At 37.0% G+C, this 72,089-nt stretch overlaps 1 protein-coding gene across 4 annotated transcripts; it reads right to left on the bottom strand.

The window, feature by feature from the left end:
* Positions 1 to 13,596: 13,596 nt before the first annotated feature.
* On the bottom strand, positions 13,597 to 49,892 carry LOC131069788 (uncharacterized). 4 transcript variants are annotated; one of them, XM_058005348.1, is made up of 16 exons: positions 49,559 to 49,892; positions 49,437 to 49,477; positions 38,057 to 38,126; positions 37,806 to 37,954; positions 37,488 to 37,583; positions 37,311 to 37,381; positions 36,920 to 36,981; positions 36,753 to 36,816; positions 19,562 to 19,646; positions 19,341 to 19,467; positions 18,856 to 18,938; positions 18,419 to 18,476; positions 14,942 to 15,081; positions 14,646 to 14,781; positions 14,388 to 14,425; positions 13,597 to 14,278 (listed from the first exon to the last, which is right to left on the bottom strand). In XM_058005348.1, the coding sequence occupies exons 1-15, from the start codon at positions 49,632 to 49,634 to the stop codon at positions 14,415 to 14,417; spliced, it is 1,269 nt and encodes a 422-aa protein (XP_057861331.1). In that variant the 5' UTR covers positions 49,635 to 49,892; the 3' UTR covers positions 13,597 to 14,278; positions 14,388 to 14,414. The 4 variants fall into 4 exon arrangements, 3 of the variants coding, with proteins under 3 accessions (XP_057861331.1, XP_057861330.1, XP_057861329.1); XM_058005347.2 differs by having other exon boundaries at positions 14,572 to 14,781; positions 49,414 to 49,477; positions 49,559 to 49,852; XM_058005346.2 differs by having other exon boundaries at positions 14,572 to 14,781; positions 49,559 to 49,848.
* Positions 49,893 to 72,089: the final 22,197 nt, after the last annotated feature.

Here is a 72,089-nt window from a genome sequence, read left to right as displayed (position 1 = left end):
CAACATGGACACGGGGATAAGGTCATGCGGGATAAGAAATACAAAGGCAGCAGTGTGTATTCCCCTTATCCCACGAAGGTTCAAAGATAAAGGTGACATCTCATGGGATAAGAGGTTTGAGAAAAGACAATGTGATTTCTCTTATCCTACGGGATCGAGGGGGGCACAATGTGATGTCGCGGGATAAGGAAAGTCAAAAGTGAATGAGGCTTTCCCCTTATCCCGCAGGGTTGGAATAACATGGAGAAATCTTATCCCGCAAAGTTTAGCAAAGGCATCAAAGGCCCTGCGAGATAAGGAAACAAGAGTAAAATCAAAGCGACTCTTATCCCACGGGAGGAAACAAAGACACAAGTGGTCCCGCGGGATAACAAAAGCAAAGCAAAATCAAAGCAAAACTCTTATCCCGCGATGTGGAGGAGGGACCCAAGAGATCCCACGGGATAAGGAGCAAACAAAAACTACAAAGCATTTTTCTTATCTCGCAGGGTAAATTCAAGGACACAAAAGGGCTGTGGGATAAGCAAAACATGAAAAAACAAAGAAAAGTCTTATCCCGCAAGGTAAAAGAAGACCCGCAGTGATGTCGCGGGGTAAGATGCAAGGCCGTTTAGCGGTCAACACTATGAATATGGCATGGACCTAGGGTGCCACGTCAACCATCTACGGTCGTCGGATCTTCATAAAGGCCCGATCCAACGACCATGTTTTAATCATCGATTGGGCTTTTGAGCGCACTTACATAGCAAGATCTCGCACGTCCATCTTCGCGTGAATCTCTTAGATCAACGGTCGATTTTCAAACTTGCAGTTGTCGTTGGCATTTAAACTCTTTTTGCAAGCAGTGGTTGTCGACCTAATGGTCGAGGTTGTTTTTTGCTCAGTCAGTGCCCGATTTTAGACCCGATCTCACTGCAACCACCAGATTTTGATACCATAGTGCCAAACATGATGTCTATTGCCGATTCCAAATGCAACCCATACCTCTTCAACATGGTTTGAAGACTTTTTATGCCGACAGATGCCACCATGCCCTCTTTAATGCAAAACAAAGACTTGTTGTCCCTGCAAGTGTGCTCAGCCATGCTTGTTGGCAGGGATTACTTCACCCCGGGGAGTTTTTTTTATGCCTCCACAGGAAGAGGATGCTCCCAGAGCTAGATGTAGCACGTCATCAGATCTCAGATCTGATCTCTCCCTCTCCTCTGATATTTTTGTAACCTAACTCGGATGGAGTTAGGGTTTTCTCAATGTAACCATCTGAATTATTCCTGAACTATAAAGGCAATTGTGTACATGTCCCTCAGGATCTCCTCCCTTCGTTTCTCATGCAGAATTCTTATGTCTCTCTGCATCTGTAAATTTGCCTTGCCCTTTCATCAATAAAATTATCTTTCTTGCCTTTATTCAATTCTTGTAATCTGTCTAAGTGTTTACCTCTTTGTTTGAATGCTTTCTCCTTTGGTTTTCTGTAGTGTAAGTGATTGTGTTGATTCCCAGCCTTCACTCACACTTAGATGGCTAAGTAGAATGGAATTATGTGCATCCTTGGGTATTTTTCATTAATGTTTTGTGTAGCTATAAGTAGGGATGGATCATCATTTCAGTCTGGGTGCAAACCCTATTTCCCTTCTTTCATGCAACCCTTATCTCTCTCCCTTTTCCCTGTCAACCATAGATTAGTTTTATCAGTGTTGGGTTGGCCCAACACTCTGTAGTCAGATTGAAGAGGAAGTCGGCCTTCTCTAGAGATTCAACCTCACAACAGCACAAGGTCCCACACTCTAGAGGTATATTCAATGTTTCACAAGGTTGGTGGTCAAGCCTGATCACCAAGGGTGTAAAATTTTGTGTTAACAAAACACAAGGCATCAAATAGAATAACCACATTTTAGGTTGATTTAAGTTTTGAGGTGGTTCAGCATTTAAGTGAGCTTTTATTTGTTGATACGAGACTAAGACCAAAGGCTCAACAGTGTTTAATTGATGCTATTCTGAGTATTCTTAATGAAGAGCAAAACAAAATGTTGTCGGCTATTCCTTCTAGTCAAGAAATTAAAAAAGCAGTTTTTTCCTTTGAAGGTAATAAGGCCCTTGGCCCTAATGATTTCCCAATGTTTTTTTTTCACAAATTTTGGGACATTGTAGCTGAAGATATTTGTAATCTATGAAGTATTTTTTTGGAGCTAGAAGGATCCTTAAAGAGATCAATGCTACTTTCATTGTTCTTATTCCCAAAGTTCCTAGAGCTGATTCTTTTGATGCTTTCCATCCCATCAGTCTTTGTAATTCCTTTTAAAAGATTATATCCAAAGTGCTCACTTCCAGATTGTTGATTGTGCTTCCTCTTCTCATCTCCTCTCAGTAGGCTAGATTTGTCCAGGGTAGACAAATCCTAGATTTGATTGTTACAGTGCATGAAAATATGCATTCTCTTGTTGAGTCTAAGAAATAGGGCTTCTTCTTAAAGTTGGATTTGTCTAAAGCTTATGATAGGACGAACTAGGATTTTCTTCTCAAGGTATTGGTAACTGATTTCTACAATCAACACCTCTATTTTGGTTAATGGATCTCCTTCTCACTTTTTCCAGTCTTCTAGGGGTATAAGATAGGGGGACCCCATATCCCTTGTCCATTTCACAATCATGGTAGAAATCCTTGGAAGCTATTTACAAAAGATGGTTAGAGATGATAGTTTAAAGGGGCTCCACCCTTATCCTGATTCTACTATCTATTTGCATCAACAGTTTGTTGATGATACAATTTTGATTGGAACTTATGCTATTGGAGAAGCCAAATCATTCAAAAAAGTCCTCATTACCTATGAAGAAGCTTCTAGACAGTTCACAAATAGAGGTTGATGTTCTCTCTTCTTTCTCAATACTCCTGTTGAAAGGCGGTAGAGAATTGCTAATATTTTGGGGTGCACTATTGGAGACTTCCCTTCTATTTACCTAGGGCTTCCTTTAGGAACTTTACCGCCAGATTCTTTCTGGATATCCCTAGTGGATATATTCAACAAGAAACTTGTTGGCTAGAAAGGTGCTATCCTCGGTCAGGCTGGAAAAATTCATGTTAAAGGCAACCTTGCATAACCTTCTAGTCTACGCCTTGAGTCTGTTTAGAATCTCAGTTAAATGTAAAAACAATTGATAGCATTCAAAAGAGGTTCCTATGGTCAGGAGTTGAGGATAAAAAGAGAATTTTGTCGATTGCTTGGAATGAGGTGTGTAAGGCTAAAAAATTAGGAGGGCTTAGTTTGAGGGACATTAGATCTTTTAATGAGGTGTTTTTGGCTAAGCAAGTGTGGAGGATTTATTCAAAGAAAATGGAATAGAATTCTATATTACACATCAAATACTTACGTCAAGTTACCTCTTTCAAAGAATTCACCACCTCTGATTTTTTACCTTGTGGATCCTATCTTTGGAACAACATCATCAAGGTTAGAAGCTTTGTTGCAAAAGGTGGTGGTTGGAGATTGGGTAATGGTTTTAGCATCCTATTATGGGAGGATTCTTCGATTGGAAATGAGCCTCTGTGTCTCAACCCTTCATTCAATCCCTTCAAGGAAGAATGCATTAGAAGATTTGGTCACTCGGTAGAAGATTATTAGAGGAATGGTTGTTGGGTTAATCTGGTTTAGATCAATCTGGAGTTATGCTCTCTACAAACTCTCCTGAATTCGGCCTGTGTGGACCAGCCAGATGATTTGATGGTGTGGAAAGCTAATCCTTTTGGTATATATTCGATTTCTTTTGCCTTTACTATTATGTCTCAAAATCAGAGCTCCACTAGCCCTGTTTAGGATAAGGCCTTGATCAATAACCTTATCCCAAAGGTCAATATCTTTTCCTAGATTCTCCTCCAAAACAAGATCTTCACTACAGATAACTTATGTAAGAGGGGATTTCATCTTCCCAACATTTGCATCCTTTGTATGGCTGATGTAGAGTCTGTCCCCCATGTTTTTATTAAATGCCCCTTTTCTCAAGAAATTTGGGGGAGAATCCTTCAACTATGGGATCTTTGTTGGGTCTTTCCATCTACTATGTCGGATCTATTCATCCAATTGAGAGCTCCTAGTAACAATCAAGTTATCAAAAGACTTTGGTCCTATACTCTTCCGCATCTTGTTTGGGGTATATGGAAAGAGAGGAACAATAGGATATTTAGAGACTCTTTCTTATCAGTTGAGATTGTTTTTCATAAAATTTAGAGGGATGTAAAGGAAAACTTGAATTGCCTTAATTGTGTCCAATTGAGAAAACAGATTCAAAGTTGCACTGATTATGATCACAAGGTTGCAAAAGCCCGGCAAATCCAATTGGATATTTCTAGAGTTTTCAAGTCGATAAGAAAAATCCGTGATGGAACTTATTGGCTTAAGCCTCCTTTGGGATGGGTTAAAATTACTTTTGGTGGGCCGGCGAAGGATAATCCAAGTCCAACTGGGTGTGGGGGAGTGATTAGGGATAGTAATGGAAGATGTATCTCGGTAGTGGCACTCCCCTTGCGTACCTAGACTAACCACATTGTTGAAGTCATTGGAGTCTATCATGCCCTTTTGATTGCTAAACAGATAAACCGTACAAAGGGTATGGATTGAAGGGGACTCCAAAAATATTATCCAATGTCTCAAAAAAGAAGTCAATCCATCTTGGAATATAGCTAATTGGATAAATTTATCTCATATAATTATCAATTCTTTTGAAGAATATCAAATTTTCCCATACTTATAGGGAAACTAATAAGGTGGCGGACCACTTTGCCAACCTCGGAGTTAAAGACCATGAAAAACTAATTTAGCATAGAGGGGATAAACTAGATGATGAAGTGAGGGAGTTTAAAGGCTGGATAGCCTTTCCAGTCGAGAAGCTTATTTGCAATAATTATAATTATAATTTTTAAATCGGCCTGGAGAATTATTGTAATTAGTATGAGTTGTGTGTGGCATGTGAAGGTCACTTCTTGGGTGATCAGCATTTACTACTTTTCTAGAGCCTTCTTCCCACATGTTTTATGGGTGTGGTTTGGATTTAATTGTATTCACACACAATTTAGGACCATTTCTTGTTTGAAGATCTACAATGCTTTGGTTATCTGTAGACCGATTTTTTGGCACAGTCTTTGTGATAAAATGGGGGGAAATTTGAAGCATGTGGAGCCCATGGATTGCACAGTGTTGAAAAACAATAAAACAATATGAAGAACAAGGTAAAGAAAGGTTTCATCAGAAATTAAAATAAGGGGACTATCAGCCTTATTGGAAGAGATATTGTCATCAGTGAGGACCTTATTACAAAGGTCACTGGCCTCTCTAACAATGGAGCTAAGTTCTACAAAGACAAAAAATTCTCCAAAAAGGCAATGAAACTCTTCCCTAAAGTGGAGAAGGAGAAGAGAGATTTGGTGAGAGATGGGACTACTAGCTACAATACTGGGAAGATTAAGTCCATTTGGGGTGAATTCCTAAAGGTGATTATGGAGTATGTCACTCTTGGTGGGTGGTATACCAGAGCTTTCGCCTACCATTTTGCACTCAGAAACCATTTCCGACACAAGGTGAGAATTTCCTTTCCCGTCTTTCTTATGAGCTCTTTAAATGTTAGCATAGTTGAACATGAAAGATCCTATCAAAAACCTTGTTTTGCATGAAGGTCTTATCCTTCTTATCTTTCATCATGTCAAATCTTTGTCTCCTGTGACTTCCTCTCCCCTTGAGGTTAATACTAGCTCAAAGGATTCTCAATCTTTGGAGGATGAGTACCATACTAAGACTGATGATGAAGACTTCTCCCCCGCTACAACCACCCCTAAAAATGAGGGGAAAGCTAGTGCTATTAAGATCCCTAAATCTAAAAACCCTCACAACCCCAATTCCTCCCCCCTGTTGGTAATCTTCAAATTGGTCCTAAGCTTGTTGGTGCTTCGGTTGATAACCCTCACAACTAGGGTAAGATTCCCTATCCCTCTGCTTCTAGCAAGTCTCGACCTGATCAAAACTTTGAGAATCGCCAGTGCTTTCCGAGTTCTCTTGACCCTTCTTCGCACTTGCTTTATTCTGAGAAGGAAACTGTAACTGATGTCCTGGCTTTAGCCAAAGATGGGGCTATGGATACCTTTAAGATATTTAAGTGGATTTTTCATGAGATTAAGGACATCCGGCTGAAACAAAGAGCTGACAAAAGCAACTTGGGGATTGTCAAAGATAAAGTTAAACAGATGGAGAAGGTGCAGGTGTCGGATGAGATAAGCCCCAGGTCTGAGAAGGAGAAGGCCTATGTCATTGATTGCCTTAAAACTACTATAGAGGCTTTCGATAATTTCAAGAAAGGCTATGAAGCCACGATGGCTACACAGGAAGACCAAATTGCAAAAATCAAGGAATCCATCAAAACGATTGTCAAAACAAGTCATGGGGTGATTGGTGCCACTGTGGAAAGCTTCAAGAATATGATTTGCAGCCTTGAAGAGCAGTTCCAGATGAAGGATGTGGTGGATGTGGACACCAATACTAAGCAGGATATCCCCTTGCGATCGAGCAAAAGGACCAGAGGTACGTTGAAGAGAAAGGCCATTGGACCTCCTCTTGACTTTCAGAAGCTCAAGAAAATTACCAACATTATGATTGAGATTGAAAAAGAGATGGAACAGACTATGAAATTGTTGGATTAGTGTTGGTTCTTTGTTGTGTCTGTGTTGGTTCTTTGTTGGTTTTTTTGTGTCTAGTTTTTTCTACTAGTTCTCATTTTTGCTTTTATGCTTTGTTTTGTCATTGCCTCTTTGTTGTAATGTGGATAATGTTTTATATGGGGTTGTTCAGTTCTAGTGGTCTTTGTTGGCTTAACGCCTTGTTAAGTCTAGACTAATCTTTATTTTTGTTAAAGGGTTTCGGGTCCCTTCAAAACCTGTTGTTGCCTTAATCAAAAACATGTTTCTTTCACTTTGCAATACAATGTGTCCTAATGTGAACATACTTGGGGGTCATGTTAATTACTTATATCTAACTTCTCTATTCAAATCATCTATTAACTACTTGCATATTTATGTATCAATCATGCCGATTAAAAAATCTCCTTTCAAAATTTATTGTCCTTCTATTGTATTACTTCATTGGGTTTTGATACTTGGGAGTCAAACATAGATTCTATGGTTGTTGATTAACTTCATGATGTAGATTCATGAAGATTTAAATATTCTCTAAAAATGATCTAAAGTTTTTAGCATCATTGAGCACATTAATTTTGATAATTATTAAGCATGCTAAGCCTATGCACTTGCTCAATTTTGTAATGATCTTTGCCAAACTTTGAATGAGGGATAAGCAATAAAGCATATCCATATAAGAAATTGATCTCTGTATTTTATATCCTTGATATTGTCTCAATGGAGAAAGCATCAAAGTATTCAATGCGATCCCATCTCGTATTATTTCAATTTTTTAGGCGATCATTCTTAACTTGAAAGCATATTCTAACTTGTTTTACAATAAATTTGGCATTTCTGAATGTTCTCAATTTATTGATGTTTATTTATTATGTAACTCTTAGGTTGAGAAATAAGGCCTCATACTTAGTAGTATTAGTGTTCTCAAACTCCACCTTATAATCAAGGCATGTTCAACACCATCAAAAAAATTAATTCTATCCTAACACTAAAATAAGAACTTCCATCAAAATCTAAGATCCCTCTTCATGTAGAGAATATTTATCTAAAATTCATAGCAAGATAGCTTCTTACTCTAAGTAAATATGTACTATGACTCATCTCCTTGTAGAGGCATTTGATATGTAGATCATCTGATTACTCATCTCCTTGTAGAGGTATTTGATATGTGAATCATCTAATTTCACAGCTATCAGGCTTATGGTCCAAATGAACTTTCTTTCCCTTAAAGCATGTGATCAATCTAAATTGATCTTGTCACATAATTATTTGAAAATTATTCTACTCTACAATATTACATAACTTATAGGTATATCAATAACTAAAATAATATTTAATTTTAAGGGTAATCAATAAGGGCAACTTGGGCATATTTTATTTTACCAATTAGAGAAATTTATTTAGATTCCATATAGTAACATTTCCTTAGAGGTTTTGGTCAATAGCAAACCTACTACATTGGCTACTTTGGTAGGCATGTTATGTCAAAGGCACCTAAATATGTAAAGGTATTGAGCTTCATATTTGTAAGAGCACATACTAAGGTAGATATAAAAATATCCACATCAAACATGATTGGTTAGTTTACAACATTTAAGGTTTTATTAATGTTTGTAGCTTTGGTTATTGGGTCAATACCATTACTTTTTATGTAATGATCAATTATTTTTTCTAATTGATCAACATTAGACTTCAAATACTCATTTGATATATTGGAGTCTTTATTTTATTAAATTGTTCTATAATATCAAATAAACTAGAATTAAAAGGACAAGATACATTTTTGTCTAAGATTACTCTTATGAAGCTTTAAACTAATTGATCTATTTTTTTGCTGAAATTTAACATTTCTCCATTTTTTCTCTCCCTTCTCTATATTTTGATTTTTATTTCAATAAAATTTGATAGGCTATTCATATTAACAATTGCTTCTTTTACTTCATCTGGCTCATAATTGAGAAAACTTATTGTAGTCACCAATAGTATCTTAATTTTCCTCAATTTATATGCATACATGCTCAAGGGCCAAGATTGCAAGTTGACCAATTGAATTCCTATATTAAAAATTTTCCCACCTCTTCAATCCTTTCAAATGCTAGTTGTTGAACATGTCTTACAAACATTCTTCAAAGATAAATAAAATGAAATAAATTTAAGTACTATTAAGTATTAGATTAAATGACTTGCCAATTTAAAGTTCTAAGATTATTGATGAAGTCAGAAGTTGTATGAAAGAGAATGATTTAAGACTTAGATATCATCATAACATTGATGATTTTATTTAATGAGCTATAAATACACAATCTCCCTTCAAATTATATAAATGCTCAAATTGTTACCTTTTGAAAATATTATATCAAAAGGTATACTTGGTAGAGTGAATCAAGCTATGCTTGTAGAATGAGCAAAAATAACAAATTTGAGAGTTGATTCATCTAACAAAAGAACGAAAAGGTTGGAGAATGTCCATAACATGTTTGTTGATATAAATGTACTAATTGATAAATCCACAAGGCATTCTTATGACAAACTAAAACAATTAATTATATCTCAATCTTTATGCTACGTCCTTGGGCAAGTTGAACATAAGAAACAAATGTGTAAGAAGCACATTAATATAGTCAAATTGCAAACATTTATGCTAGAAGAGTTTCAACAATATCGATAGAGTGTTGAAAAAGGCAACATTTAACATATTTCTATTGGAAATTATTCAAATAAGGAGTCAATTAGAAACATTTCACAACCTTCTTGCTATCAATTTTAAGGCTAGGCATAATGTTTAAACACACTTTTTGTACTATATATTTAAATTTTTATAAGAGATTCAGAAATGCATATAAATATTAAGCTCTTTCATTAATATTTTAATAGAAATTTGGTAGTTACAAATGGCAGTACATTGTAAAGGATGTCGAACATAGTGAAATTTGGAACAGTTGTATAAAAAATAGAGAATATTTTTTTAATATGATTTTAAAAACAAATAAAAAATTGCATCCAGCTTTTCTTATGTTGCTTGTTCATATTAGATATGTTTATCATTTAATAATATATTTATCATTTTCATAAAAGCCCACCCGATGGGCTTTCCATCCTTGTTTTGAGTTCATTCATCTATTTGTCACTACTCTAAACGTGTTGATTTATCCATTTTTGTCATTCTTCACTTTAGTTCAAGAAAATTATAGTGTTGTATAATTTTGTGTAATACTTTTTACCATGTTCGAAAATAATTCAAAATTTATTTGCAAAATTTATAGTTGTTCTTACTCTGACATTTATTTCAACATTCAATAAAGATAGCCTCACCATCTTGATGAGATTTTGACCTCAATAAATATATTTACCAACAAATTCATAACCCATTTTCGCAATTAAAGTTGAAGTTGAAATATTTGAACTTCTAAAATCAAAGGCCAATTTCCAAAAGTTTCAATGGGAACAAGATTGTGTAGTTTATAGATCAAATTGCTTTAATGCAATTTAAGGAGCACCTAAAACACAAAAACCTAACTATAGAGAAGTGACAAGAATCCAAACTTTAAAGATTCAAAAACACTTCTACCAATTCTAAAAGGGATGTGAAATGAAATTATACAAATTAGTGTAAATTAAGGTTCAAGCTTTGGAAGCATGAAAACTAAGTTAAGGTTACACCAACCTAAATCGTAACGGGAAGAAAAGATACTTTTTAAATCAAAGCAAAATGGACTAAAAAGGGAAAAGAACCCTAGGTATAATTATGATCTTGCTACACGTACAACATTAGTGTTTAACATGTGGACTGCTTTTAAGTGTTTATAGAAGGCGACGTAGTTTACAAGGACGCCAGAACAATCACATAGAACCCGAACTAAAGATAACAAGCAAAATTTTGCTTGTCTAAAATATGTTAATGGCAAAACTTGTTAGTGACATTCCACCAGCACTCAAGTTTGTGGAATATGGAATATGACCTAATTAATTGGAAAAAATTCAGATTTTAAATGTGCAGAAAGATGAGCCTCCATTTATTTATTAAGTGTTTTCCTCGTGTAAAATAAGTGTGATTGATCATGAAACTTCATATTTTAAATGTCCAGAATGATGAGCCTCCATTTATTTATTAAGTGTTTTCCTCGTGTAAAATAAGTGTGATTGGTCATGATTTACCTTATGGTTTTGGGATCAAAGCACAATAGAAAGCAACTAGTCCTCAACCCCAAACAATCATTCCCTCTCTATCTCCCTAGCCCTAAAGAAATATTTTACATCAATACTAGCATAAACTACCAATCATCTACAATTCTCTTTCCCAATCATCCCATCTCAAATAGATACAATCTCAATCCTATTCAAACATCATCCAACAAGTACTTATCCAAAATGTAACTTTGTTGAATCGGGAATCCTTTTGAGGCCATCAATGTGAAGCAATTGAATTTTCTCGACTAGAGGCATTAAGCCAAATTCTTGGTTTGTAATTATTATTTTGTTACGTTAGAGCAGTTATACCCACATCAGACTAGTTAGTTCAGTTTTCGTCATCGTTAGTTTCCATTAATTAGCTAATTAGTTAGTTTAGCTATAGTATATTTGTCACACTTCCATTTTAAGGCATTCCAATCAATGCAAATGGCATATGCAAAATCCAATCATCTAACCATTAAGTATGCAAAAAATCATTTGCAACGAAACAAATCGTAGACTAAAGAACTATATTTTTTGCAACTGCTAATAGAGGATTGAAAGGTACCTTAACATGATCTCACACCCTCACATCCTTCCATTCGGCATTTACATAGTGAAGTTTCAAACTAAATCAATTCAAGTGTGTAGATCATTAAAACAACACAAATCAAAACAAATAATGAACAGCTTAAATTGTTGAAGAAGATCAACCTATTCAAAACAGCAACCTTTTATCTTGCAACTCAACAACAATCAATAAATTTCCTATCAAACTTGCTCTTCGCCAAGCCAACTTCTTGGTCAAAATAAGAGTTATTCAGAGTTTCTATTTTGAATCACTTTTGAGTCTCAAGTCTTAATCTGGATCATTTGATTCTTTGGTCAAGTCTCTGTGGCTTGCCCCAGTCCATCCCTAAGAAACTAAACCCAGTTTTGGTGCACATATTCATACCCATACAGAGTATTGAGCTTCAAAAATAAGGTAAAAATTCCTATCAGAATTGCTCTACACCAAGTGAACTCCCGTGGCCAAAACAAAAACTTGCTAAGAATTTTCATTTTGAATCATTTTTCCGTGTCTAGTGTCTTAATCCAATTCTCTATAATTGAATCTTCAGTTGAATCTTTGTGCCTTGCACTTATCCCCCGAGAAGTTCTGTATGCCCAATTTTGGTGCATACAATCATGCCTGTATAGAGTGGTAGGCTTGAAAAATAAGGTAATGGTCACAAAGTGAAGAATTCACCACATTAGCTATATAACTGAACTTGTTGATGAACATTTCCAAAAAATCCTCTGAAAATAATGAGAAATACTAGATGAAACAGACATCATACAATATATCAGGAGAGATTACACAAATAATTACAATTGTGACTTAGCATACGAAAACTTAAACACAAATAATTACAATTGTGACTTAGCATACGAAAAGTTAATGAAGACAAACATAAAATTAAAAAATCTCAAAAAAGATATCCTCAATCTAAATTCCAACTAAAACTGTCTAAATAAGCTAGCTAAATCCAATCAAAACAATTGTCTAAATAAGCTACACAACTTTGATGATACAATGTTAAGAGCTTTTTTCCCTCTTATCTTTTTGGTTATACTATGATTATGTACAAATATTACTTCTTTTGTTTATGATGTTTTTATTCCTTTCCATGACAATTCGATTTGGGCAAATCAAAGGATAATCAAAGTAGTTGTCAACACAAAAACTCTAAACCAAAATTTTAACAAGGATATAGATGTTTTATTTGCTAGTTTAAAGATGGCAAAAGTCATCATGATCATGAATAAGATAAAGAAAAAGACCAACAGAAATGAGCTTAAAAATAAGGATCACATTAGTGTAAGAATTCAATGATGCCATGCAAGATCATCGGAAAAACCAGCATTATGAAGGTCAGAAGCAATGAATCCACAATCAATTAAATCTAAAGATTTCATCTTTGACATTCATATCCTATCTCATTTGTATACAACGATAAAAGTTCTTCCATTTGATTGCCCGTGTATAAGACAAAAATTGGTGTGCCCAGAAAATCTCATGAACAATACAGCAAAAACAAGTAATTCTGTAGCCAGCATTTATACCTGACAAATCCAAATGAACAATTTCCAATTCTAAAACTGCTATCATCCTTTAATTCAATGCTACAATTCCAGAATGAATATCTTGAGCTCACACACCCATATACATAGGGAAAAATGAGTTAAAAAAAAGGACACACAGAGACACACATAGCATGTAACAAACTGTACATAGAGAAACTGTACATAGAGGGATGTAACATTGTTTGGTGAAATAATATTAAACGAAACATAAAGATCACAAGATTAAACCCTCCCACGTTATTTTAAATGAACCAAGAAATACATAAACTTGCAGCTATACATCCAATTAATTTACCTTTGAAGACAATAGGAAATTAACATTGGACCTTGGGTGTTTTCAAATAATGTCATAGTTTCATTGAAGTCTAGAATTTTAAATATTTTTCTTTCCTTTCCTTTTCCTTGTCAGCCCCTCAAATAGAAAGGCTAATGACTTTAGCATCCTCTTTTCCCACATATTTCACACATAATCCCAACTGTGAGTGCATGTCATCCTCTGATTATTTCTGCTACTTTTAGATCCATTCTTAACCAACACGGATATCATGATGACTAACAGCTCCAAAACACAATAGACTTCCAAAATTGATTAACATATTCAAGAAATATAGAGCACCGATTTGAAACATCTAAAGAAATGAGAATAATTGAACCTCATTTTAGTGCTTGAACCAGCCAATACATACTTTTGATACTCGATGTAATAATCATAAATCCATTACTGTAATGATGTCATTGTAGAGGAGTTAAGCGCTTAATCTTGAAATACAATTATTTGATTACTAGATATATGTCATCCATGAGGCAAGCAACGGCAAAGCGACCAAGAGCGGTCTTAGGAGCTATTGCCTGTAAAATTGGTATCAGCTAGCATATGATACAATCCTGTCTAATATTGTACCGCTATAGTCATAAATGTAACTAGCTAAAAATACAATCATTATCTTTTGTGTTCAATCTACAAGTTGCAGCTTATGCTGAACTGGAGGAAATTGTTTAATTACAGAGAGATGAAAGCTTGAAGATGGGTGTGACAATTACATCAACTCTTTTAAGCTTCCACCAAAATACATACTACAATAAGTTGTTATTAGATACTTGTTTCTGGTTAATGAGCCATAAAGGATAGATCAGATTGGTCAATATGAAGAACGAAAGTTTGGTTAAATATTAGCAGTGTGATAGCTATACTCACAAGCTTACAGAGAACACCATGCAGAAAGACTTCCAGTATATCCCAACTTTCTCCCAGAGTTCAAAAACTGCTTTAATCACAATTTGATTTTTGCCAGGACTTAATGGATCATCATTCCTGCATCAGGAGACATTTCATTGCATTGCAGTTCAGTTTAACTTCAAGTAATTCCAAAGCCAATCTGTTCCATTATCAAATAGCCTATTTGAAACATAATCATCCTTACATTTATCCTTTTTTGGGATCCGTCATTCTATAAGCAACCTGATGCAGAAAAGAAAATAAATTATTCAGATGTCACACAAATTTTGTACAAAATGGTCCCTTAAAGTGTGACACATATTTAGAGATTACTTCCTTGATTGCCAAATCTTGTTTAGTGAAAAAACACTTAGGGATGTAGCAACTACCATTCTCTTCGATTCTGGTGATGAAACACAAGCAAGAGACTCTGATGGTGTAAGTCTTGTTGAACCAAACTTACCACCTAGTGCACATTTTGCATCAGTTGCTTCAGCTGATACAACTGGTCGTGCAGTCGAAATAATGGGTCTTCTTGATGAATTTCCATATCGAAAAAATGATGAGGATTGAATTTTCTCCTTTTCAAAGATAACTTCCTGCAAGAATAAATAGCATTAAATTTGAAGCTTGGAAAGCACAACAAAATAGTAATCTAGAGAATTTCAAAAAAGATAATGGTGCTTTAAATATTACAAAATCATGTTATTTACACTAGCTCCCACAAAGTCTATGTATAGAACAAAAGAAACAACATACATCTTTAGTAGGACATGGAGTATCACAATTAGTGGCTCTGTCCTTTGTTACATCAAACTGCAAGTTACCACCATACCGACCCCTCCAAGCATCTGCTGCAGATTCTGCTGTTTCAACAGCACCATGGCCATCTTTAATCCCTGTAAACATTGATATAAACACAATTATTTTCCAAGTTAAAATTACCATCATATAAATTCCAAAAAATATGCTCCTGTACCTAATACGATTCATCTAGTACTCCTTTTATTAAAAGATATGTTCTACGTCAATATCTAATTGTAGATAAACACTGGCACTCTAATGAAGAACAATCTAGGAGAATCTACCAAAACTAGGCTGGCAGCCTATACAAAATGTAGGATTAAATGTATACTTACATCCACCGTTTGCATTCAACAAATGTAGTAGCACTGTAGGAATTTATAAGCAACCATTGAAGATGGATTATTCCTAGAGTATATGTAACTATAGGTCTTGATGTGTTAGGAAATAACTAACAATCTCAATGGAGGAGTAATGCAAGATAGTCTTAAATCAAAAATAAATCAGGAATATGATAACACACACATGATACCAAATATATCCTGCCCTTTTGAAAAACCAAAACTCACAGACCATAAGACTAATCCATGTTGTAACGTCTGTAATGTTCCTAACTTTTTTTTAATTTTTTTGCAAGTATTTAGTATGAAATGCAAACCCTTACCCTTTCTATAATCACCAAGATCTTCATGTGGGCAAGATGAAAGCATTCGGCATTTGAGACATTAATTTACTGCATGCAAAGATGGAAATGAAATAGCAGTGATCCACAAATTCTCTTCTATTTTCAATTCCAAGAATTATAACAAACAGTTGTCAAACTATCTAGAAAAAGACGTCTTGTTGAACAGTTGGAAAGAAATTGCATAAAATATAAAATATAGAAGTTCTGAATAAGAGTTCATATATTTAAAAATGGACAATGAAAAAGTGCTGCAAATTGAATCAAAACCTTGTGAACTGTTGAAGAAAACAAACCAAATAACTATTGTAGGAATCAACCACTTAACTGCTGTGATAAATAGGCAAATCCCAGCTGATAGGAGGCACCATATATAGTCTACAACCCTGAACGGCCAGAAAGATTTTGACATTGGAAGAGGGATGTGGCCTAATAGAACTCTGTTACGACAGCTCTTACTGCTGCATTTGTTAAACAAATAGGCTACTAGGTCACTACAATCTCCATAAACTCCCAAACACTAGCTGTTATGGCTGCAGCTGGACTGATAGCTGATATAATAAAGTATGGCCAGCTACAAATACAACAAATGCTGAAACAGAAGAAACTAACCAAAAGTACAAATATAAGCAGCAAATAACTCACAAAATCAATCTCGAACGATGCATAAAATTATTCAATTGCAATACAGAATTCTTGGCTCAAGTGTGACCTCTGTATGAAATCACCAAATGTATTGGAGGGTTTTCAATCTTTATCATATGATTTGTGTGTATAGTAGTATCATAGTAGCTCTAAAATGACAAAAAAGTCTAAAATTGCTATGCTGAATGAATTTAAGATGAGAGATTTAAGACTTAAGAAATACTTCTACCAAATGAAAGTTTATCAAAGTGATGATGGTATTTTATTTTTATGCCAAAGATATGTTGAACAAATTCAATATGATTGAATGCAAACTCATACCCATTCCAATTGCTCATAGAGAAGTTTTATGCAGAGCAGATGAACTCAAAAGGTCATATAACAGCACATAGAAACATTGTAGGAAGCTTAATGTTTCTTTCTCGTATTAGACCAAAAATTGCTTTTGTTGCTTCTTTTATTACCAAGGCATATGACTAGGCCATCTAAGATTCATTTCAAGGTTTCTTAATTGTACATCCAAACAGTTTCAGCTTGTTGGTTTTAATGAAATTCAGATTGAGGTGGTAGTTTAGATAACCAAACGTCAACATGTAGTAATTGCTTTTCACTTGGTTTGGGATTGATTACTTGTAAGTTAAAGAAACAAAGAAATTTTGGCTCAAGAAGATTTTGAAAGAAATGAGTGAGAAAGAAAGTCCATCTACAACCCCATTTCTTTGTGATATTGTGAGTATAACTAAAAAACAATTCATTGATTCACAACAGTTATAAACACTTTGATTTAAAATATCATCTCATCTGGGATAAGATTCAAAAAAGGGGATTGAACTGAGGTATATTAATTCTCAAGATCAGTTGGCAGTTATCTTTACCAAAAATATTGCAAAATTTTCAAAAAAATTTGGAACTCAGAGAGAGGCAGGTTTCTGCTTGACATTACAGAGGGGAATGTTAGAAAATGATATTGAGGCTGAATTGTTTATAAATAAGAAATCTGCTCATCTCTGAAGCTTGCTCACTCCTACTCACAATGAACAGCATATGTTGTAAGCCAGAGTTTAGAAGGTGAATAACAGAAACAAAACTACTATACAAAATATAATTAAAAAACAACAAATGTAAAGTGGTAAATAGAATAATCAACTGCAAGCATCTTGTTAGACAAGTCTTGAAATTCATAAGCAAAGACTGAAGCAAAATGCCCAAGTGAAATTTTAATACCTCGTTATTGTTGAACATTATTAATTGCAAAGCAACAGGATTCCAAGACAACAGAAAGTTGATAAATGCTCTGCAAAAATTTTACAGCCTCATTTATCAATTATTGGTTTGACTATGAAAATCTCTAGGCGAATACTAGCCATCTCTATATGTGAAACAGTCACATTATGGATATATAGGGAACATGCCATTCAATAATGGATCAGTAAATTTTAAAATTTAAACTACTAATGGTCTCCTACATTGATTTTGCTTGATGCATTTCAAATACCTAGGAACAAGTCACAGATTACCCATTTTTCTACCTTGGAGTTTATAACTGTTTTAGTTTGAGGATGCTGCTGTAAATCAGAAAAATCTTTTTTACTTCCAAAGCATTCTAATGATTATAATTTTACTTTACTCAATTGAAACCAGAAATCCACTATTCTTCTTGAATCATAAATGGCTTTCATGTATGATGCTTTCCAATTTTCCAGACCTAATTTCAATCCACTTAATTAAGCCAGTTAACAGATTGCATAATCAAAAAGCTTGTCATGTGCACCCAAGTTAACCTAATGGTGAAAGGCTGGTATTCCAGAATGAAGGTCAAAAATTCAAATCTAGACTGGAGTACTGTTGTACATATCAATTGACAGTATATAAGGTAAACAAAAAAAACAATATAAAAGGTAAAGATGTCTTGCTTGGCAGTGACCTAAAACACTACTTTTACCTGTTTTGACCTCTTTTAGAATTACAAAATAAAGATTCATGTTCTTGTAACTTTTATTCTGAAAAATTGGAGACTAGCCATTACTTAAATATCTCACACTATTCGAAATACAGATTTGCATTGTAATCCAACCACGACAAACTAAGAATGATCATAGTAATACCTGGCATATTTTCTGCAGCTGATGGTGTTGCTCCACTACTTGCACCTCCAACTGCAGCCTATCAATAGAAATATGATAGTATCATGAGCAATACAAACACAACAGGCAATATGACAGGTAAGGTTATATAGATAGGAAACATGACATAAGAAATAAGAAAGCCAACTAACTAGCAATTAACCAAAATAGAAAAGAAAACAACATTCAAACTCCAAGAGTTATGTAATACGTGAAAATCACTGGCACAAAATTGGAGAACTTCAAGAGTAACATAGAGATGTTCAGCTTAATTGCATAAACACACCTCTTCCAGAACTTATAGCATGTATCGGTTACCTAAAACACTCTATGCATTAAAATGGAGATGTAGATGTTGATTTCATACAAGCCTTCTTTCAAAACATCAATTAGCAGTTGCTTTGAATCTTGGTACTTACAGGCAGCCGTTGGACAGCTCCAGAGCTCTGTGACTGTTGATACTTTAAAATGGTCCAATCAAACACATAATCAAACTGAAAACCTGGCAAGTATGAGAAGCAGTGAAACGAGTATGATGTAATAATATACCAATGAAACAAAACAAATAGCCAAACTCCTACCATACTTAGTTAATAAATGTAGACTAATAGAGATATAGCAGCAGATCCTTTCTACCTAGAAAATTTAATAATACGAGGACAGTCAGGAACCAATTGTACCCCACATTTTTCTGATGAACATAAACTTATCCGCTTCAATAAATAATAGATAAAAACTCATCTTCACTCATAAATTTTACAGAATATATTATGTAGATGGATTCAGTCTGTCCTAATTAATTTTATCAAAAGCTTCCTTTTAAAAGAAAAAAACTCCCTTTTCCCTAAAGTATTAACTATTAACTGTGCTATATAAAATTTAAAATGTGATAATGAAAGCTTACCTTCACGAATAAACAAGTCGCGGAACAAGCGCTTCAAATATTGATAGTCTGGTTTATCATCAAACCGCAGTGAACGGCAATAGTTGAAGTACGATGCAAATTCTGACGGATAGGACTTGCACAATGACTTAACAAAGAATATTGAAAACAAATCAATTACAAACCAGTCTATATTGCACCCAGAATATAACTCAAAGCAATGCTAAAGATAGGTGACTTACTTCAATTGGAGTCCCCATCTTTTTTTCACTTATTTTGTCATATTTTTGTTTTTTGTTCCCTGCCTTCAGACCCTGCCACGGAAGGCTGCACACCATTCATTTGCCAATATAAAGTACGTGAGAAAAATATCATGCATGGAACAAGTAAAAAAGGTATTACAGAAACTATTTGCAGATCACTGAAATAAAAAATTACTCTAATTTGGCAAAAATGACACTGTTTATATAAATCTCGGGCACAACTCTTTAGTGAGAAAAATAATAGCAACTATAGCCTAGAAGCCCATGCTTAAATGGAAGGCATCACCAAATCAAAGACATCAAAATTTAAGAAATGTGAGCTGAAAAAGATAATATGACAGAATTTGGGATAGTCCTTTACTCCCGCAGACACCCTCCCCTTGTATGACTCCACCTTTACCTTCTATACTTCATGGAGGAGTTGGGCAGTTAAAACTACACAACTGACTTGTCCTAACTACCTCTTGCAACCTGATCACCTCAACTCGGTACCAACATTACCAACCTTGGCCTATTATGTCGCCAATTCAACCAAAAAGTTGGGCTAGCATTACATTACAAATAGCCCACCTAATGTCACCAGTACCAATAAGTAAACTTTTGAAAAGGATGTCAAGCTAATTGAATAACAAAGTCAATCCCTTGTCACACATGATTATTGCATTACATGAATGTCTAATAAATTGTTACATCAAAATTTACTGATCCATATTCCCTGTGCTCAACAATTCAAGGAACTTTAGAAAAGAATGGTGAGCTGATTTAATTAAATAATCCCACCATTTAGCATAGCAATAGTTTAGAAGCTTTAAAGTTTATAGCATTGGGGCTTTAGTAATTACACGAGGACTCGCTACAACATCAAATCCAACTTGAAGACCTAAAATTATAACCTTACCACCTTTATGAACTTTTGACAAACAATGTGATGTTTTACAATGATTTTTGCTTTTCACATAACAAAATGAGGACAATACATAAATACTGTATTGTGACTCGCTCAAGTGAAAATTAGGAAGGGATGGGGAGGTCAAATTTTGAAGACAACATTGCCCCCCTCACTTATTTGTGCTCAAAATTTCCCATTCAAACCAAAACTGTGGCTGCAACTTGGAGTTCGTCTTCATCTTGGTTATGTCAAATGTTTGAGGTTAGACGACTATGTATTCCCAAGGCAGGCAACCTCCTTGTTGTATGATCTTATCCTTAGGCTACTTTGGCTCAATTAATATGATTCAAGAGGATTTACTAACAGTTGTACACAATAACACCAAGACCATTCTTGTGACTTGCAATGCCTACAATAAGACCTTAGTAGATTTCTGTATACTACAGCACCTTCTAGATGCTCATTGTAACACAAAGACCAACCAACCATCTCCAACAAGTGTCACACTAGCTCTAGTAATGGCACAGAGCAGTCTACATAAGATCAAAGACTCCTACAGTAACCATACCTAATCCAAACAGTTTGTGGATCCTACCATGGCTTTAGAGGGATCTAATACACCCCCTAGACAAACCACAATGTCCAATTCCCATAGATTCTTACTGCATCATTATGAGTTTCACACCGCAAGCTTTGGACAATGTAGCCAACTAGACAATTCAGATGGCACTCTTTAGGCTCGCACTATGCCAAGTCATCTGCCAGCTAATCAAGCATGTACCAGCAAACCACTTACAATCCACAACTATGGAGAGATGAGGAGACAAACATAGAAAACAGTTCCCCTTCTATATGAGACATTTCAACTTCCTAGCAACTCTTGATCTGCATGGCAGGAATATTTGTAATCTATATATGCACATCTGTAACATCAAATTCATTCATGTAAACGATCAAAGAAACAATGTAATTGAGATAATAGACAACAATCATACACCTTTCTCAAGAGTATGTCATGTACACGACAAAAAGCAGAATAAAATTGCATTCACTGTTCTAGTTCTATATCTCTCTGTCTTTGCAATTGCCTGATTTATCAGGCTACCACATACAGCTACAGCTTCATCTTGATCCTCATCTAGAAAGTTTTCCCACCAGGTTTCAACCTGAACCCTGAATCATAAAACTACAAACTTTCAATATGGAACTTCATACTAAAACCTGTAAGAAATCATATCTCTAATAGCATATCCAAGCACGGCAATGGGTTGGTAATAAAAAGGAACTCTCATTACCAAGGAAACATTGGACTGTTTGGAGGGAAATAAATATATTATCCGTACATAGAAAGGAACATCTGTTGGACTTGTTTTGTCATTGATGTCCATATCATCTTCACATTTGTTGGCAAATTTATTGGACTATATTTTAAGCATTTTCTGCTGCATATTTCAAGTTAATGGGCAAGACTTCGTTGGATATTTTCTGCGTTCTTATTGTGTTTGGAACTTTTCTATGTCGGTTCCTGAATCTACATGTGGCATGACCTCCTTAGCTCTTGGCAATCGTATAAAGCCAAGCTTTCACCTATCGTGCTTCTTAGCTGGAGCTGCAACGTCAGAATTACGTGGCATTTTTTGTGGTGAAGTAACATCATCTTCTTCAGTGAAAATGTGGACAGGCATATGCCACGCTGGAATGCAACCAATTACTATTTTTGTGACAAATATACGTTCAATGCAGCATTTATCCTCATTCTTCAGACAGGGCGTTTTTATTTCTGTGTTACATGTTGGTTAGCCACATATTTTTTTATCATTGTATGCATTTTTTGTGCGACTGCTATTTTCTGGGAGATGGTTTGCTTGCGGCTGTATCGTATGTAATGCGTTTTTTTGGATGCCAAAACACGCCTTCAGATTGGTGTGTTATGACACATTTCTGGAGGTTGTTTGTTTTGTAAAAAAAAAGGAGCCATTTTTTATTTGTTTGGCTGCATTGAATTGGTGAATCTACTACATCCTTCTAGATAGCTGCTTAATTCAATCTGTGTACTGTGTTTTTTAAAATGGAATCGAGCTGTGACCTATCCATGGCACGTGGTGATCAAAGATATGTTTTTGAAGTCCGTTGTTTTTTTGGGAGATATAGTGTGTAAAAAAATTTCGAACTGAAAAATCTTTTTCTGATGAGCTGGGAAAAACGTGTGGCCGATGCTTGAAGAAGTTTTAAAAAGTGTGGAAGATGTTTTTTTGAAAAAGTGAGAAGGATCCCGTTCACGTCTTTGACAGAGTAGCAACTGTAGGAGGTGTCGGGTGAAAAGAAAGACAGGCTGTATACATTTTTGAATGCAGATGACTTATGCTTTATGCTTAAGAATACTCTGTTTTGAAAAATGTTAGTGGCATCTTATAATAATATTGTATGTCTGAAGTTGAAGAGGGTGAGAGCAAGTTCTAAATTTCTGGGAGTTGTTCGAACCTGAGAAGACTTATCCTCTGTGTGGCTGAGTGGTTTCAATTTTTGGGGATAGACATTATTTTCGGCTTTTTCTTCTATTTGTAGGGAGTCGCTGTTGGAGCTGAGGTTTTTATTGCTTGTTACTAAGACTTTCACTTACCGTGGCTGTATGTTTGTGAAGTGGCAAGTAAATGTGTCTTTCTGAGTAGATTATGTGAAGGATGTCTTATGTTTCAACTGCAAAAATTTATGATGAGAAGAGTTTGCTGGTCTGCAACTGAGAAAATCAACAGCTGTTAAAGAGCTGTACTGTTTCTCAATCTGAAAACTTCGTAATGTAAAGGTTAGTGCCTCTACCTTTGTAGAGTTGAAGCTCTTTCTTGTAACTAGATTGCGTTGTGACCTTTTCAAACATCACCCCATTGAGAATGGGGACCCTCCCTTTTTCCTGCTTTCTAGGGTTTTTGTTAGAGTCTCATGACCTTCCTGCATCGATATTGCCAAGTTTGTCAGTTTTGAATGGTCTGAGTTTTGAAGTTGTAAGTCAGTTAGTGCAAACCAAGTTAGAACAGAGTTTAGACACTGTCAGAGTGCCTAAAAAGGCCAAAGGACGAAGATCGCAATTGATTTGAGTGGATTTGGACAACTTCCTATTTTTGGAAAGTTTGGTTTTTCCTATTTTTTAGGAAGATTCGTTTTTGGCACTTTAAGCATGATCCCCGAAATGACTATTTTTAGAAAAAATTTCCTATTTTTTAGGGATGCTTGCTGTTTCTATTTTTGGAAGGGGATCTAGGGTTTGCACTACCGACACTAAGATGCACTGAAAACAATTGTCAAATTCCTCCAAAATTCAAGTTTTGATCAAAAAAACCAATTTCCTAGATTTTAGGGATCTTGAGGAACTCAATGGATGAAAGATGTATGAATTTCAAATTTCAAGAGAAAAATTGAACAAGTTATGAAGATTTTGAGTTTTGATCCCATGGTGCCTAAGTTTCTTGAAGTCCGCCCAAGAGAATAATCATGGTGCACAACCTTGGTGAAGTCCGCCCAAGAGAATAATCAATGGTGCACAACCTTGGTGAAGTCCACCCATGTATGAAGTTCCTGACCTCTATGAAGTCCGCCCTTGATTGAGAATAAGATGCATAAAGTTAAGAAAGTCCGCCCAAGGGTGAAGGAGGTAGCATGTGGGAGAAGTGCAAAGTTTAGAGCAAGTCCACCCTCCTTGGTCATGAAAAGAACAAAGTCCGCCATAAGTTTTGGTGCACAAGTCCGCCTTGGAAGTGTTAGGAAAGATTTTGAGGTGCACAATGCAAATGAAGTCCGCCTTAAAGAAAGATAGGAGGGGCCTAAACTCAACCAAGTCCGCCTTCATGGTGCACAAGATTGATAAATTCCACCTTTGATTGAGTGAGAAATGCAAGAAGTTAATGAAGTCCGCCTAAGGATGTTCACAAGGTCAAGAGCTCAGTGAAGTCCGCCCACCCTTGGTTCCCAACATTCACCAAGTCCGCCTAGGTGTGGGTAAGCTTGGTTATGAGATAAAAGAAGTCTGCCCTCCATATGCTGGTGCATTAAGTCAACCAAGTCCGCCGAAAGGTTTAGGAAGATAGCAAACAAGTGGTGCACATTCTTCACCAAGTCCACCCTATGGATGATAAAGAAGTTCCTAAGTGTGGAGAAGTCCGCCCTACATCAGCATACACTTGGTGCACAACCTCAATGAAGTCCACCTTGAAGCATAACATGATGTCAAAAGATCAACAAAGTCTGCCCTAACATGATGTATGGTGCCTAAACTTAAAGAAGTCTGCCCTACCTCAAGTGAAAAGAGAATGAAACTAACGAAGTTCTCCCAAGGGAGAAAACTTGCTAAATTTGAAACAAAGGAATATTCCAAGGTGATGTCATCAAGATTTGATTCCCAAGTTCGAACTGTGACAGATTTGTAAAGTTTTAGAAAGAGAATATTGAAGATAAAATTCGAACTACAACTGAAAATGGATTTAGAAACTTTAATCTTGAACTGAAAATTGAAAGATCGAACTTGCCAAAGAGATGGCAGTTCACTAAGGTCCAATTTGGAAACTTTCTTTGAAAGATTAAAGACTGAATGTCTAAGTTCGATGAATGAAGAGCGAATTAGAAACAAATTTTGAAGATCCTTTGTGTTTCCAAATATGAAATTCGAACTCTTATACAAATACCTTATTCATTCTCTCATTTTTACACATGAAGTTCGAAGTTTAGAGTATATTGAGAGCAGGTTTGAGAGTTCTTTTGCAGGTTGAAGGTTATTTTGAAGTGTTTTTTGCAGATTAAAGGTGTTTTTGAGGATGTTTTATGTATAAGCCTGAGTTTTCAACCTCTTGTTCACCAAGTTATACTCAGATTTTGAAAATTTCTAACTGGTTGGAAGACAAAACCCACTGATTTTCTGAGTGTAGCATCTGAAAGTTGTGTTCTTGACAGCTTCTTTTCTCGTTCTTCTTCATTCTTCAAGTGAAAGTTCATCAAGGTTTTAACATGGTTTTGTTCTGAAAAGAAAGAGTAAATTTCACGAATTAATCTTCTTCTCTTTCTTATTTTCTGCCTTTCAAAGCAAGATTGAATGGAGTTTCTTGGACTTAATGTTTTCAAAATCTGATTTTGAAGTGAAAATAAGACCTTAAATTTCCTAATTATCGTGATTTTCAAAGGTTTTCTTAAGATTCTCAGAATAATCAAGTGTGGAAAATCCCATTTTTTGTGGCTAAGTGTTGAAAAGAAAGTGAAAACCACAAATTACTTAGCCACCAAACTCACAAACTACGTTTAAGTATAGATTTTAATTTGAGTTGGTTTGATTGTTTTGCAGATTTTGGAACATCTCGCAGCCAGGATGAAGTTTCAGGTGGATAAAGATTCCCCTCCCGAATCTAAGATGAAGTCCAAGTGGAAGCTGGTCGGAGACACTAACTTGGGACATATCAACTTGAGGGAATTCAAGAAGTGAATGTATGGCCTGGACAACCTGATACCTACAGCAACTGCCAGAAAGATGATGAGAAATGGAATCGTACAAGCTGTTGGCTTCCTTCCAACGATGCAGTGTACTAAGTTGGTGGTGGAATGCTCTAAACATTACAATCCTATAAACCGAGAGATCATAGCACCTGACGGGATTGTCTTGGGAAACATTAGTGAGGTTTCTATCAGGGAAGCTTTCCGCATCCCTGAATATCATAACCCTGCTTACATGACCAAGGAGGAAGCAACACAGCTGTATCAAGATTATGTTGAAAAATATGAGGCCAATATCAACCATTCGTGGTTGGATAAGCCAAGGAAGGGTGCTTTGTAGCTACCCAAGGATCTTGTGAGAACCTACTGTTGGGTCTCAAATCAACAGATTGGATAGGTTCTAAGGAAATGCCAACTCCTATGATCAAACCCTCCAATTGACTTGGCCAACTTATAGAGTGAACCTATTTGGTTACTAACTCTCTCACTTTAGGCTCTGCAGGACCTAGGCGGGTATACCTACTCACTAGTTGTTCCTTCAACCAATGCTTTTTATAGCAGATTTAGTGTCTTAATCTGATATCTCCTAGTCTCAGAATGGCATAAGTTTCTTAAACAGACCGATTTCAGATGTGTGTATTGATCTATGTATCTTACAAAAGTATATATATTACACTTTGGCTAAATTACCTACTATACCTACTCTACTAATCCTAATGCTTAAAATTAAAGGGTAACTGGTATGGTTAAAGGGTTTGTTTACAAATGATCAGTGCCTTTCCTCTTATTTGGGCTACAAAGTCTTATATTTCATCAGGACTTATTGTGTAAATTTATGAGACAGTTTTTAAACCCACCCCCTCTCGGCGAGTCTATCAGTTACTGTTTCTTATGAGCTCTACTTCAATGTCTATATTGTAAACCGCTTGAATGAATTTAACCCTAACTTTAAGAGACCATCCAAGGAAGAAATACATGGAACAATTACAATTCACAAGTAAATCTTTTTTTATCCAAATCTACAATATGAAACACAAAATTTCACTGGAAGAACACAAATAACCTTATCTCCTTTAGATAATATCACAAGCAACTACCTTCTAAAAATATGTTAACTCTCAACACATATGAGAAAGAAAATGCAACTGGTTATTTTTGATAAAAAGTTTAAAAGTACAAAATTGCCTCCACCTCTTGTATCTCTATTCTCTCTGTTTTCTTTTACATTTTACATCACACATATATATGTGTTTGAATGGTTTTCATACCCCTTTGGGTGAAAAGACACCCCCCTTTTAAATAAAAATAATTCCAAATCCCGAAATTGCCTTAGTTTATGTAATTAATTGTCACTTTACAAGTTGTTTGGGCATATTAGAGGTATTTTAAGGCTATTTTATGGGTATATAATGGATAAATGGTCTTTAAATGATGTAAATACCCCCTTTGGTGCTTCACACTCCATTTTTTATGCCCATTATTGTGTTTATGTTATGGTTTCATATTGTGCAACAAATATAAAATATATTACTTGTACCTATTCAATATATATATATATATATATATATATATGTATATATATATTTAGAATTTTTCTTGCTCCTTGTCTTGGAATTTGGAATTCTAAAAATTGCAAATTTTAGGGTTCCAACACCTACTTCAAGGAGGATATTGGAGACGTGATAGTTTTGTTGAACAAAGTCATGGGTAGTCCACAAGGCGCACCATTTGAGCCTTGGATGTATTACTTCATCAATGAAATAACTACCGGAGTAAAGATGATTGATTGAACAAAGATTATAAGTAGTAATCTTGATGACCAACTGAAGAACTTGGAAGAGAACAGGACATTTTATATGAGTTCTTATTTGGTGTGCTCTCTTGCTCGAACTTACAGATATAGAGGACTCACCTATAGAAGAGAAGTGGATAATAAGGAGAATCAGTTTGTTGTTTATGATTGCTACCCAAAACTGCACTAGGACGAAAAACTTCACTTTAAGGGAGTCAACGATGCATTCTTAATGCACATTACCAGAACACTTCAAGGTGACCTACATCATAGGCTCTCTCAAGAGTCTAAAGATTTGGTCAGCAGATTCGAGCATTGGTACATCCAATACCCTAGATTTACTTATCTAAGAATTCAAGGATTCTCCGGACCTCCTTACAAGTTACCCATGTATCCCACCAACAGAGTATTGTTACTTGAAGTTATCAGGCAGCTTGAAAGTTTTATGGTTGTTCAGAGAGGGAAGCAGAAGACAGGAGTATCTTTTCCCCTTCATGTTGGAAATGGATTGGAGACATGTTCATCAGCACAAGCTGCCACTAGTGTTGAAAAGGAGCCTTCTTGGTACCCATTCTTTCAGTATAAGGCAAGAAGGCATTTTGACCCTTTTCACCGGATGGAAAAGGTTGATGGAGAGACGTTCAAGCATAGACCTGATCTTGAAGACTATTGGGCTAATGCAGATGATAGCTTTGAAATCAAAAGGAAATTATGGTCTAGACTTCCCCTGAATTTCATTAGAGTATCAGAAGTATTTCGAGTAGCAGATCAACTTTGAGGATGATCTTGAATTTGAGCAACCTCACTTTGATAAATTGAAAAATGAGCCCCTTACCTCAATTTTTGAGAGGTCTAATTTGAGCGACCTCAGTAGACCAGTGATTGAGTATTTGAAATGGTGCGCGACGGAGAAGACAAAGGGTCTTAGATCAAAAGGTGTTGATCTCACATATGATCTCATGGGAACTAACGAATCAATGTCTTCAAACCATGGTGTTTCGTCAAGTGTCAGGTCTAGGAAAAGGAAAGAACCCACTTAAAATTCTATGAGGGGTAAAGGAAAGAAAATAGTCGGACCTCCCCCCACCATCCATCACAAATCAGACCATGGCCTACCATCGGATTTAAATCAAGAGTGTATCATAACAAATCATTGCAGTTTCCAAGAATGACTGATCCATTTCAAAAGACAAAACATCAACCTTTGATCAGTTGTAGCACCTATAACATGTGTCCATTTTGTTGATTTTTACACTTTCAAATTAATAGAAAACTCAGAAAACAGAATTAACCTTTATCCTAGATAGTTTATTGTTAGATTTAATAAGTTTCAGATTTAGGAACAAACAGAAACATAACCAAAATTGAATAAGACACTTATTACCCTAGGAAAACCTCCTAGGACGAAAAACCCAGCCAGAAAAGATCCTCAGATCTGATTATGGATTATGAACAATATTCTGATTACAATACTTATCTCAGTTCACCCTTAGGGCTGATAGCATCTTCAACTTTCTAGTGGTCTCAGATATGTCACTTAACAAGTTTCAAATCTGCCTTTTATTGCACCAACCAGTAGGTATACATAGCAACCAAAGATTTGTCCTTGAATAGCAGATGGATGATATATATGTCTTCAGCTGATGACTGTGACCAGTTTTAGAACAGCAGGTCCTTCAACTATCAGTTCGCATGATGAGGAACAGACTAATGGCTGTAACTTAGCCTTAATGTTTGCATGGATGAAGACCACTCTTGTGGAATTCGTACTCTCCCAACAACAGAGATAACACTGGAGAGAAGCTGATGGAGTTCGCACTTTGCTAAAGATGTTCGCCTTAATATTGATGTATTTCGCACCTCTTACTTGCAGACAAAATTCGCTATTTGATATGTGTGATAAATGAATAACTTAATTCATATACACATATCTTTCCCTTGGTGGTAGACCTCTAGGTCGGCTTGCAATAAATATTTTATTTATTAATTTCTTTTCCCTTAACACGTTTCATTTGGTGAGAGGCATATCATGAGGTGAGTTATAGGGTCAGCACTATTGGAGAGTGACATGTGAGAAGGGCCCAGCCCTAAAGGGTACACGTTACCCTTTCAAGATAAGGTAGACCTCTAGGTCGGCTTGCAATAAATATTTTATTTATTAATTTCTTTTCCCTTAACACGTTTCATTTGGTGAGAGCCATATCATGAGGTGAGTTATAGGGTCGGCACTATTGGAGAGTGGCGTGTGAGAAGGGCCCAGCCCTAAAGGGTACACGTTACCCTTTCAAGATAAAGGGCCCAGCCCTTAAGGGTGGATTCCAATGTTGCCTTAGGCAATTGGAATCCGCTCTTCACCCTAATTAAAACTAACACTCCCTCTTAATTAGGGAGAAGAGAATATAATCAGAATGTCACTATCTTCCATCTTGCACACAAGAAAAGAATGGATTACATAATCAGAACATAGTAGACTTCCATCTTGCACACAAGCATAGAATGGAATTACATAACAAAATCTTCCATCTTGCACACAAGCAAAGACTGGAGCCACCTTACATTGCCCGCAGAGGGTGGCGAGGATCTTTTCTACCATCTTGCATTGCCCGCAGAGGATGGTAACAATAACTGAGGTTGAGACTCCCTCTCAACCAAGGTTTCATTTTTTGAAATCCCAAGCCTATCTCTAAAGTACACAAACTTCACCTTGGATAGAGGTTTGGTAAGGATATCTGCAATCTGATCATCAGTGTTGACATACTTCAGCTGAATAGCACCTCTTTGCACCATATCCCGAATGAAGTGATAATGAGTTTCCACATGTTTTGACCTGTCATGGAACACTGGATTGACTGACATCTTTATGCAACTCTGATTATCACAATGAATGACTGTGGGTTTCCAAGGTTGTCCAAACAACCCAGCAAGAAGTTTACGAAGCCATACTGCTTCCCTAGAAGCAACACTTGCAGCAATATACTCATCTTTAGCTGTACTTAGTGCCACTGAGGATTGTTTTCTGCAAGCCCAAGAAATCACTGCAGATCCTAAGTTGAAGCGGATGCCTGAAGTACTTTTCCTATCTTTTACACTTCCTGCCCAATCTGCATCTGAGTAACCTTCCAGGTTTATTGGATTTTTCATTGGATACTTCAGCCCAAAGCCAACTGTGCCTTGCAAGTATCTCAAGATGTGTTTGGTTGCAACAAGGTGAACATGTTTAGGCATGCTCGTGAACTCGCTAAGAGCATTCATTGCATAGCATATATCTGGTCTAGTGTTAACTAGATACATCAATGATCCAATCAACTGCCTATACTCAGAAGGATCTGCAGAATCAGAGTTAGCTGTAGAAACACTAACTTCTTTAAGTTAGATTCCATAGGAGTAGACATAGGTTTACAATCCATCATTCTAAATCTTTTCAGAATATCAATAGTATACTTTCCTTGACTTAAGAAAATTTCGTCAAGTCTTTGCCATACTTCTAGACCTAAAAAATAATGCATTAGACCTAAATCCTTCATTTCAAATTTTGAAGCTAATTCTTTCTTACATCTAATGATGAGTTCATCTTTACCAGTAAGAAATAAATCATCCACATATAGAACCAGAATTAGCATTTCATCATTAGATATTTTAAAGTAAATGTTAGAATTAGCATCATTTTTACAAAACCCTAAGCTTACCAAGTACTTATCAATTCTTTCATACCAAGCTTGAGGGACCTGTTTGAGGCCATATAGTGTTTTCTTTAATCTGCAAACATGAGTTTCTCTTTCATGGATCTCATAACCCTCAGGTTGTTCAATATAGACTTCTTCCTCAATGACTCCATTAAGGAAGGCAGTCTTAACATCCATTTGATGTAGCTTCCAACCTTTAGCTGCAGCAATGGCTATTATTGTTCTACTAGAAGTATATCTAGCAACAGGAGCAAATGTTTCTTCATAATCTATGCCTTCCTTTTGAGAAAAACCACGAGCTACAAATCTAGCTTTATATTTCTCAATACTACCATCAACATTATGTTTAATTTTAAATAACCATTTAGAGGAAACAACAGACTTACGTTTAGGTCTAGGCACAATATCTCAGACATCATTCTTGATGATTGACTGATATTCTTCATCCATAGCTAACTTACAGGCATGATGGTTCAAGGCTTCTTCAACATTGCATGGCTCAGACTCAATGAGATTGCTCATCAATGCAACGTAGTTGGAGAATACTTGAGGTCTCTTGCTTTCTCTGAAGGTACCACTGGGGGCTGCAAATCTTTAAGCTTCTTGAATGATGTTTCTCACCCAAAGTGGCCTCTTTTTGCTAACCACAATGTCACCAGGTACATCCGTGGGATTCATAGGCTCGGGTGGCTCATCATGCACTTCTTGAGGTGGAGGCACAACAGACTCCCTTTGAATCTCAAGGTTAGTATCAACATTCATATCTTGATTATCATTAGCTTCATCAATAACAGGAGAACCTTTTGACTTCTTAAATGCAATGTCTTCTTCAAAAGTAACATCCCTACTTACCTCAACATACCTTTGACCTGGAAAGTAGATCCTGAAGGCTTTGGAGGATTCACTGTATCCAACTAGCATTCCTTTCTTTTCGGAGGGCTCCAACTTAGTTCGTTTTTCTTTAGGCACATGAACATATACAGGACTTCCAAAAATTCTCAAGTGGCTGATGTCAAGTTTGGATCCTGAGAAGGCTTCTTCAGGAGTCATATTCTTTAGAACACGGTGGGGACATCTATTCTGAATATAGACCGTTGTTCTAGAAGCCTCAGCCCAAAGAAAGGTCTGCAAGTCTTGATCATGGATCGTGGCCTTTGCAGCCTCAACGATAGTCCTATTCTTTCTTTCAGCAATTCCATTTTGCTGAGGGTTGTAGGGAACACAGAACTCCCTCTTAATTCCTGACTCAATACAGAAGTCATAAAAACTGCCAGAGGTATACTCACCTCCATTGTCAAACCTTAAGCATTTAATTCTTTAAATCTACTTAAGACTTCATCAGATTCTTTAGTCTTTAAGAAATAGATCCAAATTTTCCTAGAGAAATCATCTATGAATATTACATAATAAAGAAATCCACTAGGGGATTGCTATACACATGCAACTTCACTTTTGAACAATCATAGTCAAGTTTCTAAAAACATAATAGGATACATGTTATTTAAATTTTAGACAATATGAAATCCTAGCCAAACAAGCTTTTCATTAGTTAGTTTGCTACTTCTCATCATTCACAAAAGCTATGTGTACATGGTTTAAGTGAGAAATGACTTTCTCATGACAATCAAAGAGGGAATGGCAGATCAAATTTTGAAAAGTATTCCCCCATCCACCTCTAATTTGTGCCAGAAACTTTGTCATGCAAACTAAAACCATGATTACAACCTGGATTGCATATTTATCTTGGTAATGTTTAACAGTTTAAGGTTAGGTATCTAGGTATGTATGAGCTTCGCAACCTCCTCCTTGTATTACTTGACCTCAAAATACCATAGTAAATTTTAATTGACTAATTATAAAGAATATAAGATCGGCTTATTAGCACCCCATGTTGATAATGAAAAGCAAGAATAGACTGAAGGCATCCATCAGTGTCCCCAATGAAATGTCTCGGGGGTTTTTACCATGTTCGGGGATGGGGGAACATTTTGCAGCAGGAGGACAGACAGAATGTCCCCACCCTGTTCCCTTCCTTTGCTAAAATAAGGACACCCCCTCACTATGAGACCTCCTAGTAACAACCCTTAACAGGAGCGCCATGGCATCCCTGACGTCCCTGATACATCCTGGGAACATCCTGCCAATAACATTGAAAAGGATAATTTGTTCATTTCTCTCATGAAAGTACGATTAGTACCTCCTTCCTCATTTCTAATCGATAAAGTTTGAACAGAAACTGTCAACAGACTTGCAGAAGAAGGTAAATTGTTTGAAACATAGCTATGTCTTCTGTTTCTGACTCTTATAAGCCCTATTTTTTATCAGAGGAGTACCCTCTGCAGTCTATTCCCTGCAGGAATCTTCAAACATGTTATATCAATACAAATCAAAGAATATAAATTATTTATACAAATTACTGTTATCTGCAAGTGCATAGAAGTAAACCTGTTTTGCAAGTTTATCCAGACAACAACAGAAATCCTCATGGTTTTGGACCAGTATTTCCTTTTTTGCACAAAATAGCTTTAGAGTCTCAAGTGTTTCCTGTTTATCGTGTTGCAGATATAATTGAATACAACTCCCTTACCATCACAGGTTTTGCAGAATTGGTATCAGACCTATAAGACACTTCAGATATATAAAGTCCTACACAAATTAAATAATAAAAATACAATTTCCGCCAGCCTTAGAACCTTATACATCTGAAGTATCTTATAGGGCTGATACCAACTCTGCAAAACACATGATGATGAGGGAGTTGTCTTCAACTATATGCAACACAGACACGAACACACATATAATACCTGTCACAATGCCATCCATGAAAATCTAGGAAAATTTTGTCTTCCCTAAAAACACGTCCCTCTGTCCTGAAAACTCAGAGAAACACTGGCATCAATTCCTAGAATGTTAACCATTTCTAATAATTAATTTTACTTTCTATTCTCATTATAGAAGAAATGACAAATAAAAAACAAGAGTTCCATTCCCAAAACATTCTACAGGATAGAATAGACATCATGTGTAAATCTATTATCAGCTATAGAGAATAGCAACACTAGCCTATATACTTACGCTTTAAATTGAAGCTTCAAAGTTTCAATAAAAAAAGTACAAAATGTAGGCCAAAAAAGACAACGAGACTTGAGTACAATATGAGATGGCTCCTTGCTCCTTCAGTCTCTTCCCCATGTATGGATCTTTTACATTTATTGAACTGCAAGTCTGCAACCATCTTTTATACATCATGGAGGAGTTGGCTAGCTAGACTAACTACCAAACTAAGTTGCCCTAACTAAGCACCAACACAGTGACTAGTTATTACAACAAACTCAAACCTTGAAAAAAGTACTAACATACTAATCTTTGTAAAAATGTCAGATGACTTCAGAAACCTTTTTGTTGGCATTATGTGAACCGGCATGGCATTATGTGAAGCGGCATGAAGACATGATGATATTGTATGTTGTCATTGATGTCAATATGAGACATGGTGTGAACCGGCACATGTGATAGGTGAAGAGAGAGAGGAACCGCCATATGTATGCACTGGTTTATATGCCAAAGTGAAGTGGCATATTCGTTCAAGGAAAGTGAAGCGGCATATTTGTTCAAGGTGAACCAGCATGTAGTTATGGGAAGCGGCACATGGAAGCATTGTATGACTACCGGTTGGTAGGCAGCTTCCACTTCAGGATTTTCGGTTGGAGTACCTCAAGTCTGTGTGACTCAATCGGTGATCTCTGGGTGATGAGTTAGCAATATGATGGAGGACAGATCGTGTTGCCACATAAGCTCTATGCGCGTGAAGGATCTTGCATGAAGAAAACTATTCCTGTCTACCTCAGGAATGTGCGAAGTCTGTCAAACGGTGATAACGCGTGATGAGTTATCAGCCGCCAAGAAATCGGTGGATAATGGACGATGGAGAATGTCTTGAAATCGATTCAAGATTGTTGCATTTAATGCAGTATGATTCAACGGTCAGGATTGAACCGCTTGAATTGCTTAACCTAACAGGTTTAGGGTTTAGGGTTTTTGCTACCGACCTGTATGTTTCCTATAAGGTCGATGTAGTGTTTCTTTCTAAGGTTGTTGGCAAAAATTGTGAGTGTGTATCCAAGGGAAGTGATACGTAATTCTTGCCAGACCAAAGGAGAGAAGAGATACCTGCAAAGTGAATGTGCAGAAGGAAAAGAGGAGCCTAAACGGATCTGCATTAGCATTGAGTGCTGCTAACAAATCATTGTAATACCTGTTGATCTCTAACCACTTCAACAGTTGTAAAATCCCCTAATAGGGTAGCCTTAACTGGCTTGATTCAAAATCCCTTAAATCGGGTGGTCTTAACCGGCTTGATTCAAATCCCTTAACCGGGTAACTCGAGGCTAATGAGTTCTAAGAAGCTAAAGAGCTTAGGAGATCCTTTCAGCTATTGAGTTCTTGAAATCCTCTAACAAGGTGACCCTACCGGGTTTAACCCTTAACTGGGTGATCCCTAACAGGATCGGTTCTTACCAGAACCTATTGTAATGTCCTTAACCGGACAAGGCTCCTAACAGAGCGGACTTCTAAAGAGTTCAAAAAGCAGCTTGTGGGTATTCATCCCCACCGTGGTTTTTCCCAATGGGTTTCCACGTGAAAAAATATGTGTGTCATGTGAAATGCTTTTGTCTTGTGATGCTTTGTTTTACCTGTTAAACACATGAAGGTTCTATGTTTTATGCCTGTCTATAAAACATATTGAACTCACTGTTGTGAAGATCTGATGGTTAAGTTTACTTGTTTATGCATGAGAATATAATGATACTGTAGTATTGAGCTAAGAGGAAAGCTTATTGAGTGACCGGTTCATGACTGATTGAGCTGTACTGAATGTTACCGGTTGCACTCTGTTTTACCGATATCCTTGTTTGTCAGTCATTTGGAGTATTTGCTGTCAAACCGGTTTTGGACTGTATTTGTGTTGGTACTGATTCACCCCCCCCCCCTCTCAGTACCGATTTGGTACTAGTGGTTCATCATTGAGTTATCACTTTTTACACCTTGAAAGCATAAATCGGGACTTAATCGTATCCCAAGCAATGACTATTAACTGTGCGTACTAAAATAACTAGGACTAAATCTTAAAAATATGATGCTCCTTCACAACTGTCTAGTACATCCTTCTCCTGCACTATCTTGGCTATGACTTATCATTATCCTCTCAATGGAAATATCAACGCATCTATCCCTCAAGTTGTTTAGTGTTATCAATATAGGCAAATGCCTACCATATAAATATTTGTGTAATTTCAGAAGTATAATAAATTACTTTACAAATTAAATAAATTATACCTGCCCCTTAAGAAGTACATTAGTACATAACCAAGTGATTCCAAGTCATCCCTCCGACTTTGCTCTAGGGCATCAAAATCAAGCAAAAAGTATAATTTTAGTACAAACAAAGTACGTAGATAGCTTAATATAATCTAATCATCTAAAATCTACAAGTGCCAACTCACCAATGCCAAGATGAGTATGGACACTGGCATATCGTGCAGTGCCAGTTAAACTTTTATTTTCCCTGCATTTACTCAAGTTTTCATTAGTTAACAGTAAATAAGAATAGCATAAAGAAATAATTAGCAGTAAAGAACATGAAAGAAGATACACGACATTGTGCTTGAGAAAGTAAGAGTGGCAGTTACAAATACAAATTCCAAAACACAGTGGATGAAATGGATAATTGTGAAGATTCTAAGAAACAGAGGACGACATCGATAACAGTGAAAATTAAATATCTAGTCAAGGAAATTGATTGAGATTCTACTTTAATTTAAACCAGTGCAAATCCCAATATATCAAAACACAGAAACAATACAATTAGATCTTCACTTAATCATAAAACAGCACCTGTAGGGAATGTGGCGATTACTTATTGGATCCCTAAACTTCTTTGCCAGACCTAGGTCAATTATATAGACCTGCACTACATTAAAAGAAAACATGTATAATAGTTTACAAAAATTGCAAGAAAACAAAATAATAGCTCTAAGAAATAGAATTCAATAAATACAGACCAAAAATTACCTGATTTGCTCTCCGACCAAGCCCCATAAGAAAATTATCAGGCTTAATATCTCTATGCATAAAGCTCCTTGAATGTACATATTCAACCCTGTTAATCTATTTAAAAGATTAAACATTAATCTTATCTAAATTGCAAGAATGAAGATAATATACTACATGTTTGTAGACATGGCCTTGTTATTTATTAGACAAAAACCTAAAAATACAAAATCAGGAAGCAAGAGAAACAGGATATGAATTAAAGAGTTGATAGGCATTAAAGAGTTGATGAATTAAGCTGTTGCCTAAGACCTTATACTCAATATAAATAATGCATACCAGTTGATCAGCCAACATTAACACTGTCTTCAATGAGAATTTATGGCCACAAAATAGAAATAGATCTTCCAGGCTAGGGCCCAGCAAATCAATAACTAAAATGTTATAATCTCCTTCTGTCCCATACCATCTGATGTTTGGAATACCAGCTGCAAATGCAAATCAGATTTTTGTAATGATTAATTGACAAATTAACATCTCTCCATATCTACACAGTAGCAAAAAAGAAAAAACTAACACAGACTACTTACTACCGCCTTGAAGGAGTCTATACAACTTAGCCTCGTACAACAGCTGTGGATGGTTTGTCTTTACTTTCTCCTGCAATAAAAATTTAAGAACATCAATTGAATGCATCCATGATAAATACCATAACATGATTATAACCAATAAAAACCAATAAGGAAGATGAAACCCAATAAAAAGATGCTAGAGCATTTCAAAATATTCATTTTTCTGTTAATAATTTGCCCTAAGGATTGGCATAATAATGCTGGTCTACTCACTTTTGCTTTTGCCATAACTACTCTCTGATTCAATTCTTACAAAATCATGCAAATGGCAGAAACGATCTGAAAGCACAATAAGTGGGCACTGCTCCAGAAGACCAAACTGTAAATTAGCTATGTAACTTGATGTAATCCCCTTCTTGAAACATTAATTACCAGTTTAGTGCCATTTGGATACTTGTAAGCAACACTTTTCTATTTGACTATTCAAAAAAAGCCCAAGTTCTCTTCATCCGTGAAGAGAAAGAAACATGGTATACAATTTATAGTCTATCAGTCCACCAACCAAATAAAGGGGATAGGCCAAAGGTGGAATTGAGAAAGGTCTAAGGTTAGGATGAGCCTCGCTTTGTGTGGGGCTCGACAAGAATAGGCTGGTTGATCGACAGGATTCTAATATTTTAAGGCTCCATCACCCAGAGTACACTAATGGTTGGAACGCTTTGATGGTTGTTGATCCTTCCACCCCACCCTTTGATCATGTATTTGTCAAGTCGGCACCCAAGCAAAAGGAAACCCAGCAGTTATGGATTTGAATCGGTCAGGTAGGTTAGTCATTGGAAAATCTCTTTGGCTCCCAAAAATGTAGCAAAAAAAAAGTTATCACAAGAATTGGCACTGTAACAAGAAAATTAGATATGTGATCATTTGTTGAGATTCAACTGCATAATTTTGAGTCAAACTTCATTGACTCACAATTCACCGAATAGAATAATCATGTAGGAGCACTGGGCATACAAGTGATCTTGCATCAATCAAAAATCTTTCCTTTCTGTTTGTTTATGTTTTGCAGTTATTACTTCTTTTGTAGTCGTTTTGGTTTGCCAAGGTTGAATTTTCTAGCCACAAATATTTGTTTGTATACTCAGATTAGTGAGATAGAATCAATTGGGTGGTAATGCATGTGCATCAAGTTACCATGAAATTTTACCAAGCATTTGAAGCATGCCTATTTTTCTGTTTTTTAATTTCATCTTCTATTGTATAAGGTGGCTTACCAAATCAGCTAGAGGGATTATGTGATGTGTCATGTTTTTGGGCTATGTGCCAATCACTAATGTCATCGGTGGCATCCCAATTTAGTACTTGTTGTCATTTTATGACACCCTTGGTCCATCAGGGAGAACCGACCAGAGATATGTTCCATGGATCAGTGCTGCCCTAGTTGATCAAGGACAAGGCCAATGGTCATGAAGTGTTAAGTGTTGTCTTGTCGGGAGGCGGAAGTCCAAACCCTAGAAACCCAAGTTTCCCAAGTCTTCCAAACCCCGGAAACCCAAATTTCCCAAGTCTTCCAAACCCCAGAATCCCAAGTTTCCGACTTGCGTCACTTCCAGATGGTGTGATCAACACTCAAAGCTCTTAATGCTCCACCAACTCTTGCAACTTGTACACTTTCATTCATGGAGCTACAGGGGCGCATTTAATGTAATTGCAGGATTGTCATCAAGTGGAGTTCAGGGCCATGCTTCTTTATGGTTACTTGGTGGCCTTCATATCAAGCCTGCATGCTCTGACTTTGGAATGGCAGGCAATCCACCTTCTAGAAGTACTTTTCTTCTTGGGAATGCTTTGTCAAGGTATGGCCAAGTTGCTTGCATGTACACCATGGCAGGTTTGTGCACTTCCCTGCCTTCCCTAACTAACATTCCTCTGTGCATGTCAAGGTCAAGGCTTCTTCTCCTTGACCATTGGTCTCTCCTCTATGACCAATTTGCTATATATAGGCAGTTAAGCCTCATTGTAAAGGGTTCTCTCCCAGCTGGCTTGAGCTATTCTTTGCTCTTTCACTTCTCTTGAAGACTTGTATATTTCTTGCATTTCTGCAACTATAAGTTTGGCCACTGGCCTTGGAATGAATTGAAATTGTCTTTCTTGCCTCCCTTCAACTTATGTATGTTGTGTACCTTACCTTCATTATAAGTGTATGTTTTGTGGCTTTCTCTCATGTCTATGCTGTGTTAACTTGTTTTCTGAGTGTGACTTGTGTGAAATCTTCTCCCCTTTGACATTCAGCAAATTCTAACCTCCATACATGTGTTTGGGGTCATTCATACAACTAAAGTTTGTGCATCTCCAGGGTGATTCAATTGGTTCTTTGTGTCATTTCAAGTGAGGAGAGGAACATCTCTCATCTTGGTGCATCACCCCCTTTCATTTTACGTTTTCCTTCTTCCCTTTTCTCTACAAGCTATTAGGATAGGTTTAGAAGTAGAATTTGGAGTGTTGAGTTAGTTAAACACCTGCACTTGGATTGAGAAGGAAGCCAGCCTTCTCCGGAAATTCAACCCCCTTGTGCAAGGTTCCACACTTCGGGGTTGTTTCCATTTTTCACAAGGTTGCTGAGTTGACATCAATACCACTGTACATGTTCAGAGACATGTTGAGTTTAGAATCACATTTCTCACCACATGAAAGATAAAGGCCAATTACATGTTTCAAAGCCTTGTTCCCAATTCCAAGGCAAAGCTTATAGTGAAATCATTTCCTATCGGTTCCATGATTTTTATCCTTGGTATATAGGATTTTGTACTATGTTTTGGTGGCACAAACCAGCTACATCAACCTTCACTATAAAAAGATTGTGGATTCATTGAGAAACAAAGTGGATGTGTGTGTGTGTGTGTGTGTGTGTCAGAGAGAGAGAGAGAGAGAATCAAGCTAAGGTCTAACAATCGAGAGAAAAGTTATTGAAGATCAATCAACCCAAGAAGTTTATTATTTAAGGTCACACTCTTGTTTAGTGCATGTTTTGAGTTTTAATATAAGGTGGAAGCATGAATCTTATTGTAAGCCCTAAAGGTCAATGTCATTGATGTAATCAAATATTGTGGAAAATAATTGAAGTACTGATTTAATTATTTTCATAATGCTCTTGTAATAGGCATCCTCCAACCATACAAGTTGGGTAGAAGTTGCATTGAACTTGCAGAGTCAATTCAGGAAAGAAGATAGTGAAATAATCTTCTGACACTGAGTTGTTGAGTAGAAGATAGACAAGCATTGTTGACCGAGTGTCAAGAGTGGGCCACTCAACATCCAAGCAAAAACAAGTAGACTTTGGAAATCTTGAGCAATAGACCACCAACTAAGAAGCAATTTGCAAGAAAAAGTAAAGATTAAATAGATAGCCCTACAAATAGAAAAATCAACAAAAAGGCAATCTGTTAGTTGTGTATATGAGCAACTGTGAAAGTGTGATTCGAAAAGAGGGTGGATGGATCATCAATTTGTAAGGCAAAATACCAAAAAGTTTGAAGATAAACAAAATTTCAGTTAAGAGTAATTTGTGCGAAGGAGGCAGATCAAACAACAAAGATTGAGGCAGACTGCAAGTAAGTACTTGTAATTTATTGTTGTCATAAACATTAGAGAAATGAATACGAGTCATAGGGTTAGAGTTGCTAGTCTAGAAAGAGCCTTTGAAAAGAAACAAGAAACAATAGACCTGATGATGGAGAATTTGATAGAAAGATTGGATAATTTGCTGCAAAAACAAATAAGAGAAAAAAAAACAAAAAGTGTAGATATAGACTAGAACAAGACGTACTGTAGAGACAAGGGATCTCAAGGATAGTGAGATAGATGTCACAAAACAAAGTGATGCAAAGCATGGTAGTGCAAAGATTTATAGAGGATATGTCATAGGGCAACTAACACCAGGAAGAGTTGAAGACAAGTAATATGTAAGTTATTCATGAAGAAAAAGTAAAATAGAAGGATTGTTTGATATGATGAGGAAATTTTATACTAGATTGGGTATTGTAGAAGAAGATGGAAGAGAAAGTCATATGTAAAACTCAAAAATTGAAGAAAGTGAAGAAATGACAGTTATTGTGAACACGTTTGAACGAAAAGGATTAAATGATTGGGATATTCAAGATGTTTCTGTGAAAGGAACAATGATAGAAGAAGATCTGAGAATTACGATTTGTAAGCAGATAAGTGATGTATGGTAGTCCAATAAAAGTTAGATCTAAAGAGTTGAGGATTGCTGAGAGTGAAAGTAAAGAAGAGATATAAATAGAAGGCTTGAAAAAGGTACAGAACAATAATGAATGAGGTTGGGAAAGGGAGCAATACTACAGAGAATAAGAATGAAGATGTTGAAGCCAAGAATATGAAGTTGTGGTGAGACAAGTGAAGCCCATAGTCGAAAATATTTCTAGTGAAAGAATACATGAAGATGAGTCACAGATATCATAGTTGGTTGTTCATAAGAAAATGAAGAGAACTGAAAAAAAGAGAGTTACAAATAAGAGATGGAAAGATTGTGAGGAATCCAAAGATAAAAGAGGAAGTGTTAGATCTTAAGCATGACGTATATGAAGAGAATTCGAAAAAGGAGTATGGTAATACAGAGGAGAAAGTGAATTTTAATTTGTTGAGAGTTATGAGACTAAGTGTGAATCAGAATTGCAAATACTAGGAACAGCTTGTGAAAAATGAAAATTTACTTTGAGACAAACCACAAATTACAATTGAACAGATCTTTGAAGAAGAAAAAAGTTATGTTAATGAGAGACATATGACTAGAGACAATAAGAAGGATATTAAGGTTGCAGTTCACAGAGGTAAGTTGATATATTTCATACAGGAATGCTCTGTGGAGAAAAGTATAATTGTTGATAAAGGTAAACTGAATGGTGGAAGAAGTTAGAGGTCAAAGAAAACAATCAAGAACCAAAAGAGCAAGCATAAATTTGAAGACCAAATTTGAAGAAGGGGAAATTGATTGTAAGTTGAAGAATACAGGCAAATCACTGATGAGGAAGTTTGCAGTATGCAATTGAATAATGGTGAATTGGAAAATGATTTGAAAGCATTGTATAGAGTTCTGGAATGTACTGGAGAAGTGACAAGAAGATTTAAGTCGAAACCAATAACGCGTGATCGATTCAGAATTATTGAAAGATGACATAAGGAAATAATGAAGAACAATTCAAATTGTCAACTGAAAATGGTGGTGAGAGATGATTATGTGAAGGGTATGCAAAAAATACCCAGTGAGAAATTAATATGATGAAGTTATAGATAATGGTAGAAAAAAATATTAGTTTGAGGAAGGAAACAAGTTGTGTATCATATTTCAGATAAAGATGGACAAGAAAAGAAATAAAGACAAAAGATTATAACAAAACAGAAATCAAGGAACATGTGATAGAAGGCAAGGTAGAGATGGTTTAGAAGTGAAAAAAGCTGATAGTTTATATTGGAATGATGAAAGTGATTGAAATGATCAAAATGATGGAAAAAAGGAAGCATAAAGTAGTGTAAAGCCAACTTCAAATGCAAGATAGGAGGGCGTTGGATATTAGTATAATTACTAGAAAACAAGATCAGAAGCAGGTAATACAAAACCACAATTGGAAGGAGGGTGATGAGTATAAATAAGGCGAAATGTAGAAGGGTGGCAGGCAGTAAGACAGTTTGCTACAGAAAGAGAAACAGTAGTTGAAATTGATTTTCTAAGATGTATTAAGTAAAAAACAGAAAAAAGCTATCCCAAAAGAGAAAAATGGCAGAAAGTAGAGAATCTTTTCAATATAATGGAAAATGTTGAAAAAAACAAAATTACCAAATTAGAAGTTGTTGGTTGAAAATTTTGTACACCTAGGAAGGCATGCAAAATTGTGGTTTCAGCCACAGTGTGTGAGATATACTCTCCTAATTTCAAAAAGAAGGCTCCCCCTTTGCTTTCTACTTCAACAATTCAGAAATAAACTCAACTCTAAATCTAGGTGAAACTCTATCTTGTTCTCTTTTTTCAGAAAAGACACTTATTTTTTCTCTTCTTTCAGAAAAGAATCACAGCTGAAAGCACAAATGATTAATGAAGTAAACTAAATAAAGAAGCAAAGTTTTCATAAAGGTACAAAGTCCTCCGTTGTTTCTCCGGGACGGGAAAACAGAAAGAAAGCTCAAATTCTTCAACTATCTACTTTCCTATCAACTTTTTTAGATGATTTTCTGGTAACCAAGCACAGTATGTAGCAGCTCAAAGTCTAACTACATGATGCACCTCTTATGCACAACCATAGAAAATAAAAGCAACACAAAGTTTGCAAATTACCCCTTTTGCTTGAGCGTCCTACAATAGTTTCAAACGTGACAAGCAGCTCAAAGTCTGCAATATCAAATCTGAAAACCAATCTAAAACTCCAAACACAATAAACAGCTCAAAGTCTACAAGATTGAGCTTGAATCCCTCTTCTAAAACACCTCAAAACTCACAATCAATCTCCAGAAAATGTCGTCACATAACACCTTGAATCAACACAAAGTTTGAAAGCAATTTGCCTCTTTTAATGAAAGCAATTTATTTTACATCTAAACTCAAAGTCTTAAGAGTGTACATACAAGTCTTGTTGCATTGACAAAAGATATCTATTACAATTGACCCCCTCAAGTATTTATCGGAGGGGAGACTTGAGAAAAAGGTGGGAGGATCCTAACTAATGAGAAATTCTCTCAAACACCATGACTTATTCCAACTACAGTCCTAATTTAACTCGGCTTGTAGTTGCTTTACATGTAATTACATTTTACAAAAGTGCAAGTGAAAGTGACACTTGCAATTGCAAAACTTGTTTTTACATGTAACTTGTCGAAACAAAATTACAAATACATAATTGAAACTATTCTATGTGTCCAAGACACGACCCTATTTACATCATCCTTTATCTGTGATGGCCATCATGCTGCCACAAGACACTCTGTGATTGAGATAAATGACATCTTGAACCGGAACAAGAACTTGCACCCTTGATAGTTTTTGTGTCCTTAACCAGCGAACTTCAACCTTTCACATGCTTGGGGTAGTACATTTCTTCAGGAGGTAAAGGGTTGCCTTCCTCTTTTCATGTCATGACCATCTCTGTCTTGAAAGCATTCTATAATTTGCATCCATGAACTGCTGTTGTATCTCTTCTTCTTTTGTTCATTGATGAAGAACCCATAACACTTTATTCAAGATGATATTGTTATAAAACAATGCCCATGCCTTGATTTGTTGGTTTGATAGATCGCGTGTGCAAACAAGACTCACAAAGGAAGGGATAAATTGATGCAAAAATGGGCTCACAAGTGAATTTCGGGTTTTGAGGACTGCATTACATGTGTAGAAAAACAAGGGCATTGACTTGCAAATGTGGAGAAAGGACATGCTATTTCAAATGTGTAATGGGAAAATACAAGTTTGCACTTGTAATTGCATGCTAGAGACTCATTTTCAAGTGTTTTTAGTGCATTTTTGGACCAATTTCGGGTTCTGGGAGGCTGACTACAAGTGCAATGTGGAGGAAACCTTTTACATTTCCACTTGTAATCGGGTCTTGGGGATTTGATAACAAATTGAACTTGATACTTGAAAGGGGAAAATCTGCAACCAATCATATGATGCATGATACATTCTACTTGCAATCACGAACTTGCACTCCTCTCCTTGAAACGCGATTCAAATGGATAATATGTGAAATGACCTTGTGGAAAGCATCTTGAAATGGAGGGAAAGGATAGAAACCAACTTTGGTACTTGCAGTCAGGTCTTGGGGACCCGATTGCAAGTAAGCATGAGGGATAAAACAATGTGCTTTACTTGTAGTCGAGTCTCCAAGACCCGACTGCAAGTAAGTCTTTATATTTGAACTTGCACTTGTAAGAACAAGAACCGATTTTGCTTTGAGGGTAGCTTGAAGTGAATATGTCAAACACACTTGTAGTCGGGTCTGCTAGACCCGACTGCAAGTGAAAGACATTGTATTTGCAATCTAAATGACTTGCATTAACACATAATAAATCCGATTTTGAAGACAACACATCACTTGCATTTGCAATGCACATGGAGTACAAGAGACTATTTATGACAAGCTTCAATGGGAGAGACAATATGCAAATGGGAAACAACTTTGCGTAAAGCAACATCTTATTTACTTGTAGTCGGATTTGAAACCCCCGACTGCAAGTGCATGAACATATACTTGTAATCGGGTCCAAGACACCCGATAACAAGCAAAGCCATTATTAAAATATGAAGTTAAAATGCATCGGGTTCCCAGTTTGAGATTGCAAGTAACACAGAGTCATCTTTAAAAGCACAAAATCCACTTGCAATCGGGTCTTAGAGACCCAACTACAAGTAAAAGTCTAACTTGCAATCACCTCCAAAAGACCCCCAATTGCTCTCACAACAAAGAGACCCCCACTTGACTTGAAACTTATCATTTTAAACAATGAACCCACTTGTAATCGAGTCTTGGAGACCCGACTGCAAGTAAGTGCATTTACTTGCAATGAGTTTACTTGTAATGACATCCAAAAGTTCCCCAACTTGCAGTGACTGCTCTGAAACCCGAAAATGCACAGAAAGTGACCAAAATGAAGGCAAAAACTAACCAAAACTTTCACAAAGATGGAAAATAAGCTCATGATTGATCTACCATCAAGAAATGTAGACTTTCCACCTTGGGAAGTGTGCCCTACATCCTTAAAATCTCAAATTTCAAGCAAAAATCTTCTACTTGCAGTGACTACTCTGAAACCCGAAATTGAAGAAAAAGCTAGGAAAATGAAGGCCAAAACTCACCAAAACTTGGACAACAATGGCAAAGACACCCCCTAATGATTTGACACTAACAAATATGAGTTTTGCACCTCTTAAAACGCACCTTAGAGACAAAAATGACACATTTTGAGCTAAAATTCATAGGGGTTGTCATATTTTTGAAAATTCAAAAATGAGGACAACAAAAGTTACGTTTTCAATGCAATTGGTTGTAAGCAACAAAGGAAATGTTAAGGGTTTATGTTAAGGGTGGATTGATGATAAAGAATATGTTGAGGCTATTGATGTCAAGCTAGTTAAGCAACAAAGGAAATGTTAAGGGTTTAAAGATAAGGAAGAATTAAAGTTGTGAGTTGTATAAGAAAAATCTATTGGAGCAATGAAATTGAAAGCTAAGTCATTCTTAAATGCAAATAAATGTATAAAAAAAAAGATAATAAGGAAATAAAATGGCAAATTTCTAGTGACTATGTCATAGGACAGAATGTTGCAGTAGTGCAAAGTCTGAATGGAAGAATGTAAGACATCAATTGAGTAGACATAAGCAGTATTGGAACTTGGTAATGATGAGACAGAAGTTGAAATTGCTGTTGCAAACTGTGACAAGTGAGAGAAAGAATGAGATGATTGAATTGGTTAGAATATCATTACAAAAGGTTGAAAGTAAGGAAAAACAGTTGAGCCAAGAAAGAGTGGTTTAAGGATTATGTGGTGGACAACTGGAGACAGATAAGGTTGGATAAGCTGATTGGAGTTGACATACAAAACATGTTGCCAAGAATTGAGGAAAGGTTTTGCAGAAGAGAAAAGGAGGTTTACTATAAGGTAACTCGGAGCAGAACCAAACAATATTTGCTGAGATAAATAAAGTTGGAAAGATACAAAAGAGTGAATACAGATTGGTTAAGGAAGATATATTATAATATTAGATAAAAGAATATCTAGAAGAAAAAAATGGATAACAGCAGCCAAATTCAGGATCATTATAAAGTACAGGTATTGGCTGGAATTCAAGTTCAAGTTGAGATAGTGAAACAAAAAGTGCACATGGTATAGCAGATAAAAAACAGAAGCAGGGGATGATAGGAATGGTGGAAGTTCGAAAAAATGCATAGATGCATATGTAGGGGAAGTGTTGAAGTGAAGATATTTGGTGGAAAAGAATAGTGAGTGTCCTAGTTCTTGATTTCAGAACCAGTCTAGATTTGCAGAATTAAGTCCAAAAGCTTATTCATGTGTTGAGGGTACACCTAAGTTAGAGCTGCAACTAAAAGAATGCTTTTATGATTTATCTCTTATTCGTGAGCATCACAAATAACTTCCATAGGATGTCTAATGCAAAGGCATCCCAGGCCTATAAGCAATTTTACATCAACCAAAAACATTTAATTTCTATTTGTTTGTATTTTGTAGTTCTTTGTTTTTTTGTAGTCAAGTTGGTTTACTGCAATTGAATCTAGGGCATATTTTATGTTGTAATCTAGGGCTGAAGCCTCGATCTGATTGTAAGCCTTAAAAGCAGATGTTATTAATGTAATTTGAGACTGTGAAATAATAAAGTAATGATTTCAGTTATTTTTATATTGTTCTTGTAATAACTGAGTTCCGTTGTGCATTATTAAGGTGTGTGTTTTTGTTAGTCTGCATGTTTGGATAGTCTTCCATTAAACCCTGTATCCATCGTTGAGTAAAATGATTATCAGTCGATAAAGTTTGACTTTTTGATAAAATGTTAAAACACTACTTCTATTGAAAAAAGAAAAATAGTTTGATACCTCCATAACCATAACCGTGCATGCGACCCATACATTTATAGCTATAAGAATCCATTCAGAGTTACTTAAAATTCCTTTTGTGCTGTACAAATATAGGATACTTGTGTTGATTTTGCTGCAGGTAAATCTGTATCATTCAGTGTAAGAAAAAAGCCGCCAGGCCGGTTAAGATGTATAACAGCACGCTGGAAGCAATTACTACTGCGGCAGTTCAAAGTGAAGTGGGCATTCTTCTCATGTCTTGAAATGAAGTTTCCAAGTAAAAATTTAAAAATTAAGCGAGAACAAGAGAAAACTACCCCTATACAATTGGAACACTGATATTCCAAAATTAACTGCGTTTGCTAAAATGGGTAGACAAAACTCCCATTTAACATGCTAAGGGGTCGGGTGATTCTGGATGCAATTAAGGTGATCGCTGTAGTAAGCGTTTTCTCCTCACCAGCTCAAAATCAAAAAGGAATTATGAAACAGAAAAAGCCGTTGGGAAGGGTTATTTGTGCTCAACACAGAATCATGGGAAAACATTTGCTTTCGTCCTGGATTACAGAGTGTAATCTGAAAAGTCAACATAAACAAAACATACAAAGTTTATTCTTTGCTATCAATCAAGGGCACATGAAGTGTGGTTAAAAAAATCAATGTAACCAAAACATGCATAGTTTTTTTCCCAGAAACTTTTGCTATCAATTAAGGGCACAATTATTGGAACTATTCTTTAAATTAGAAAGAAAACGGTTTCGACAGCCTAAACAACATACCCACAGCAAAGATAAAAACATACCAGCTTCGCAGCAACCTCCTCGTTTGTCTGGACATTTGTTCCTGTGATGCAAGTCCAACCTCCAATTTAATGGCAACCATGCTAAACCCAAATCTAACCAAATAACTTTATATTATAATTACCGAGGTAAATTTCCCCGAAGGAGCCGCTGCCGATCTTCCGTCCCAATCTGTATTTTCTGCCAATAACCGTCTCCATAATTGATTTCCAAACAGACTAAATTCTCTTGCTCTTGCGCAATTTTAATTCGATATCTTCGCTTTGCTTCCTTCCTACTCCTGTTCAAAGTATTAACATAGACCGCTAAAAAGAGTTGTAAAACATTCTCCGTCTCCCGAGTAGAAAAAGAAAGAAACGGAAGCGGTTATCTGTAGTTTATACGGCATGGCATGGGGATTTCAATGCCGACCCAGTAGTAAACGGACGCGTCTATTTTGGTTCCAAAAAGATAGCACGGATTGACTAACAACGCGTGTTAGTCGCGCGTTTTATATCGTTGATTTTGCAGTTAACGGTTGCGATTGATTAACCTGTCACTAACACGTTGTACGACAGGTCTGTTTTGGAGCTAGAATAGCTGCGGCCGTAGTAAAAGTTGGTTGTGCTCCCAAGGTACCTACCTTGCTTAGTATCTTATTTTCTTTTGTTTCGCCTTCTCGTGTCAGCTGAAGCTATTCTAGCTCCAAAACAGACTTTTCATACGGCGTGTTAGCAACAGGTTAGTCAATCGCAACCGTTAATTGCAAACTCGACGGTGTAAAACGTGCGACTAACACGCATGTTAGTCAATCCGTACTGTCATTTTGGAGCCAGAATAGATGCGTCCTCTCGCGTCTCCCGTCTCACATGTGTAATTTTGCATGATTAGATAGATACGGTCACAGACGCATCTATTCTGGCTTCAAAATGGCAATACGGATTGACTAACACGCGTGTTAGTCACGTGTTTTACACGTTGATTTTGCAATAAATGGCATAGCATGATAGCGACGTGTTAGTCAATCGCAGTCGTTTACTGCAAAATCGACGATGTAAAACGCGTCACTAACACGCGTGATAGTCAATCTGTACTGCTATTTTGGAGCCAGAATAGACACGTCCGATAGATACATGGGAAGATAAGGATAAATTAATAATAAATAAACAAAAAACTTTAGATATTTATGGAATCGAAAACATTATTTAAAAAAATATAAGAAACAAATAACTTTACATATTTATGAAAAGTAAAAAAAAAATTAAAAATAATGTCTCATATAGTTTATAAATTATTTAGGTTAACTGAATTAATTGAGTAATTAAATAATAATAATAACAAATTATTTGGGTTAATTGAGTTAAATAATAATTAGTCCAGGCCTGTAATGACGTGAGCTTAGCTAAAAAAGTTAAATAAAATAACTTTATATTCGATAAAGTAAAAACTATTAATAGTTAAGAGATGGTAACATGGTAACAAAGTAAAGTGAGAAGGACTCTACAATTTTCAAATTTCAAATGCCTGTCGTTCATGGTGGTTTCTGCAGGTGGGGATCATCCCCCACCGCCTTCGGGCCCCGCTTTAGACTCTGCGATGCTGACAAATTATGTCACATCCCCTCCTGCCACCATGGTGGTTCCTCCTTCCAGTCCGGGTGAGTTTCAGTCGGTTGCGACCTGTCTGCCTGAGGCTGTGACGGTTGATGGTCCTAAATAGGGGAGTTCATTGGTCACGCCTGTGGTTTCTGCTCCTAAACCCGATGTGTTGGTTGTTCATGATGAACAAACTATCACTGGACCTCAAACTGATAGCTCGAACCTCGAAGGCTAGAAAAACGCACTGGTCGGGAACACTAAGACTGTGGACCCCAACATCATCCCTGTCTACTCTCAAACTGAGGAGGGAACAACTTTAGAGCTCCCTGACATAGTTTTAGACCGCATCTTGCTCAACATGGCCAACACCCTGGTGGGAAAAAATTTATCTCTTCGCCCCATAGTGGAAATGGTTAGAAAATGGGTTAAGGACAAATGGAAAGTAAAAGGGAGTGTCTCTATTAGCGCTATGCATGGAGCCCTCTTCCTCTTCAAATTCATTGCAGAGGAGGATGTCGCTCTTGTCCTTTCTAGTTGTTGGTCTTATGGACGATGCAACCTCTCCCTCTACCAATGGAAGGTTGGTTTTGACCTAGTAGCTGATTTGTAGAAAATTGCCCCGATTTGGGTGCGGCTCCCGGGGCTCCCCCTTAAGTACTGGGACGAGCCCATCTTTAAATGGATTGGGAACACCTTTGGACACTTTGTTGGTGTCGATGAGATTACCAGAACCAAATTGTGCTTGGTCTATGCACGATTTTGTGTTCAAGCTACTGTGAGTATGAATCTCCCTAACTTTATAACCCTCAAGTCCAAGCTAGGAAGCTAGACCCAGGCCCTTGTTTATGAAAATGCCACTCTTTTCTGCCAAAAATGTCGAAAAGCAGGGCATATTATCTCTCAATGTAAAGCTTTGGATCCCATTCCTCTCAAGCTCAAGGGCCCAACTCTTGATGAAAGCCCTGAGCGGATGGTTTCTCCCAAGCCTAATGGCTCAGTAGTTGGGCAAAATGTGGCTTATGCTTATGGCTCCTGGTTTGCTTTCCACTGCAGTTGATGACCCGGTTACAGAAGAGTACCCTTTTGCTAAGAGTACTATCAACCTTCTCAAATCTCCTGCAAAGAATTAGGACGAGGTCCCTAAGTCTTCTTTGAAGGAGCAGTGCATCTCCCCGATGGCCAGCTCGGTTCAACCTGTTGATCAGCTAGAAGATGGCGAAATTGCGAGGGGCCCCATTCTTGCCCCTGAGAGGGCTCGCTCCCCGACGGTGTTAACTCACCCCACTCCAAACCTAGGCCTCCCCTCTCCTGGTGCACCTGGAGCTTCATCCAGTGGTTGCAAGATACATGATGATAAGGGTTGGACTACTCAGAGACGCAAAACCAGAAGTACAAAGCCTGATGTGGGGACTGACCTTAAAGAAAGTCGGCCATCGTAGAGACTATCTAGACAGAAGGAAGCAGCAAGGGACATTGCCAATGGCAGGCAGCGGACCTTGGAGACGTCCATAAAAGGTAAGAAATGATGGTCCTCTCATGGAATATGAGGGGCCTCAACAGTCCCCAAAAGCAATAAGCTCTTAAGAATTGTATTTTTGAAAATAAAATTAAGGTCATTCTCCTACAAGAGGTTAAAATGTCTATGACTTCCTTTTCCCTTGTTGCTGACAAAATTTGGCTTGGTGCTAAGTTTTTTATCAATGATGCTACTGGAGCTTTTGGTGGCTTGGTTACCATGTGGGACCCCTCCCATTTCTCTGGCAGTCTCCTCTCCTACTCTGCCAACGCTTTGGTCTCTAAACTCTCTTCCCCGATGGATTCTTGCTTGCTCATTAATGTTTATGCCCCTAACGTCAAGTCGGGTAGACTAAATCTTTGGAATGGCATAACTGCTCTATTTCAAAATAATGCCAATGCCCACTAGTTGATTGCGGGTGATTTCAACTCTCCTTTGATCCCCTCTGAGAAGTTGGGTGGCCTCCCGGAGTACTCTAACAGCATGAGAGACCTTGTCGACTTCATTGGTAGGAATGGGTTATTCGATGTGGAATTAACGGGGCAAAAATTCACTTGGTCCAATCTCAAGAAAGGAAAGGATCTTATACAAGTCAGACTTGATAGGTTTCTCGTTTCAAGTAATTGGGGAATTGGTCCTTTGAATCTCTCTGCCCTCCCCAAAACTGTCTCTGACCACAACCCCCTTACTCCTTTGCAGTACCACAAATCCTGTAAGGAAAAATCATCCCTTTAGGTATGAAATTATATGGAATTCTCATCTTGAATTCAAGGACTGCATCAAAAGATGGTGGGGTACCAGCATCCCTGGCACATCCATGTTCCAAGTTGCCCAGAAGTTAGAATTGATCAAAAGGAATGTCAGGGGTTGGAACAAAAATACCTTTGGGGACATCTTCATTCAGAAAAAGGATCTCAATAGTAAGCTGACTGCTATCCAGGAGCGCATTGATCATGGTGACTCCCTTGAAGCTATCCACATGAAGGAGGCGGTTCTTCGCAGCAAATGGAAAGAAAACTCTTACAAAGAAGAACTCTACTGGTAATAGAAATCTAGAGTGCAATGGCTCAAGGAGGGAGATAAGAATATGACTTTCTTCCACAGATCTGCCAATATCCACAGGCGAAGAAACCACATCTCTTCCCTCATGGATGACAACAATCAGGAGGTCAAAGATGAGGACAATCTGGGCAGATTGACTACTAACTATTTTGCCAATTTGTTTAGGAATGATAGTGACACTAGGGCCCCTGCTGGGGAGGACCTTTTCAATTGCCTCCCACCCCTCCTTTCGCTGGAGGATAATAACCTCATTATGGCCCCTATCTTTGAGGTGCAAGTCAAGACCGTTGTTTTTGCTATGGGTGCCTTCAAAGCCCTGGGTCCTGGTGGTTTCCCCCTGGCTTTTTTCCAATATTTATGGGATGTGGTGGGCCATGATGTTGTTCTTGCCACTAGGGATTTTTTCAGATCTGGTAGGCTACTTAGCAAGCTCAATAACACCTTCATTGCCCATGTCCCCAAAATTTAGGAGGCAGATAGCCTCAAGGACTTCTGCCCCATCAGCCTTTGCAACATTATTTACAAAATCTTTAGCAAAGTTCTTGTCAATAGGCTTAAACCTTTTCTCGACTCTCTGATTAGCCCAACCCAAAAAGGTTTTGTTCTTGGTAGACAAATTCTTGATACGACCATCTCTACTCATGAGATAATCCATTCTATGGACAAGTGCCATCAGCAGGGGATGGTGCTCAAGATTGATATCTTTAAGGCTTATGACAGAGTCAACTGGAACTTTCTTTTCAAAGTTATGAAGAGGGTTGGGTTTGGAGATAAACTTCTAAATCTCATCAGGGAATGCATATCTATGGTCAGTTATTTTGTTCTTCTTAATGGGAGCCCCCTGGAGAAGTTCGGGTCCTCTAGAGGTCTGAGACAAGGGGACCCTCTCTCCCCTTACCTCTTCATTATCCTTGTTGAAGTGTTGGCATCAAATCTAAACTCCATGATTAATAGAGGAGCTCTCCTGGGCATCAAACCAACCTCAACGGTGCCTCCAAATGTTTTGCAACCATTTGTCGATGACACTATTCTCTTTGGAATCTCCTCTGTGGTGGAAGCTACTGCTTGGAAATCTTTCCTCAACTTATATGCTCAGGCCTCTGGTCAACACATCAACTACGAGAAGAGCAGCATATACTTCTTTCACACTCATGTGCAACTCTAGGATAAAATCTGTAGAATCCTTGGTTGTTAAAGGGCCTCCCTCCCTAGCACCTGCCTTGGCCTCCCTTTAATTGTCAAAGATGTTTCTAATTATTTCTAGGTCACCATCCTTGAAAGAATGCAGAAGAAACTTGTTGGTTGGAAAGGTAGACTCCTCAATAGTACTCGAAAATTGCAGTTGCTTACCTCCTCCCTCCAGGGGATCCCTGGGTACTTCCTCTCCCTTTTAAAGATTTCAGCGCTCATGGCTGCCAAGTTGGAGATTATCCAAAGGACCTTCCTTTGGACTGGGATGGAAGAAAAGAAGAGGCTTGCTTTGGTGAGATGGGACATAGTGTCTCCCTAAGGCCATGGACGGGTTGGGAACCCGCAAGATCTCCAAGTTCAACAAGGCCCTTATGACCAAAATTGTCTGTAAGCTTTTGAATAAGGATGCGGATTGGAGCAGGATTATCAGAGCTAAATGCCTAGGAAATGGCAATTTTTCCTCTGTCCTCAAGGAGGATGGCCTCCCTAGGGGTTCCAAAATTTGGAACAACATCATGAGTTGCAAGGACCCTTTATCCCATGGTATGAGGTGGCTTATTGGAAATGGTAGGAATATCCTCTTTTGGGAGGACTACTGGTTGGGAGAGAAGCCCCTTGCTTTCTTCCCCTCCCTTAGAAGGCTCCAGGATGCTGCTAAAAGTTTCTTCAGGGAGAGGGTCAGTGATTACTTTATCAACAACACTTGGAGGGCTTTAAGGATTGTTGCATTGATCAACCCTTCCTCCTCCCTGTGGCTAGAGAGCTTCAAGAGCTTTTGGTGGGCACCTTCCTCCCCCTCTTCCCCAGGGAAGATAAATTCATTTGGAAGTGGGACCCCTCTGGGGACTTCTCTATCAGAACTGCTTACAACAACTTGCTGAGGGAACCTGATCATACCATCAAATGGAAAGAGGTCTGGAACCCCCAACTCATCCCCAAGGTCAACTTCTTCTGGTGGATGACTCTCCACAACAAAATCTTGACACAAGACAATCTGGTTAAGAGGGGATTCCAATTGCCTAATAGATGCATCCTTTGGAAAATGTTGCGGAAAGCCCCGCTCATCTCTTTCTCCATTCTGTGTTTGCTCAGCACCTCTGGGGGATGGTCTGCAGCAAGCTCAATATCAGATGGATTATGAATGACAACTTGTTAAATTTGTCCCAAGAGTTCTAGGGTCCCTCCCCCAACCCCCTTATCCAATAACTGTGGAAGCAGATCCCCCCTCATGTGAGCTAGAGTATCTGGAAGGAAAGGAATGGCAGGATATTCAGAGATAAAGAGGCCTTTGTGAAAATTGTGTTTGCTCGTTTCCTAAAATTGATTCTTGAGAATATCTCGGTCACTAGAACCCGGCTGGCCTCCAAGCCCCCCTCTACCTGGGACTGGGAAATTGCTAGATATTGGAATCTTCCCCCCTCGTTCTCTCTTGTCGACTGCTCCAAGAGACTCCTAAGGTAAAGAACGGTTTGGTCCCCTCCTGCCACCCATGGCTTTAAACTCAACTTTGATGGGGCTGCCAGAGGGGGCCTAGCTATTGGTGGAGGGATCATCGTAACCCACACGGGGGCCCTTGTTGCTACTTATGCAGGTAACCTCAATGGGAACTCCTCTAATCAAGCTGAAGCAATGGCCTTGGCCTTGGGGATTCGTTTTGCCCTCACTAAGGAAATCAAGTCAATGGATATTGAGGGTGATTCCAAGCTCATCATAGATGTTGTCAAAGGGCGGAATAGGCTTAACTAGACCACTAGGGAACCATCAGGGACACCCTAAGGCTCATTTATGGGCTCGACTCGTTCAAATTCATGCATGTCTTCAGAGAGGGTAATGGAGTGGCTAATGCGTTGGCTGCCCTTGGGCTAAATATTTATGGTTTAAGATGTTGGAGGAGCCAAAATTCCCTCCCAGACCATGTCAACTTCTTTCTTTAGGGAGATAAATCTAAAATATCTATCAATGATTAAGTTGTTGCTTAGTTTTTTCCTTACTCTCCTCTCTTCCCTTGGGGTTGTTCGGAGGGGTTGGTTTCATAATTCAAATAATGGGAATATTCCTATGGTTACTGTCAGTTGGGTGGTGACTCGTTCAACCAGCCTGGCTTCGAAGGACGTGTTGCTTTGTTGGCAACCATTTTGGGCTTATCGCCTAATAATGAGATACGATATGGAAGTTAACATGATGGTTGTTGCTGATACCTCCTGGCTTCTCATGCCACGCAACTAGGAAATCATTTCCAAAAGCGTGTTCAATATTTCCCATGCGCCTAACTTCATGTCTCACTTAATGACCTCTAGCTCGCACACTTCCCATTATTTTCTCACGGCTAGTTTATCCAAGGGTCTCTGCAATCTTCTTTGCAAAATCATCTTCATGACTAAAGAAGCTCCTTTGGAAGATGATATGGTGGGTGAAAGGGTCAAATATGAGCTGGATAAATCGGATGACTTCAAGAATGACCCCCTAGTCTGGATTTTTTGTGTGGAAGGAGGGGTCACTGATTTCTTGGAATGTCTTCAGGGCCATGATGAGCAGCTCTTTGCTGAATTTGCCTCCTCCTGGTCTGGGCGGCGTGTTTCAGTGGGCGACATTTCGTTCGAAGTCTATGAGGAAACCATCGCCCAAGCCACGAGGTTGGCCCTCAATGGGTGGTGTTGGAAGCACACCAGCCATGTGGCCAATAATGAATGCCTGAAACATTTCTTCCGCAACCGTGAGGAACCTGTTAAACTCCAGAGTGGGTTTGCCCGTGAAGAGCCAAAACATCCTTGGAATATGATCTTCCTGATGATAATGAAATATTTCACGCTCAAGGGCAGACACAAGGTATTTTATTATTATCATTTGCCCCTTCTGAATCATTTTCATGATAATGATTTGCTCTGTCTACCTTTTTACTTGTTGTATTCCATTGAAATCTCTGTCAAGGATACCTTGAACCCCAAGCATGGGGACAAGTCGCCTTACCTCCTCCACCAAGGTCTCATTTATAAGCTTTATAAATATCACCAGGCCCTTTGCCCCCCGCCTCGCGGAACCTCATGCTCACTCAACCCCCTTTGCCAACCCCTCAGCAACTTGCTGCCCTTTCTATAATTTTTCCCAGATTTTTCCAACTTTTGCATGAGGCCTTTGCTACGACTAATTTCCCCATGTCTCTACCTGCTTTTTCCTCCACGATTTCAATCTCTGAGGTCTCTGTTGGAATCCAAGAACACTGAGAGGGGGGGTGAATGAGTGTTTTGCCGGTAATATAAGATTTTACTTTATTATAACATACACATATAAACTGGTAAATGAAGAAACATATAACATGAAGTAAATAAACCAGCCACATGAATAAACACCATAACACACTGAATTTTATACATGGAAAACCTCAAAGAGGAAAAAACACGGTGGGATTTGTGACCCATAATATCAATTCACTGGCCATATGAAAGATATTACATAGCATGGGGGCCTGCACATGCAGGAAGGCACATTGCCTAGAGCACACTGCTCAACACAAAAGAGTCTCACTGACTACAAGCTTCTGCTGAGATAAAACAGTAATGGTGAACTCACAAAATGCATCTGCAATGCCAAAAAGAGTTCTTGTTAAAGCTTTATTCTGTACCGATTCATAAACCCTGAACCCTTCTACCGGTATCTCCTTTCCTCCAAGAATGATTTACAAACCATCTATTGATCATTGCATGATATAACTTTCACATACAAATGACCTACATACATATCCTTCGCATCACACTATTCTACTTCCTTTTCATATATTAAAATGACCTAACAGACCGACTTATATGACCTAACAGACTGACTTATATACCCTTTACAAACAATATGCCTTATGTCGGCTTACAATACATTACAAAAGATATTCAATGTCGGCCCTATACAATAATTACAAAATGATTTTACAAATATAACCTTTCAAATCCCAAACTGATGTCAGCTTCACTGAAGTGTTGGATGTCAGTGATGACCTTGATTACTCCAATGCTGGTATTTGCCTGTATATGCCTTCTACAGAATCTTGTTTTCATCAATGACAACATATGAATCCAATGAGTGTCAATTGCCAACAATCTCCCCCTTTGGCATTGATGGCAACACTCATGTGAAAAATGGATTCCCTGTCAATTCAACTGAAACATGCTCCCCCTGAGCTGATTGACTATGTTTGCAATATACTCTCTATCTGATATCCTCCCCTAGGATTATATACATATTTTTCACATACATATACTCCCCCTTTGGCATCAATGCCAAAGACAGGTGAAAGAATTGAAAGAATAATTACAGATTACTTTACCGAAGCTTGACCAATTTCAAGATTTTCGGATAAGCTTTCTCTAGTAACTGTATATAGGTATCTCAACCGGTTTTGAGTGTTCCAGATATGGATACAAGTCCACTTAGTAAATGTGCTAGTGTTTCTTTCTCAGTGACTTCTGTCGGTGTGGGCTTTGCAAGCATATCCTTGCATTCCTTCTTATGTACACCAAGTGAATCCAATCTTGGACTAACCAAACCTCTGAGACTTCTTGCTCTCTAAATAATCTTGTCTCTTTCCTTTTTAAAAGAAAAAAATTTGGTTCTCCAAAGTCAAAATTTGTCCATCAATGGATGTTGTAAGTGAAGTTAGTCTATCAAAAGAATTTGCAATATTAGCAATCTTTTCTTGTAACTCCTTTATCCTCTTATCTACATTTGTTGTAAGAATCTCTATATTACAACAAACCCTGTAGATGTTAGTACATTGTTTCAAAGAATTTTCAATAAGTATAAGTTACTCTTCAACCTTCCTCTTCTCTGTCTCAATAATCTGATCAAAAGCGGTTTTCTTAGCCAAAGTAAATCTTTCAAGTGCTCGTCGGTCAAAAATCTACTGTAATGATTGAAAGTTTTTAGATATGTACTATGTCAATACCTTAAGCTTGTCGGAAGGGCTTGCTCAATTTTCAATCATACAATCAGGAATCAATCTGTGAAAAATTGTTATTGACTAATCTATTATTCCTTTGTCTGCAGATCCCTTCTTCATTAGCTTTTGAGTAGCCATCATCATTAGCTCTGTGGGTCTCATCTCTGTGATTGATTTCTTCTCAACTTGAGAAGTGTCAATTGCCAAAAGTTTTGTTGGGGAATCAACTGACAGTATGGTACCGGGTGTCTTATCAGTCTCCTTTTCCTCATCCTCTCTCAGTGTATCTCTTTTCTCATCCTCTTTTACACTAGTGGCTTTGCCACTTGGTGCAGTATATGTTACAATCGGTGGAGTATTATCCATAATATTATCAATATTCTATACATTACCTATATTACCTTGCTTAGACTGTACAAATGTTGTCTCTGTTTATTTAGTCTGTACACTCTCATCAGTTTTAAGATTAACTGCCATTCATTCAAAATTTGATCTGAACTTCCCAAAATTCCATTCCCTTTAGATTTGTTCGGAATGGTGGGAGGTGTTGCCTTAGCAAATTCTTCTTGAGAAGTAAGGAAATCAGGATTCTTTTAGAAGAATTTAGCCCAACCATCTCTAGTCTCATTTATTATTTCATTGACTCTACCCATCATTAAGCTTATTTGTCGGGGTTTGCTACTAGTTATTGTTCTATTTGTAACTTCTATACATCTTTTCATTTCCTCATTATTTATAGAACCACACATACTCAAAAGTTCAACTTCTTTAATCTCTTTGTCCCTCTTGATTGCATATAATCTTCTTGCATCTAACTTATTATACAATGATAAAGGAATTTCTTTCAAAATCTCTACCAAAGCCTTCTTATATATGTCTAAATGTAACAAAATTGCTTCTTCTATTTCATTTTGCTCATTATCATCTAAATCTTCATATATATTTGACATATTTTTCAAAATTCCATCTTTTGTTACCTCATCAATTAACTCTGCACAAGTCATATTACTAGATTTAGTTGCTTCATCACTCTTACTCTTCTTCTTGATGGGGGTTGCAAGAGCGGATGGAGCAGTCTTCCTCTTTTGAGTAGGTTTCCTTGTCGGAGGTGTGGATGTTGTTGTTACCTTTCTTACTAGCTTCCTCCTTGGTTCCACCATCTTCTCTTCTATCAGAGGCTTGTCATCTTTCTTCCTCTATACCCTTCTAAATGCAAGAGGTTGATTATCCTCTGGATCAGAGTAAGAAGTGATAGGAGATATGAAAGTTGCTGGCCTCTTTACCTCAGGAGCACTTTTCACTACAGTTGTTACAGCTGCCATTGCCGGTTGATCTATCGGTTTAGATCCAGAACCTAGTTCTGTATCTATCCTATGAATTACATTCTGAACGAAGGCAGACATTTTGACTATCTTTTTTTCCCTTCTTTTCTTGTTGAGACCAATTTTAACCTCAAGAGCCTTCTCCTCTGTAGTGCCAATGTGTTCATCTTTATCATCCAAAGGAGCATCAATCAACATTTTAGCATATTGTTCCAAGATGTTGTCATCAACTTCATAACCCAATTCAGTGACCCATGTTGTTGTAGGTTCCACCGCTTCCATGAGTGTCTCATCTGTTTTTACCATGAAGCAGATTTCAATGGAATATTTCTCCACAATGTGTTTGGAGATTCTCTCCCTCAGTCTCATGTTCTCTTGAAAAGTTTTAAAGAAGGCCCATAACTTCTCATCCCTGTTGTTGCCAAGACCGGTGATTGCATCTTTGATCTACATGCCTACTGGTATGTCATGAGCCCAATGTTTCTTTCCCAAACCCGGTAGCTCATTCATGAAATATAACATTAAGCAGACAATAAGATTGCCAAACCAGAAAGTTCCTTTCTTAACACCTTTAATCTTGCCACGATTTAACATTAATTCACTTCTTAACCATTCACACAAATCATACTTTCCATTATTCTTTATCATTTGATATGCAGCATGGATACAAGAACTGGCAACATAGTTCAATCAACTTGATTGTGTTACCTTGTAGCCGATGATCATGTTGGCAAATTTCACATTTGTATCTTTGATGGTGCTGACCCTCATCGACCTTCCATCATGGGTTATGCTAGTGAGTTTTTCAACCTCAGTGTTGGAGATCTTCTTCCTTGGTTCCTGTCCAACTTTGGGTAAGCCAATGAGCGCCTAAATGGATTCTTTGGTGATCATGTGAGGCCGGTCCAGCTAGATGAATTCATTATGGACCCTGCTCAGAATATATCTAATCATTTCATCCTTGAATTCTGGTATATACAGGATTCTTGTTAACCCTAGGTCTTCAATGATTTGATATTCCGACTTGATTGTTCTAGATTTTCCTAGTATCACAGATTGATACATTCCCTTGATTTTCTCAGTGCCTAAATCCTCCAAGGTGCAGTGAACATAAGCCCTGACATCTTCCACATAAACTACGCCATCGAGAACCCTTGAAAATGCGCCAGTAGAGTCTTCCTTCATTGCAATTTGAGGAACTTACTTGAAAACAGGTCTAAGCCTATCCTTAACCTCAACAATAGTGGGATTCACAATGAAAGTAGGAGCATATGATGTTTCAGATGCCATTTCAAAGAAATACCTAGATAAAGATCGTCGGTTGAAAGATTTTGATTACTTTTCAGATAACTGTTGGAATCTTTTAGAATGCCTTTTCTTGTTGTTGATTGCATGTGATTTGCCTTTGCTTCACTCTGGTTTTCTTGAGTTTTGGGTGAGTGAAAATGAGTCCATTTTCTCTTTTTTTTAATCAACGAGTGTACCCTAATTCATCACTCTCATAAATGGTTAGCGGTGTAACCTATCAGATGTCGATTCCACAATTTTATGTCGAATAAACCTTCATCAATGATCAATACAACTCTCCAGATCTCTTTCCAGATCTCTTCCGAGGAATATGCAAGATTTTCAATGAGTTTGCCAACCCCTAAGGCGTATGCCTCAGTTACCAATTGAATTTCTTGCCGGTGCAGGAATGCTCTGTTCTACCGGTAGAGTTAATGGTGTAGTTACCGGTGTAGTTGCATCTTCACTTGGTTCTTCAGAATTTCTAACCCATCTTTTGGTGTGATCTTGTTGTATTTCATCTACCTTCTGCTTTCCTTTCTCATTTGCTTTATCATTGCTAACTGATTTAGTCTTGCTTCTGTAGTACTTAGCAATATGACCTATTTTGTTACATTTTGTTACATGCATAACATGTAACATTGTTCTTTTGAATTGCTTTGACATATCTGGTTTCATTCCTTGACCTACATTGATTAGCCAAATGTCCAAACTTTCCACATGCATGACATTTAACATTCATTTTGCAATCTTCTGACTTATGACCATATTTCTTGCAATTTGTGCATTGACCGGGAACTGAATTGTAGTTTTGATTTGCTCTATTTTTACATTGCTTAGCCATATGCCCATATTTATTACAAACAAAGCATCTACCATTAAATTTGTAAGCATTAGATTGCCTTACCGGTTTCCTCTAGTCTGATGAGTTCTACATACCAGTTGTCTGATCTTCATTTACAATACTGGAGCTTTCGCCTTGTACAAATCCAAGTCCTCTAGAATCTTCACTCTGCCTTTGTCTTTTCAATAAATCATCCAACTCGACAACACTAATCTTGAATTTTTCTTTATATTCACTTGCAGTAGTCAGATCATCTCTCAGAGTCATTATTTGTCTCTCCAGCTCTTATTCATTATTTCGAGATTGTACCAAATCAGTTCTCAACAGATCATTCTCATGAGCTAATCTGCCACATTCTTCAAATTTGTTCTTCAGAGATACAACAAGATTTTCTTCCTTGTTCTTTTTGTCCTCAATATCTTTTGACATCCTCATAGTCAGGTCTTGCATTTCATTCTTCATGAGAGTGTTTGCTTGACTCAGTTTCTGACATTGTTCCTTAAGTGCATTTTTCTCTTCATCATCCTGATTTTGCAAAAGTTCCTTCCTCCTAGCTTGAGTTGATGATAACCTTTCTTGCAGAACAAGAATGAATTCATTAGCAAAATTCAATTCATCTTGTAGCTTTAAGTTCTTCATCCTTTCAGCATCATAATCCTCAAGTGCCATCTCAAGTTGCTTCTCCATATCCATGTTCAATGATTTCGGTTTCAGGATCTTCCTCAAGTTGTTAAACTTTCTTCGAGGTACCAGGCTCTGATACCAATTGTTGGAGTCCAAGAACACTAAGAGGGGGAGTGAATCAGTGTTCTACCGGTAAAATAAGATTTTACATTATTATAACATACACATATAAACCGGTAAATGAAGAAACATATAACATGAATGAACACCATAACACACTGAATTTTATACGTGAAAAACCTCAAAGAGGAAAAACATAACCACAATATCAATTCACTGGCCATATGAAAGATATTACATAGCATGGGGGCCTGCACATGCAGGAAGGCACACTGCTCAACACAAAAGAGTCTCACTAACTACAAGCTTCTGCTAAGATAAAACAATAATGGTGAAGTCACAAAATGCATCTGCAATGCCAAAAAGAGTTCCAGTTAAATCTCTGTTCTGTACCGGTTCATAAACCCTGAACCCTTCTACCGGTATCTCCTTTCCTCCAAGAATGCTTTAGAAACCATCTACTGATCATTGCATGATATAACTTTCACATACAAATGACCTACATACATATCCTTAGCATCACACTATTCTTCTTCCTTGTCATATATTAAAATGACCTAACTGATTGACTTATATACCCTTTACAAATAGTATGCCTTATGTCGGCTTACAATACATTACAAAAGATATTCAATGTCGGTCCTATACAATAATTACAAAATGATTTTACAAATAAAACCTTTCGGATCCCAAACTGATGTCGGCTTCACTGAAGTGCTGGATGTCGGTGTCGGTGTCGGTGATGACCCTGATTACTCCAATGCTGGTATTTGTCGGTGTATGCCTCTAATGCCGGTATCTGCCAGTATATGTTGTCTATAGAATCTTGTTGCCATCGATGACAACATATGAATCCAATGAGTGTCAATTGGCAAGAATCCCTAGCTTGACGATGTCTCCCTCTCCTAGCATGTCCCGCTCCCTTTCCAAGGGTAAAGGTAAAACCCCTATCAAATGTAAATGAATTATCTTTGAGGATAATTTGTCTTTCGAGGATGTTGAGAACGATAACCCCTCCCCTGACTTTGAGGGAAAATGGAGGTCTGGCAGATTGGCCTCCAAAAGCTCGGTTAAAAAGAAGACCCATGTGATTGAGACGATTGACTCTGAGGAGGACCCCATGGAGGACAAGGATGGGGGTGACCCTAAAAACACTATGTCCCCCCCAGTAAGGATGCCGCCAAAGCTGACAAGGGAGGGGATCCTATGGATATGGGCTCTGTGGGAGCCACCGATGAGGGTAATACTGATACTCAAACCCTGGATTCTGTTGACAATAAGGATAGGGTCCCTATGGATATGGGCACTGCGAAAGCCACCGGTGAGGACAATATTGATACTAAAGCCCTAGATTTTGTTGACTTGGACCCAGATGAAAATTTGAAGATGGCAGAAGAGGTGATGGACTCTATTCCTTTGATGCACCTTGACACTAGAACTGACTATACCTCTGTTGAGGATGTGGCCAAGGCGGTGGATGTGACTATGGATGAGAAGGCAACGAAGTCCTCCTAGGGGGCCCCTACCTTGAAGCAAATGGAAAAGTTGTGCACCGACGTGATGGACATCATGCAGAAGATTAAGAATCTGGGTCCTGTGTTGGAACTGAAGGCCTTCATGGATGAGGTCAAGAGGCTCTAGAGCATGGTTGAAGCTAGGGACACCCAAATTGTTGGCCTTAATAAGTTTTACTTCCAAGTTTTACATAGCTCAACGCTGACCCTCTCTTTGCTGAGGGAATGAGCTGTGGATTCGGAGGAAGAGAAACAAGAGGCTAGGGAACTATATAAGTTCTTGTTCACTGATTGGAATAGTGTCATAGACCGCATTGGGGTGCGCAAGGTGACCCTATAGATGTTGTGTTTTCTCTGTTTTTTGTTGTTTTTGTTTTCAAAAGACTAGTTTTAGTTTGTTGTTAATGTTGTTATAGTGTTGTTGTTGCACTGTGGTTTCGTTGATAGTTTTGCTATGTAAAGGGTCAATGCCCTGGTTTTCACTCATTTTTTAATAAAAAACAAAGTAAAGTCCAATACTTAATTAGTATTTTAATACCTCTAAAATAATATTTTAAAAATATTTTTTAAGGTTAATAAAGTAAAATCTTAAATATAACTTGTAAATAAAAATTTTCTTTTTTATTTTACTAATTATATATTTTGCATGTATTTTATTTGTTGAGAAATTTTTATTTTTTTTAATAATAGGTTAAAATTGTATATTATAAACTAACATAAATAATTAATTTTAAAAAATTAGTTTTGATTATTTGATTTTTAAATAAAATAAAATAATTTAGTATGATAAAAATAATCATACTTTAATTATATTTATTTAGTTTATAGTACTAGCATAAATATCTTAAATACATCTATCTAAAACTATTATTGAGAATAGATGAGGCCTCCAAAGTATATCTCTCTAGACTATAGGGGCCTCCACGCTAATTTTGACATGTATTTAAGAAATCTATGATAGTTTAATTAAATCTTAAAATTGAGATAGAAAATTGTAATAAATGTATAAAAATTAAATAAAAGAGTTAGGGATATGTAGATTTGAAATAGCTTGAACCTTCTACAATTATTATTTAAAAAATATCTAATATGCATTATAATTCATGATATACATGTTGGCATGATTGGCATAACTGATGCAGATCAAGAATGGTGACTGAACTGGTAAGGACTGTTTGCGATGACATTGTGATGAAGAGATTGAGATTGCATGATCAGATGACTTTGATTAGTTATTTGTGTTGTCACTGATGGCAACTGATGTTTACTATGTTGTATTTTGTCATCTAAGTCTTTTTGGTCTACCAGAAATGTCTTACCTGTATTATAGACAATGAATTGGGAATTAGGACCTTAACCGGTAAACGAGGAATGTTTTGATTTGATATGGTGATTGGTGATGATTAAAGTGTTGTCGTTTGAAATGTGAGCCTGTATAATTGTAATATGTATCTGACCGGAGCCACATCATGTTTTGGTTATAAGATATCATGTTTATGATTTGTGTTGTATTTTTGCTAGGGTTTAAGGATTGGTAAATAATTCTCTTAACCGGTAATGATTTTTGGTTTGGCGGTGATCTACATCAAGTTCAAATGTTGGTGATGACATGGCACAAAACCGCGTGAAGTGTTTGAAAGATGTTTTGGTGTGTTTGGAGAGCGAATTTCTTGGGAATATGCAAAGTGCTTAGCGGAGTGTTCTAAGGGTTTGAATTTGTATCAGATCAAGATGCGATGATCATTCAATGATTGTAATTGATTGTAATGATCCATATGATGATCAATGATGATCTGCAATGAGCTATAAAAGATTTGTGATGATCTATGTTGTAAGTCTTGGGGTTTTGTAACAAACTAAGTTGTAAAGGTTATTTATGTCGGTACAGTTGATGTTTGGTGTGTCGATGGTTTTGGGAAAAGTGTGAAACCAAACCAGAGTATGAGATCTGCTAGAGAGTAGTAGATTTGGAGCTTAATTGGATCTGATCAAGCAAGCAGTTAAGTGTTGTACCCAGATCATTCACTGTTGTTCTCTAACAATTGCAGCAGTCAAAATCCCTTAACTGGGTAGCTCTATATCAGAGTGTTAAATCCTCTTGTGAGGTTGATCCTAATAGGTCAAAGCTCCTAACAGGGCTCATCATCTAAATCCCTTAACCGAGTGACTCCTAACAGGGTCTTCTCCTAGCAGCGCATCATTGTAAGCTTCTAATTGAGCAAGGCTCCTAACAGAGCAAATTCTGAAAGAGTGCACAATTTTTTGTGGGTACCAATTCCCACCGTGGTTTTTCCCTATTTGGGTTTCCACGTGAAAAACATGGTGTTCATATGGTGAATATTTTTATGTGTTGTTATGTTTTACTTTTAGTTTATGCATAATGACGAACACTTAATGAGTTGTTCTAATAAACTGGTTTAACAATTGGTTATCAGTGATTACCGGTAATGGTAAAGAGTTTATTACTGGTTTATGTTTGATTTGAATAATTTTTATAAGTTCAAGTTTTAAGATTGAAATTATTGTTAATACTGATTCACCCCCCCTCTTAGTATTAACCGGATCCTCTAAGATTATCAATACATTATTATTTAAAACATGTTGATCGATATACATTATAATGCTATCAAATATTCAAGATAAATTATCTAACATTTAATATTCATATCTAAAACTTATAAATCTTGAGATTTTTGGCCACTTTTTTAATGTAACACTAGTAGAATATACGATTTAACTAATTTACCCTAATATGGCACAAACCTAGAAATTTACCTCCACATATGTGTAATACGATTGAAACTCTAATAGTATAAATTAGATTCACAAAGGAGACAAATAGAAATTTAGTGTTTACCCATGTCTAATAACACATTATAAACATTACATCATTAATTAATTCTGGGACTTAAGGGATCAAATTGACAACTTTATATTTTAGATTTTTTACGAGATTCAAGATGGATTCTAAATCGTTATTCACATACACTATAGGAGAAAATATTGTGCTCTGATACCTTGTAGACCACAAGAGTTAAGAATCATCTGCAAGCAAAACACCTATCACACAAAAGAGACCAGGAAAAGATAATATACTCAATAACAACCTGAGAATTTTGTATTAGTGCACGCAAGAATATTGGAGATACAAGTACAATGAATGAATGAATCCTTATAAAAGGATGAATGAATCCCTAGATAAAAAACCCTAAAGGTTGGATTGAATTAGCATATGCCAAGTGTCACAATCATAATGAATGAGACAACTTAAGCTATTATTAACCTAATTAAAAAAAAAAAAAAAAATCACTTAAGTTTAGCTTAAGTGAAAACATATTGAAGGACCTAGTTAATAAACAATTAGGTAAATGTCCTAATTACTCCAAAAACCCCTCTTAAGATTAACTTAGGGAGTAGCAAAAAATCTAATTATGAATGTAGCATGAATGAGTCCTGGCAACAAAGGCCTAATTAGGTACTCATGTATAAACCAATGTAAAGCAATGCAAATCACACCAATGTAACTCTCGCAAATAGAGAAAGGGAGAAAAATCCAATGGTAGAAAACTCCTCTCAAAAGGAGGGAAAAATAAATGAAAAAGAAACTACATGTGACAAGCATGAAGAACTCAAGATGTACCCCCAAGTACTGAATCAGTCACAAACGTACAATCAAGATTCCCCCCATAAGAGATAAAATAAGAGACAATGTATCCCCCCATAATGAAGAAGCTCCAATGTTGAATATGAAGGCTCGAGGACAAATGTTAATGAAGATCCAAGAGAAGAAAACCACATTCCTCCCCTTGGGAAGAAACAAATTAAATGGCTAAGGCTGAAACAACTCCATAAAAGGAGATGGAAGGAAATGTCTCATGATGTGTGTCATGAAAGATTGTTCAATTATCCAACAATTTGAATCAAAAGATGTCAAATCAACTTAAGCAAATCTAAACAACTATGAAGAAACCTAACGAACAACCTCTGAAGGCACTAAAGATGGGATGACAAGAATACATAAACTACTATCAATGAGGAATAAAATATCCTCAATCATGTCCCTTATGTATGGAGTGTGAGATGTATCAAACAACATAAGTCTCAGGGACCACTGTGGATGATTGAAGAACACATAGCTTGAAGCGACCAAACCTCTCCTCTTATTTTTTGATGCAATCTCGATGCAAGAGAAAGAGAACTAACCAATGAAACTGCATTCTTAATGGGAGAAAAATGAGATAACTCATACAACCATGATGCATGATCAACAGTACCAACTGCAACAAGCTCTCTAATATATAGATCTATAAAGAGCACTGAGTTAGGAGTGAACTCAATTGTCTTTCCTGTCCCACTGTGGGTAATCTGGTAGATGGAAAGAAGGTTGGAAGATAATGAAGAGACAAATATTGTTGAATATGCAAAATACTAAGAGGGGAGGGGTGAATTAATATTGCCTTGAACTTATTAAAACTTATAACTAACCAATCACACAACATAATTTAAATGTGATAAAGGGAATTAACACAAAACGCATAACACCAGATTTGTACGTGGAAAACCTAATATGGGGAAAACCACATAGAGACTGATCTCTCAAGAATGATGCAATATGTAACCAGTTACACAATATAAGGGGTTGCCTTGCTACCGGTGAGGGCTCACTACTCAAATACAAAAAGGCTCACTATCAGATGATAGAGTACAAAATTGAATTGTTAGAGGTGCATCTGACATATCCATGAATTACAATTCCTTTGAAGTGCACAAACTGCTTTATACATCCACTATACATACACCATATAACAATATTCACATCCATAAAACTTCTGCATATACATTATGTACACAATAGTTATTTTTTAACAACCATATCTCTAACTTGTAAAACTAATGGCTATATATCTGCACCAAATAACCAGATCAGTCGGCTCAACCGAAAAAGGGTGAGACCAAAATATCCACATGCAATAGCAAAAATATCTTCATAAGATGTCAGATTCAATCTTGATCCAAAAATACTTTGTAAGACACGCCTCCAATATGTCCTGATAGGACCAGATCCAAAAATGCCCTATAGATTATGCCTTCATCACATTCGAATGGGACCAAACCCAAATAACCTTCCAGTATGGTAGATACTGGACCTCAAAACTGCATGAAGTAAGCATACATATGTTGCATGATAATGAAATAACATATACTGAAGCAAACTGCCAGACCAAACCAAAAACATACATGTTAGACCAAATCATATCATTGAATGTGCCACCATAAACCTTAATAGAACCGCTCTCATTAACTCTTATGTAAGTGTTATTACCCATCAAAATATGTGAAAATGTATGATGCTCAAAAGAAGATAGCATACCTTATGATGTCATATGACGTGAGGCTCGTAAATCAAGAAGTTGCTTAGAGGACTAAGGATGTATCAATGCAAAGAGAGTGTAGCCTTTCATCTTGTCTTCATCACATGCCATACATGAAGACCCAAAATGTCTGGATACTAAAGTGGTAGAAGAATATGTACAAGACGAAAGTGGTTGAATATTGTGCTCCTATAAAAGATGTGTCATCTCATCAATCTTATTTGCATAACATCAAATTTCGTCATGTCTTGGTTTAATGCAATATGCAAACTTTGACTTATCCTTCTTCAATGATGTCCTCTTAGAAAAAGAAGAAGAAATTGAAGTATCATGTGATTGTGTGTCCTTGGGCTACTCATGTGACTTGGAATCCTTGTGTTTCTTTTTTTTTTTCCTTTGCCATGTGAAGCCTTCTGATTTGTGGTGCCCTAGGAAGCAACAAGAGTTTGTGATTTTATAGGATATCAACCGACCCATGTAAACCAACTTGGTTTTCTCTCCAATGAGTTGAAAAAAAAAATCAAGTTAAGGCATGGTGAAATGAGCTCCAAGTGCATATTTGGTGGCATGAAATGTAGAAACAAAAATTTAATAATCGAAACTAAGCTTGGCAATGATAGAGAGAATCAATTAAGAGTCCTCCTTCTTAATACCACACTATTGCAACTATGATCAGAGAGACTTGAGCTTGGTGAAGAATTACTGGATGTTGTCAAAATCTATAGGATTCAAGCCAATAAGCTCATTCTTCAATTGGAAACCCCTCAATGCATCTTGCTTCCCAAATAGGGACACCAATGTAGTCTAGATCTGATTGGATGTGGTGCAAGACTCAACATGAATGAGAAGATCTAGAGATGTAGACATGCATAATTCCCCAAAAGCCTCATCACACCTATCAAACCACTTTCTCTTCTTAGCAATAGTTGTAGGCTCAACTTCTGTACCCATGGTCACTTTGTATAACCCTAGGTGCTTTAGGTGAATTTCCATTTGTTTTTTCCAATTATGGTAGTTGAATGGAGTAAGGGGAGCAATATGATTTATATCCACAATAAATTATGAAAACAATATAGAAATAGATTGATAGAGAAATATAGATCCTCTCAATGCCCAAAAAAATTCACTTGAATCACAAAAAATCAACTGATTTGCATGTTTTCCAAGAAAAGAACTCAAAAGGAAAAGATTAAGATCTTTGAGTGCTTGATGAATATTCTATAAAAAGGACCTAAGATCTAGATAGAGGACCTTGAAATCTTTTCAATGATATCTAGTTTTCAAAAATGGAGTCTGGATGTG

This window comes from Cryptomeria japonica, chromosome 5, assembly GCF_030272615.1.
Source record: "Cryptomeria japonica chromosome 5, Sugi_1.0, whole genome shotgun sequence".
Classification (NCBI taxonomy): domain Eukaryota; kingdom Viridiplantae; phylum Streptophyta; class Pinopsida; order Cupressales; family Cupressaceae; genus Cryptomeria; species Cryptomeria japonica.
The sequence above is the reverse complement of the archived record's forward strand: the minus strand, read 5'-3'. Positions and strand labels throughout refer to the sequence as shown.

Bases quoted from the DNA above. Each gene is read 5' to 3' on its own strand.
- LOC131069788 (XM_058005346.2), bottom strand. From the start codon at position 49,634: ATGGAGACGGTTATTGGCAGAAAATACAGATTGGGACGGAAGATCGGC. The intron at 37,382-37,487 runs GTAATTTTTGGT...AATGTAGTGCAG, and splicing joins TTGGTCGGAGAGCAAATCAG to GTCTATATAATTGACCTAGG. The intron at 19,468-19,561 runs GTAAGTCACCTA...TTCTTTGTTAAG, and splicing joins AGATGGGGACTCCAATTGAA to TCATTGTGCAAGTCCTATCC.